Here is a 72,089-nt window from a genome sequence, read left to right on the forward strand (position 1 = left end):
CTATTAATCCTCTAACTGAGTTGCCTTTCCACTCTAAAGAGACCACAAGGCTGTAAACGGAAGTCCACTGAATTAGTGGTGTTACAGCTACAACAGCTCCAAGTCTAGAAACCTAAAACACCTGGGCCTCCATCACTGTGTGCTCTGAGGGAGTCAATCATCAAAACATCTGCTTAGTATAAAATGCTCAAGAAGACCCATATTTAAAAATATTTTTTTAATGTTTATTTATTTTTGAGAGAGAAGGAGACAGACAGAGTGTGAGTGAGCAAGGGGTAGAGAAAAAGGGAGACACAGAATCTGAAGCAGGCTCCAGGTGCCAAGCCATCAGCTTGGACTAGAACTTGGGCTAGAACTCACAAACTGCAAGATCATGACCTGAGCCAAAGTCAGACGCTTAACCGACTGAGCCACCCAGGTGCCCCAAAAAGATCCATATTTTTAATCAAACGTCTTGGTCAAGAAAAATGGTCAAGAAGTGGGGACTGCTGAAATAACTTCCCAGGCCCAAGATGAAGCTGCTTCTGCCCAGGTGCCACATTAGCAAACCAAAACTTAGATCATTTTCATGTCCTTGTAAATGTCCTACTTGACCAGAAATGCAGTGTATCCAGAGTGTCCATCTCCGAACACCAAGCCCACTCTGAGCCTTCTAATCTCAAACAAAGTTGACTATGTGGCCCCAGCCAATCAGATATTTTCTATTTATCTCTTCTTTGTTCTTTACTCTTTATCCCATAAGAGCTTCCTGCTTTTCCAGCCCATTTTTGCTATTCTTCAAAAGGAGACTGTTCACATCATGAAGTGTCAACCCTTGCTTGTATCACTTGAATTGTCTTCTGTAATCGTTTTACAATATATAAAGTGCTTAGCATAGCGACTTAAGGATAGTAATTTTTCAGTAAATTCTAGGTATTATTATAGTGTCCTTTTACAACTCACAGAAACAACAAAAAAAGTAATTTGGGGATAACATTTTACCAATATTCAGTTTATATCCCAAAGAATTTTCTTAAGTGATTGTGCTTTTGATATCATATGCATACAGTTGTCATGTTTAATTAAGAAAATGATTCTTAGGCTATATGATCCCTTTTATATTTTACAATTACTATTTTATAGCTATTAATGAAGGAGCATTTTCCGATTTCTTAAAAAAATCTGTTGATCAAAATACCCCCCATAAAGGAACTGGTAATGACCAGAGGGCAATGACACATACAGCTGGCATACCTGAGAAACAGTTCACATCTCACCTACGTGGGTTGATGGGACATGAAGGTAGTTTTAGTTTTCTAGCAAGAGGCGTTCTAAGAATTCTTTATGAAAAGGTTTTGTTTTATTCCCTGGAATAGGAGAGAATCGCTGTGGCAGATGTCCAGGGGTTTTTTACTCCAGCAAGTCCTGACATATTTCAATGATTTCAAAAGAATCTGTGGTACGGAACAAACTCAAAGCCTCTGAAAGTGCATGTAAGAGCTTTCTTTGGGGACTGCTTTTAGGGCTAGACCAAGACAGGGGCTGGCTCTGTATACAGGAGCTTTTGGCAAGGGTGGTTCAGTGGAGTCTTTCTACCCTGAAGCACACGCACCAGCCACTGGCTATAGCTGGTCCCTGGGGAGGGTGCATGGCCTTGGGCAAAGCAGCAGTGACGGCCACAGAAAGTGGAGGAGAATCTTGGAGGAGAGTCAACACTTCCAGCCTCCGGAGTAAGGAGTACCCCAGTACTATAGTAGGATCCAAATGGAGTACCACTGCCTCCACTCCACAGCCTCAGAGACTGATTCTACCTGTCCCTGTGACTAACCAATGACCCATGACTGCGAGGGCACAGCTGGCGACTCATATAAATACCAGATTAAGCATCTTTTGTAGCTGGTTTTGTTGCTACTTTTAGCTTATCTTTGACTCTCTGGAAGGCGGGAAGGTCTACTCCCTAAACTATCTAGTTACATGGATCCAAGGTGCTGCTTAGAATGGACGAGAGGGCAATGCCACATCTGAGGAAGAATGTATCTCCATATCCATACAGGTCCCCACACTGCGACTTTTGGCTTGATATGGCCTGGTTTAGGAGAAGACTTCCTGAAGTGGAGAAACTATGATCTCAGAGTTTGGATTTTAAATTAAAGCTCTGTTTGTTGATACAGCTGAGAGTGATTTGTGGGGGGAGGGGGGGGAGGGGGAGGAGCGATCTGAATTTACTGCCACCATGGGCAACATACACTGGTTGCTGCTCCTGAACTGAAATTCAGCGAATCCATCTCTACATATTACTGAAGCCACAGGCTGATGTGTAGCCTGTGGAACAAAGCCCGTGAAGGTGGTTAACTAGATTCTGAGGCAGACAGAGATCAGAACAGCCTGTCCATCTCTGGTATGTATGGGTGGTGCCCAAGCAGGGCGGCAGATGGCTGTTCTGCCCCAGAAAACAGTTGCTTTGGAATTTCTGTGGTTAGGTATTTAGAGGAGAGCTGATAAAGTGGGGAAAACATAAAGGATAAAGTGAAGGGGAAAAGAGCAAAGAGAAGGATTTTTGAGAGAGAGAGAGAGAGAGAGAGACAAAGAATAAATGACAAAGTTTCCCTTTCTTTGGAGGATAATAACCAGATCAATTTTAACTGAAATAAAGAAGAGAGGGGTAGCGTAAGTGATTATTCCCTTGTCACCATGCTCTGTACCCCATTGGCAAGCTGAGTTTGATGATGAGATGTGATGACACTAATGCTGGTGAGGGCGATGGAAGTGGAAGAAGATGAAAAGAAGGAGGAGCAGGGGGTAAAAAAGGAGAAGACAGAGAAGACTCAAAACCAAAACCACAGCTGGAACAGGAAATGGAGGATGTTTGCCTCACGAGTACACGAGCTTGCCCCGAGACCGTGTCTATTGGAAAAGTTCTTTTGAAAAGGTGCAAATCTCTGCCCAAAGCTTTGAACAAATGAAGACTCAAAGATAAAGCATCTGGTCTGGTAGAAAAAGAATGACGCCTCCAGTGGGAGTATCTGTTTCAAGTCCCATCTTGGCCATTTATTAGTTGCTTAGTTTGGAATCCATAATTAATCTCCCCACACCTTACCCATGAAATGGAGCACAGAGACTTGACATAAAAATCAATCAGTAAATATAAATGACAGTGTTTTGTACTCTATATGGTGCTACACAAATACCAGATGTTTTTAGAGATAATGTATTTTCAAGGTTAATTCTCTGAATCAGTAAGACTACAGATACTTCTTTCTTCTTATTTAGCTGTGTTGCATACTTCTTGAAGAAGCATTTTAAATTTCTTTCATCTCTTGGTCAATGAGATATTACTTCCTCTCTTAAGCACTTATCAGTGATGGACATTCATTCAAGCAAATGGAGAGATGGCTGGTCAACTTTAAATTTTACATAACCCAGGCATTTACTGAATTCAAGCTGTCCTTACATTTTATGTCAATAAAACTAAATCTTCTTTGGAAATGTCTATCAAAAAGAATGTGTTCATTCGAAAAATTTAACCATCTTAATGTTCCTAATGATGATTCTATGGCAATGGAAGACACTATTGCCATCAGCCTAAACTGCTTTTGAATCAACAAAGATTCATTAGAGATACCTTTGCCACTGTGGCAAACTTATTTGGATTATTTCACCTCTTTCAGAACTGGTCGGCAGCCGGGGCGCCTGGGTGGCTTAGTCGGTTAAGCGTCTGACTTTCGCTTGGGTCATGATCTCTCGCGGTTCGTGGGTTCGAGCCCCGCGTCGGGCTCTGTGCTGACTGCCAGCTCAGAGCCTAGAGCCTGTTTCAGTCTGTGACTCCCTCTCTCTCTGACCCTCCCCTGCTCACGCTGTCTCTCTGTCTCTCTCCTAGAAATAAATAAAACATTAAAAAAAAAAAAAACTGGTCGGCAGTAGATATGGGAGCTTCAGCTAATGCAAAGATCCCATTCCTTACCATATAGGATAGCTAGGATTTTCTTGTAGCCACTGTTCTCTAGAGAAAAACAGAGCCCAAAGGTATAGACACGTGCACATTTTCATTCGCCCCTCCTTCTCAGCTTCTGGCCATCACCTGGGGCACGTAAGTAGTCACTTCTTTGCCTCCATGCGTATGCACACACATTTTCTATAACCTGCCATCTTGCTTTCTTGCTTCAGCATTCACTATTTCTCAAAGACCCAGAATTCAATACTCATATGTTGACACAGTTGAGTCGTTAATCAAAAACACCTCTCAAACTTCTCAGTCCTCCTCCTCTTTCCTTGATTCATTTGCTATTTTTAAGAAGTAGCTATTGCTATTTTTTTTATCTTTTAAGAAAGACATTTTGCTTCACAAAGATTACAGCCAGATAATGAATATACCAAAAAAAAAAAAAAAAAAAAAAAAAGGAGAAAATGTTGCTCCCATGGACTCATGTAAAACAAGAATGACATCTGGATGCCATAAAGTAGCTTTCACATCTGCTGGTAAAACGTCTCCTGGTTTTTCTATTATGGAGCCATAAAGTGAGAGATGCTGTTAAAACCCACCCATACTCCAGAGGAACCCTGTCTAGGTCTGTGCTTAACCTGCTTGAAGTGAAATATTAACAAGCACAGAAGGTTTGGTATTCCCAGGGCTGAAAATTCTGAGCAGTGATAAGTCATGGTCACTATTAATCACAAACGGGTGTTTCTTTCCATATGGAATAAATTCTAAGGAATTTTATTTTTTTTATTTTTGAGACGGGTGAATTATACTGGGAATAAAACAAAAAGAATCTTCTAAGATTCCAAGTAATCTGAAAAATCCATTTATGTGACAGTGTAAAGACTGATCAAAGCTCTCCTCCCCTCCAAGGCTCTGTTTGTTTTCGGTCAATGCCTACATCTTGAGAGGTCTGAGGACTCCAAGGTGTCACCCTACGACACTGATTTGCACCTGACTTTACATCAAAGAAGGTGACGTGATGTACATGAGCATATTCTGCTGTTAGGTAAAGGCTGGTGTGGGCACACATGGAGTCACTCTAGTTGTAGTTAATGCCTGTGGGAAGTGATCATTCTAAGGCAGGAAGTCTGTCCATGCTTCTATGCTGGTGTTTACATTATGGACTCAGCTCGAAATGTTCCCCGTCCTCCAATTCTCAATGTACTAAAATGTTTTAAGTTTAACTCAACCACCACCTCCTCCCTGGAGGTCTTCTTTACTGCCCACAATTAGAAAGAACCGTTTCTCCTTCTCAACACTCTCTGAAATACAGTACCTGTCCTATTTTGCTCAGATCTCCCTTCCTTCTGTTATAGTTAATTCCATACCTATGTTTTCTTTTCTCCAGCAGAAATTCACAAGTGCTTCTGAGAGTCCCAGATAAGATAGGACAGGGAAGAAAGTAAGACTCGGTTTGAGCCAAATTATCTTGGCTCTGATATCTAAGTTATGGTTCATTCAAAAAGATTTTTAAAATACCAAAACTCACTCATCTAACAACTCTCCTTTGATTTCACATCCAGAATTTTCCAGGGAAACATTTTTCATGTCTCCTGACCTTCCTTTGTTTTCATGCTGTAATAGGGACACTGTGGAGATCAAAAATACAAAGCCTTGACTTTAAGAGTTGCCCACAGCTCAGAAATCAAACAAGGGATTCCATATAGACACCACAGAAAGCCAAAGGCAAGACTCCACCCCCAAAGGCCAGCACTTTAGAGATGCTTGTTTTAGTCGAGTTCTCTGGCTGTGACGGGAAAAGCTTCCTACCCCCTGCATTCTCCACAGTGAATTCCTCCTACAAGCATGGAACAGGCTATTGGCCCAAAATCAACTCTTCACAAAACAAGACTCCAACCCAACTACAAGAAACAGCGCCCAGAAGATAAACATGCTACAAACAAGACTTGAGGGCTCCGTTCTATCACAAACATCAAAAAGGCTGGGCTATCCAAAACCTAGAGTGGAAAAAGGAGCAAAGAGAAACCTGCCATCACCTCCTCCTTATTCATAGCCCCAGGATTTTTGCTTTTCCGGGAATTTTTCTCAAATAACTAATCTGTATTCTTAAAAGGGAAAGTTAAAGCAAAATTCTACATGGAGTTGGTTCACGAGACATTATCCTTACCTGTCTGGTTGCAGGCCCTATAATTCTCATCCTAAGGGTGAAAGGTGAATCTAGAATATAGAATCAGGCCACAAAATATGAGGCGCACAAGTACATGCATCTTCCCTACAGACGAAACATATTATTTTTCTTAAGAACTGCTTAGAAATAAAAACAACCTTTACAGAGTGTTAATTCAACTCTTACTCTTCAATGATCCTGTCCTCAAGGTAAAACTGACCAGATGGCTAATGAGGGAGCTGCGAGGCCATTTTAGGACTATTTCCAGGTTAAAAACAAAACGAACAAACAAACAAAAACAGGACTCTATTTCCCAATCCTGTCCGCCCCCTCCAATTTTCTAGGATAATGGAAGAGAGAAAAGCGAGGGATGGGTCAAGTCTTAAGACCATTTGGGACCAACCCTGAGGCACTGCTTAGAATTACTCAAACACCTTTAACAGGTGGTCCCGGACCCGAGACCTGTGGAAAAGTCACAAGAGACATGAGATCCTTTGTCACCTGCCAGCACAGGCTGTTTCCTGAAGAGGACAAGGCAGGCAACAGGACAAGCCACGCCTCTCCGAGTCGGCGTGTCCAGGGGCAACGGTCCCTAGAAGAGGGTTAAGCACCCTGGGATTCAGAGGACAGTCGTACCACCACACAAGGGGACTGGGGCACAAGAGATGCAAACTGTAAGGCTCACAAGCAGAGTGATATGATTCGCTTGTGAATTACCTTCCTAATGTCTCCCTCCCCTTTCCTCCTCCTCCTTAAGCATCTGTCAGGACACTACTAGAACGGAAAACACAGTACTGCTTTCTGTAGCTTCTTGTGCAGGGAGAACTCTGTTATCCTGTAAGCTACGTTAATTCTCTTACCTTCTTATGACGTCCCAGAGAATACGTAAAGAACATGTTTCACTTTGTTATCCTTCTGGGAGTTTTTTATTGTTAAAGTATTTGCAATTATCAGAAGGATAAAGGTCCCTTCCCCTTTCAAAAATCAGGTGATTGACAGTTGCACATTTCATTCAGGCAAATCAATCAGTAGTGAAGGACTTGGGGGCCCCCTGGGGGGATCAGTCAGGTAAGCATATAACTCTTGATTTCTGCTCAGGTCATGAACTCATGGTTTGTGAGCTGGAGCCCTACACTGGGCAGGGCAGAGCCAGCTTGGGATTTTCTCTCCCTCTCTGCCCTTCCCCTGCTCCTGCTCATAGGTGCGCGCTCTCTCTCTCTCTCTCGCTCGCTCAATAAATAAATCAAACTTTTAAAAACAAAAAGGAGTGAAGGACTTAGGGTCAGGAGAAAACACATAAACTGGTGTTCTGAAAACCCCTGGAAGACGGCAATTCAGTGTCAAGGAAGAAGCAAATGAGGGAGACAAAAACCTGAGGCTTCTGATGACAGGAAGGACAGGTTGAGGAGATTAATCTTAAATTACTTAAGAATGTATTTACAGCTTCCACTAAATAGCAGGAGAAATTAATATTTATTTTCTAAATAACGGTTTAAGATAAAAATCATGGTCCCAAAAGTTCGTTCATAAAAAAGCAGGGGAAACAACAGTTCTGTGTGTATGTAAAAGACCCGCATAGAGCAGTGAAATAATTTCAAGGTCTAAGTGTTTTATGCAACACCCATCCCCTCTAAACATTTATCTTACTAGATGAATCCATAATGAATGAGGAGTAAGGTTAACAAGTAGATTCTTTAGGGGTGTCTGGGTGGCCCAGTGGGTTAAGCATCTGACTTCGGCTCAGGACATGATCTCACCATTGGTCAGTTTGAGCCCCGCATCAGGCTCTGTGCTGAGAGGTTGGAGGCTGGAGCCTGCTTTAGATTCTGTGTCTCCCTCTCTCTCTACCCCCACCCATTCTCTCTCTCTCTTTCTTTCTCTCTCTCTCTCTCTCTCTCAAAAATAAATAAGCATTTTAAAAAGTTAAATAAGCAAGTAGATTTTTAATAGTCAAAATCATTGATTAGAGTGCAGCCACATTCACTGCCCTGCCAACTACACACAGAAGCAGAGTTGAGAAAGGGAGGAGAGAGAGAGCAAAGGGGCCAAGGAAGGGGACCTGGGAGGACCTGAGTCCTCAGGCTCAGCTTATTCCCCACTCCCACCTCTGAGAGCAGAATTCTGCTCACCCTGCGACACCAGCTCAGTTCTGCAGGAGCCATTGTCCTCTCCAGTGATCTCTACGATCCAAATAATACTATTCACGGTTCTGGGAAATTTACCTTATAGTATGGGATAATTCATCTCTCCACCAACCAAAGAAGGGATTTTTAAAACAACACCTGCTCGGGGACTTTAATACTCCACGTACAGCAATGGATAGGTCAACCAGACAGAAAATCACTAAAGAAATAATGGACTTAAAAGACACATTGGACCAGATGGATCTGACGGATATATTTAGCACTTTACATCCTGAGGCCAGGGAATTTACTTTCTTCTCAAGTGCGCATGGCACATTCTCCAAGATGGATCACATACTGGGACATAAAGCAGCCCTCAATAAATATAAAAGAATAGAGATCATACCATGCACACTGTCAGATCACAATGCTTTGAAACTTGAAATCAATTCCAGGAAGAAGTCTGGAAAACCTCCAAAAACATGGAGGTTAAAGAACACCCTACTAAAGAATGAATGGGCCAATCAGGCAATTAGAGAGGAAATTTAAAAATATATGGAAACAAATGAAAATGAAAACACAACAATCCAAAATCTATGGGATGTGGCAAAGGCAGTCCTAAGAGGAAAGTACATTGCTCTCCAGGCCTATTTCAAGACATTAGAAAAAGCCCAAGTCCAAAACCTAACAGCTCACCTAAAGGAACTAGAGGCAGAGCAACAAGAACGCCCTAAACCCAGCAGAAGAAGAGAAACAGTAAAAATTAGAGCAGAAATAAACAACAGAGAGACCAAAGAAACAATTGAACAGATCAATGAAACCAAGAGTTGGTTTTTTGAAAAAGTAAACAAAATTGACAAACCTCTAGCCAGGCTTATCAAAAAGAAAAGAGAGAGCACCCAAATAGACAAAATTATGAATGAAAATGGACTTATTACAACCAACCCCTCAGAAATACAAGCAATTATCAGGGAATACTATGAAAAATTATATGCCAACAAATTGGACAACTTAGAAGAAATGGACAAATTCCTAAACACACACTCACTACCAAAATTCACACGGGAAGAAATAGAAAACCTGAACAGACCCATAACGAGTGAAGAAATCGAATCAGTGATCAAAAATCTCCCAACAAATAAGAGCCCTGGACCTGATGGTTTCCCTGGGGAATTCTACCAGACATTTAAAACAGAATTAATCCCAATTCTTCTCAAGCTATTCCAAAAAATAGAAGTCGAAGGAAAACTCCCGGACTCATTTTATGAAGCCAGCATCACTCTGATTCCCAAGCCAGACAGAGATCCAACAAAAAAAGAGAACTATAGGCCAATATCCTTGATGAATACGGATGCAAAAATTCTCAACAAGATCCTTGCAAATCGAATCCAGCAGCATATCAAAAGAATCATCCACCAAGATCAAGTGGGATTCATTCCTGGGTTACAGGGCTGGTTCAACATTCGCAAATCAATCAATGTGATCCATCATATCAATAAAAGAAAAGATAAAAACCATATGATCCTGTCAATAGATGCAGAAAAAGCATTTGACAAAATACAGCATCCCTTCTTAATAAAGACTCTCGAGAAAGTTGGGATAGAAGGAACCTACTTAAACATCATCAAAGCCATCTATGAGAAGCCTTCAGCTAACATCATCCTCAACGGGGAAAAACTGAGAGCTTTCCCCCTGAGATCAGGAACACGACAGGGATGTCCACTCTCACCACTGTTGTTTAACATAGTGCTGGAAGTCCTAGCATCAGCCATCAGACAACAAAAGGAAATCAAAGGCATCAGAATTGGCAAAGAGGAAGTCAAACTTTCACTCTTCGCAGATGACATGATACTCTACATAGAAAACCCGACAGACTCCACCAGAAGCCTACTAGAACTGATCCAAGAATTCAGCCAAGTTGCAGGGTACAAAATCAACGTACAGAAATCGGTTGCATTTTTATACACCAATAATGAAGCAACAGAAAGAGAAATCAAGAAACTGATCCCATTCACAATTGCACAAAAAACCATAAAATACCTCGGAATAAACCTAACCAAGGATACAAGAGATCTGTATGATGAAAACTATAGAAAACTTATGAAGGAAATTGAAGAAGACACAAAGAAATGGAAAAACATTCCATGCTCATGGATAGGAAGAATAAATATAGTTAAGATGTCATTACTACCTAAAGCACTCTACACATTCAATGCAATTCCAATCAAAATTGCACCAGCATACTTCTCAAAACTAGAACAAACTATCCAAAAATTTGTATGGAACCACAAAAGACCCCGAATAGCCAAAGTAATACTGAAAAATAAAACCAAAACGGGAGGTATCACCATCCCAGACTTCAGCCTCTACTACAAAGCTGTCATCCTCAAGACAGTATGGTATTGGCACAAAAACAGACACATAGACCAATGGAACAGAATTGAGAACTCAGAAGTGGACCCAAAAGTATACAGCCAACTGATCTTTGACAAAGCAGGAAAGAATATCCAATGGAAAAAAGACAGCCTTTTTAACAGATGGTGTTGGGAGAACTGGACAGCAACATGCAGAAGAATGAAACTAGATCATTTTCTCACACCATGCACAAAAATCAACTCAAAATGGATAAAGGACCTGAACGTGAGACAGGAAACTATCAACACCCTAGAGGAGAAAGCAGGAAACAACCTCCTTGACCTCCACCGCAGCAACTTCTTACTTGACACATCCCCAAAAGCAAGGGAATCAAGAGCAAAAATAAACTGTTGGGACCTCATCAAGATTAAAAGCTTCTGCACAGCCAAGGAAACAACCCAGAAAATTAATAGGCAACCAACGGAATGGGAAAAGATAGTTGCAAATGACATATCAGATAAAGGGTTAATATCCAGAATCTATAAGGAACTCACCAAACTACACGCCCGAAAAACAAACAACCCAGTGAAGAAATGGGCAGAAGACATGAACAGACACTTCTCCAAAGAGGACATCCAGATGGCCAACAGACACATGAAACGATGCTCAGCATCCCTCCTCATCAGGGAAATACAAATCAAAACCACACTGAGATACCACCTCACGCCAGTCAGAGTGGCTAAAATGAGCAAATCAGAGAACTCTAGATGCTGGCGAGGATGTGGAGAAACGGGCACCCTCCTACACTGTTGGTGGGAATGTAAACTGGTACAGCCCCTCTGGAAAACAGTGTGGAGGTTCCTCAGGAAACTAACAATAGAACTCCCCTATGACCCAGCAATAGCACTGCTAGGAATTTACCCAAGGGATACAGAAATGCTGAGGCATAGGAGCACATGGACCCCAATGTTCATAGCAGCACTCTCCACAATAGCTAAAACATGGAAAGAGCCTAAGTGTCCATCAACGGACGAATGGATCAAGAAGATGTGGTTTATCTATACCATGGAATACTACATGGCAATGAGAAACAATGAAATCTGGCCATGGGTAGCAACATGGATGGACCTTGAGGGTGTTATGCTGAGTGAAATAAGTCAGGCAGAGAAGGACAAATATCATATGTTTGCACGTATAGGAGGATTAGGAGGAACTTGACGGAGGAACAAGGGGGAGAAGAAGGGGGGAAATGGTGGGGGAAAGGGAGAGAGGCAAACCATGAGAGACTCTTGAATGCTGAGAAACAAACTGAGGACTGATAGAAGTAGGGGGGAGGGGGGTGATGGGCATGGAGGAGGGCACTTGTGGGGATGAGCACTGAGTGTTATATGGAAACCAATTTGACAATAAACTATTTGTAAAACAACAACAACAACAACAACAACAACAAAACACCTGCTCTCTCCTGTTCTTGACCAAATATCTCTTCCTCCTCCTCCTTGCTTAATCAACTTCAAGTCCGGGGCTTGAAAGCAAAGCTCCGTAGGCATGGGGGCCGGCAGGTGCGTGTGTGCATGCGTGCGTATGATGTAAGCCCAGGGTAGATACTTTAGCCCTTGCAAACCGGCCACACCACTGCCTAATGCCAATGTTTAGGCCGCGTCTAAGGCAAACTGTGGGGCAAATATAGAATGTATGACATCTACACCCTGTGGTGAATTAATTATAAATATCTGATACAACCTCAGTGATTGTAAAGGATAAGGTCACTTCATGAATAAAGAGCCTAAGACTAAATACTGAAAAGATGTCAGATCACCTAAGATTAGCACATTAAATGCAATTGCAATTTTAATCGAAATACCAATGGGACATTATATTTTTATATTTGATTTGACAAAATTATTCTAAAATATACCCTGGAGAGGTGAACTATCAAAGTATCCAAGAAAAAAGTTTTAAATAATAAAATGAAGATGAAAGTCGTAACAAGCAGAGAGAATAACTAAAACTGTGGGGGAAGTCTAAGAATAAAAAGATGAATAGAACAAAATATGAAGTTTAGAAACAAATTCAAATACATACAAAACATGGTATGTATTTGAAAATACATGAAAGGGTCTCATGCCAAATAATAGTGAATTATTTAAGTGTTATGCTAAATATGAAAGGAGGGTGTTAATGTCTTTCTTCATAACAGAGAAGATTCAAGACGGATTCAAGAACTGAATATAACAAAATATTGGAAAAAATTATCAATATTTTTCTGATCTTGGGGCATAAAAGTTACAAATAAGTAAATATTTTATGGATAGAACCAATAAAATACAATACTGATAGATTTGACTACCTAAAAAGCAAACTTCTTAATGTCAAAAATGCCTTCAACAAAGTTAAAAACTGAATTAAAATTAAAACATAATTTAAAAATTAGAAGTGGAAAACACACACACACAAGCAGTAATGTAAAAAAATTCATGGCAAGGAAAAATATTTTCTTTGGTTATAGAGCACCTACAAATCAGCAATAAAACAACAAAAATAAGGACCTAAAAATATGTTCAATAAAATGTCATAAATAATGAGCAGACAATTCAGAAAAGAAAAACATGACTGAATAACAGATGAATTCTTATCCTTCTTAATAGAAGATTTAAATTTAAGTAACAAAATAGTGTATTTTGCCACAGTGGCAATTATTGAAACTAAGTGTGCCCATTATCATGCAAGGAAATGAGGGGCTTAATCTATTACCGATCAAAGGTATAAGTATTTCTTACTTTCTAAGAGGACAAAATGACAACATGTATCCAAAGTCTTAGTGCATACTCTTTTAATCACAAACTCCTCTGAGAAAATTAAAGACATTTTCTAAGATTTTTGGACTGGATATTAATCGCATGTTATTTATACTTCAAAACACGTAGAACAATAAAATGATTAAAGTAAATATTGTAGGGGTGCCTGCGTGGCTCAGTCGGTTAAGCGTCTGACTTCAGGTCAGGTCATGATCTCACGGTTCGTGGGTTCGAGCCCCACGTCCGGCTCTGTACTGACTGCTAGCTCAGAGCCTGGAGCCTGCTTCAGATTCTGTATCTCCCTCTCTTTCTGACCCTCCCCTGCTCATGCTGTCTCTCTCTCTCTCTCTCTCTGAAATAAATAAAACATAAAAAAAAATTTAGAGTATTGTAAAGCTACTTAAAATGATACCACAGAATAATAGTGATATGAAAAAAAAGTTCATAATATATGGATAAGTGTAAAAGGCATATTTTAAAATACAGGTTTGATTTTGTAAAATCACATACTCATGTGCACATGTGTACACACATGCACACATAAACACACAACTAACCAGGAGACTATACCTCAAAATGCTACCAGTTGTTACCATCAAATGGTGGGATTAGAAGTAATTTTCGTTTTGTTTACCAGGCTTTATGTGTTTATAAGAGCCGGATAATTTTATGTAGATGTAAGATGATGATTTTTTTAATTGAAGAAAATGTTATTAAAATAATAAAGATGAAGAGTAAGGTAATTAAAATGGAATGAAGCATTTTCTCTATGTCTCTAAAAAGATGTTTCTTTTCAAGACCAAAAGATATTTTTACAGTTGTTGAACTATATCCTTCTTAAATTCCAGCACCAAGACACAGTTGGCTAGAAAGAGTTGCTGCCAATCTTTGATTTTAACTTAGTTGCTGGAAATATGCACTTTAACACCTGGGAAAACAGACAACTGAATCTTAGTGGGTTTACTTTGTCTTGTGTACTATGCCTAAATTGCTTCTGTTTAGCTATTGGAAAGTTACTGGTAGGAGCAGAGGGAGGTTTAGAATTTAACAATGTCAACAGTATTTTAAAAAATTCTCTGGTTTATCTTCCCCCAAGGAGATGAGGAGGAAAAAAAAACAACCCCAAAAAACGAAACCTTGGCGGCTCCGGGGCATTTTCTATAACTAGACACATATAACTCTCCTTGAATGGAATGGATATTTAATCCATTTTCCTTTCCTGTGCTTTTAGTCTACTGTAGCATCCAACTCTTAAAGCATTTCTACAGCTAGTTGTCAGACATGGCACCAGACTTACACTGGCCTGGAATGGCCTGCAGGGTGGTGAAGCAAAGGTCCTCAACTCCCAATCACTCCTCCCCTTAGAAACAGATCAAGGAATATCCCGAGACGTCCTAGGATTCTTTGAGAGCCATGTGATCTGGGGCAGGCCACTTAACCTCCCCAAGACTCAATTCCTCAGCTGAAAAATAGGGATAATAATGCCAAGCTTATGGAGTTCCAGGAAGGAATACATTTTACAAAAAGGGTAAAAATGGTGTGGGGGAAAAAGCCATACAAAAGTTCTGCCATTTCAGTGCAACATTGAAAAAGCCATTGGTTCCAGCAGAATGAGATTTGAGTCTTCACTGGGGTGAGATGTTGCCAGCACTCTCAGGGGTTAGACAGTTTGTGGTGTGACCTTTCTGCCTGATGATCACAGCCACTGAATGGTGTTGACAAAGGGCATAGGAAAAGAATGCTTCTTACCAAAACCAAACTCCAGTGGAAATTGAGAAGGAGAGCAATCCATGCCTCTGGTCTAATCCTTTAAAATCTTCTCTCTCAGAGAAATCATTTATGGCAGAAAAGTTGAAGTCAATTATTTTACTCTAAACAGTACCACAAGCAAAATGTTGTGTTTTTTCATCAGCCATTTTCCTGGTAATTCTCTCTCCTCCCGCATTTGACCTCTTGTTGTGGGTGATGCCTGAAATTCTGCCCTCCCACTTCCCCAAGTTCACTTCCCTATTAACTTACTCTATCCCTTTATACTTGTGCAGAGCAAACTGTGGTCCTACTTAAAATGAGATGCTCATAACCATCTCCACAGATGAAAGATAAGAAAAGTAAGTGATTTTGGAAGATATTTTCGGGAGTTGTTCATCTGAGGGACTGCCTCTATCATGTCAGGAGGTTTTTTTTAACAAGTGTCTGATCAATGGACCTAAAATGCTAACTCTCTGAGATTATAATGGTTTGCTATTCATGAAAACAAAAGGCAAATCATATAGGAAACTGTTCACATTGTTCGAAATGGCTACTACCAAAAAAATACAGCCATTCGTACTCCAAATGCTTTCTTTCACTGACATTTTTCCAAAGAAATGAGAAGAATCAAAATTCAGCCATCTGTTTTGTTCAAATACATTTAAACCCAGCAACATTTATTAAACATTTATTAGACACATGGCATCGGCCTAGTCAATACAGTGGATCTGTAAGGAATAGGGCTCAAAACATAGGCTTTGATGTTTGGTGTTTAATGTTGTTTCCATCACTGACAAGCTGTATTAGTTTCTTAGAGTCGCTGTAACAAATGACCGCAAACTGGGTGGCTTCAAACAACATAAATTATTCTCTCATACTTCTGGAGGCCAGAAGTCTGAAATCAAGGTATTGGCAGGGTTGGTTGCTTCTGGAGGCTGAGGGAAAATCCATTCCATGCCTTTCTCCTAGCTTCTAGTGGGGGCCAACAATCTCTGATGTTGCTTGTTTTGTAGGTGTGTCACTCCAATCTCCGCCTCCATCTTCATATGGTCATCTCGGTGTGTGTTGCAAATCTCCCTCTCCTTTCTTCCACAAGGAGACCTATCATTGGATTTAGGACCCACCCTAAATCCAGGAAATCTCAAGATTCCTATCTTAATGATATCTGCAAAGACCCTATTTCTAAATAAGGCCACATTCACAAGCACTAGGGATTAGGAATTGAACATATCTTTTGGGGACCACTACTCAACCTGCTGTATCATCTATGTCACCCTGGGCAAGTTATATAAACCTTAAGCCTACATTCTTTTGTCAATAAGGTGAGAATACTCATTATAACACTGTAGAATCATAATCAAGGTTAAATAAGGTAATGTTTATGAAGTGCTTAGTGTATTGCTTGGTTTAGAGCAAACACTCAGTAATTATTAGCTGCTGAGTTTACAAGTAGCGCCATTGTTTCACTATTAAGCATCCTGCATGATTCAGAAATGACAAAGCACAAATCTGTCTCCCTAGAGTCTTATAAACCAGGGAAGGGTGGATGCACATTGATTCCAGACCTTGCTTTCCACTGGTTTTTTGTAAGTCACAAAGTCCTCGATATTATTAAATACACAGTTGCTCAGCCTCCTGAGGTTACAGCAGGCAGCCTATAGGTTGAATCCTCAGGTGTTGATATAATAAATACTGGCCTCTTTTCCATTCCAAATCAGCATGGTCTCCCATCCTATCTTCTAGAACCTCCCAAGGAAACAGTAAGTAAAAAAGATGCTGTTCTTCCAGGAATTCTGAGAGGATGCTCATTCTGAAGATATCCACACTGACAAATGAAGCATCACTTAAAACCCCATGTCAGAAAGGCACCTGGGTGACACTCTGCAGAGGTAGCTGGAGGCAAAAACTTTCCAATAATCTTCTCTCCTCGCTGTGGTTTCCTCTTGTTCTTTCATAATTTGGCAGGTTAGAATGCACGCAGGTACAATCTAAAGACTATATGTACAACTTATTCTTCTCACAATGTCAGCCACCACCAGTAGAAGTCAGAATTGTCACAAAATGAGAAGGAATTTCAAAGGACTCAATTAACAACATGTGGAGTACTCATGAATAGAATATCCATCAGAGTTAGGCCTTCAGAAACACACACACACACACACACACACACACACAAATGAGAAGAACTAAGTACAACAAAAACTTTCCACAATACCATGGTTCTCAGTCACTGAAAAAAAATGTATAATTATTTTCAGTTGAATTTCCTTATTAGTCTTATAGCTTGTTCATTTATATATGGAACATAAAATACCTGGCAGAAAAGTACAGGTTTCACCCAAATCATTTAATAAGATACACATCCCCAAATAACTGGTTGGTAAGAGAGTCCCAAACCTTCATTCCATTTACTTGTAGTTTCATGTTTGGTCAAAATAGTCAAACAGATCTGTATATAGACATGACTTTTAACATATATATTAGTTAATTTTAATCCAAACCTTTGAGGATTAATTTAAATGACCCCTAGTGAAAAGGGTAATAACACCCATTTAACAAAGCAAGGAGATCGAACTGGGTGGGGAGGAAGTTTTCTGTTTACTTCTTAAACAACAACAACAGTAGTGAACAGACATAAGAAGACCATGCTGACACAATGTGAGCTTTTTAAAATTTTAAAGTAAAAGATCTTAGGCAGAAAAGAAGAATATTTTAATGCCTATGATCCAAGGATGTGAAGAGAAGAGCATAAACCATGTCTTTGTTCAAGTAGATACATATTTGTGTGTGTGTGAAGTCCACTCTATTTGGAACTGATAGGGTGAACGAGAGGACCTAGCGGTCTGGTGGTTACAGGAGCCTCTGCAAAATGCAGATGGCAATGGAAATCATTCCCCATATGCCCTGACTTGGATCATCCCCTGTGCTCTTTGCAGAAAAGGATTATTCTATCCACCTCTGTGGTCAGTGGTAAAACTGTTTGTTGAGCTACCCTGAAGTACAGAGCCCGGCCTATTGATGAACTGATGACTCAAGGGGTTAAACAAATAATTTGGCGTTTTCTTCCCAGGAACAAGAAAAGTAATGCTGAAATCAGATGGGCGCATTATGGAAACTGAAATCTAAGACGGTAATAGAATGAGTGACTCCAGCTGAGGGGTGATAAAATCACGAACTACAAGAGGAAATGATATTCTGGGACTTGTCACAGCCAGAAATGGACTTGTCACAACTTATAGGTGTAAGGCCAACCTTCGCCCTGGTGCTCAAGAAGAAAGAAAACCTTGGCTGTATGTTCCCTTTTGGAAAGTCACCCCAGCTCCACAGACACAGCTGTCCACTTCTAAACCATTTTGTAGAAAATAAAGTGGGAAAAACTCACTGCACTGACTTCTAACTAAATGCTAAATGCATACCCAGAACCACACAAAGTTGCATGCAGCATTTAAAACATTCGAAAAACAAACACTAAGCCATTTAATATGCTTTTTCAAGGTGTTGGCCTTTTGGAAATCTTAGGGAATGTTATTATGAGAATCCAAATCAGAAGCATATGTACCATCCACCTTTTTTTTTTTTTTTTTTTACCAGACAGAAGATTCCCAGCATCTTTGAAGAGCAATAGCAGAGAGGACTGGTCAGTGGAAGGCAAAATGAAGTGGCTTTGCTCATTTGTGGCTCTGGGGTCTGTGAGAAGGCCAGAAGATCATAGATGATCAAGGCACCATCTTTTTTCTCTGTCTTATCACACCCAGACTACCTGCTAGGTTTTGAGTTTGGTGTACAAACATCAATGACATTCTCCATGAAATTCTGCCATCAGGGGCACTCCATGCCTCCACTTGGAACTTCAGAAGATCACAGGCTTGCCACAGATCCCCTAATTATCCTGTGGGTATAATGTCTTACTAGGTGCAAAGTCTAGGCCACCGTGTATCAGCCTAATTCTCATGTCCAGTTCCACCAGGGAGCCTTACTGATCTTCCCCCATTGTTCCCAAGAAGGGTAAGGTTATAAAAAATCCTTCCTTTGGGGACCCTGGAAAAATAAGGAAAACAATAATTAGAAGTTAAATGAAATGTCCTTAGAAAGGATAAAGGAAATGAAATACTTCACTACCAAGGATTTAAACCTTCCTGGGGATCAGTAGATCCCCAAATGAAATCTAAATCCAAGGCTACTTGACAATTCCATTTTTAAAATGTGATGATGGTGTACATCTTTGTCCACACTGAACATGTGCCTTTTCGTTTCAAGGACTTTTTGGAAGAGAAGAGTGACACAAAATGCAACATGGACAAGGAATGAAAATTGCTCTGGACACTGCACTTTAGACATCCAAACTCAGGAGATGCCAGCCTCTGACACTCCATATTTCTTTCTTTGATCTGACGGTTCAAACGCAATCCATGTACTGGCAAATTTCCCTAGTGTCCCTGGTAAGCTTCAAAGTAAACCACTCGTTGGCCCCAATATCTGTGCATTGGCTTTCCCCCATTGTTTTTATGTATGAAAAAGAAAGGGAAAAGAAAAGAAAACGCAATGGGCATTTTACATGTGTTTTTCATATTGTCCCTTAATCATTCAGTTTGAAAGTAAATGGAAGAGGAATGAGAAGTTAAAGTACTTGGGTTGGGGTGAGAGCTTCAGACCCCTAGAAGCCAATATTAATGTGTAGAGCATTTAATATAGTTCTGGAACATCTGCAGGGCAGCTGTCTTATGTAGACCTGGTTTACAATAACCTTTCATTACATGTCACCACAGAATGAGAAACAGACATGTGGGTGTTAGTGGTGTGTGTGTGTGTGTGTGTGTGTGCCCGCACATGATGCATGCACGTGCATGCGCACATGTGTAATTTGTAGGAAATCTAACTGACGTGGTTTAAAATGAAAACAATGACAAATACTTTGAACCTGTTTTAAAAATATGGTTATGAGCACTCACCAGGGATATGCTGAGTAATTATTGAATTAATGTCTCAAGACTGTTGTTTTCTTCTATATACGTCGAATAAAAGAAACACAGTCAATTGTCTTTGAGGCAACATAAAACAACTGCATGATTCAAACATGCCAAGTTGGAAAAACTCAGCTTACCAGAAGGAGCAACCTTTCTGCGTGCCTGCTCAGGGTCACATGGAACATCTCAGCAGCTTTTCTCTCCCTCGGTCTTGTTCTCACTGTGAGCAGAGGCTCTCCACTCAAGGCCACATCTTGTGCTTTCATCCCTAGGTGCAAGCTGGTTGCCACTGAACTTGGCCACTTTTCCTGGTTCTTTCTTGCTGATCACATGGCAAAGGCAATGCCCCATACACCCACCCTCTGCTTTTAGAATGATCAGAGCCTTTCTTTAACTGTGTTATGTGGACATTTTCTGTAAGAGTTCATTCTTATTCTGTGAGAAGAGAATTCCATAGTCTAATAAGTGTGGGAAATACCAAATTAAACAAGATTCCTTAGTACGGGACTTATCAAAGCCTTTAAGTTCCCAGTGTACAGTATGCATCCAGGAAAGATAAAGCAGGTTTGGTCCAGTTGGATCTTTCCCAAAGGTTCATACAACACTTTTAAAATTCATAAAATCGGGGCACCTGAGTGGCTCAGTCCATTAAGCATCCGACTTCGGCTCAGGTCATGATCTCACGGTTCATGGGTTCGAGCTCTGTGTCAGGCTCTGTGCTGACAGCTAGCTCAGAGCCTAAAGCCTGCTTCAGATTCTGTGTCTCCCTCTCTCTCTGACCCTCCTCTGCTCACGCGCTCTCTCTCTCTCTCTCTCAGAAATAAATAAAACATTAATAATTTTTTTTAAAAAACTCGTAAAATCATCTTGGGTTTATTTTTTCCAACCACTCAAAACATTCGAAAGTTTGAGTCAGCCTTCGTAATGATAGGGCAGTGAATTTTATTCACCTCTGCAAAGCATCCTTCATCCTCTACTTAAAGGACACTATGGAAAAAGTGAGAAGAAAGCAGTTCACCTACTTTTGAGGAATCTGAAATATGAATCCTCAACCTATTTCTGAAAATTAACAATTCATTGCCGTTTTGTTCATCATGATCCTTTTTGGTTTTTTTTTTTTTTTTTTTTTTTTTTATTTCTAGGAGAGAGAGAGAGAGACAGTGTGAGCAGGGGAGGGTCAGAGAGAGAGGGAGTCACAGACTGAAACAGGCTCCAGGCTCTGAGCTGGCAGTCAGCACAGACCCCGACGCGGGGCTCGAACCCACGAACCGCGAGATCGTGACCTAAGCGAAAGTCGGACGCTCAACCGACTAAGCCACCCAGGCACCCCAATCATGATCCTTTTTGAAATTATTTTTATTTGTCTTTTATTCTTTTTTTTTAATTCAACTGCTATTACTTGCTGTTATTAACAAGTAAGAAAAATGTCTCTTGAAGGCGTCTCATTATCAGCTATGTCAAGAATGATAGGGCATACCTAAGCAATGTCACCAAAATAAAAAGGAAAGATACAAATTTACTAAATACCTAGACGATGAGTCAGTCGGGATTTGAGTGCCTTGACTTGAAGCAAGCAGGAGTGGAAATGACTAAAATTAAGGACATCCAGGCTACTGACAGTAAATTACAGCTGGAAATGAAATTAAACTCTTAAATTTAAGGTTTTTAACATTTGTTTTTGAAAGTGTGTGTGTGTGTGTGTGTGTGTGTGCGCGCGCGCGCGCGCGCGCTATTGTGTAAAGGGCATAGGTTCGGAGGTAAGGTTTTCAGTGGTTAAAGAAGCAAACAAGCTGGAAAATTTTAGTAAAAGTAATGGAGACTGGAAAGTGCATCCAGATGGAAAAATAGAAAATTAAAATTAAATTTAAAAACAACCTAAGGGATCCAAAGGTCTGCAAAAGGAATATTCTATGACTGGAGAGCATGTTTAAGACATACGTAACTTCATCACTATGCAGATTGTACAATATTTCTTATGCAGCCCAATAAATGTGCCCAAAGATAGCATTTTAAGCTACACAGAAAATACCAAAGCCCAGACATACTTCAATGCCAGTCCCTGGGCAGGCTGGCCTTAAGGCAAGATATTCTGGGATACCTGATTGGCTGGCAGACTTTCCTTGACTGCAGGATTTTGGATCCAAACAAGCATTTATTTCAGTTTCTCTGATCCTTTCATATGGTAAAGAAGCAATCACAGAATACTGGCTTTATTTTTTGAAGCATTGGTTTTGATCTACCTCAGAGGAAATGGGGGAGGGGAGGTGGGAGGAGGAAAGAAGAATAATGTGTTTCACAGCTTCAAATCAAACTGTTGGAAAAATGTCCAGAAAGCAATTCAAAATGAAAATATTTGCCTTCTGGCTAAATAGCCAGTAGGTTTTTCTTGCAAAATGGAAAGAAACAGTGACGCTCATTTTACTAAAAAAGGGCAATCTACAAATAATCCAAATCCCAAAATAAAAGTATTGCCCAACAGCCTAGGACATGATTCACTAAGGTCTTGACTTCAGTTTCCTCAATGGTTACAGCACATAGATTGGAGTGGGCTAGGGTTGTGATTAATAAAGAGTCTCAGATATTATGAGTCTACACCCTAGAAGGCCATGGCCAGTAGTAGATCTGTGCCTTTCACGTTGTTTATGGGGCAGATTCCCTCTCTCCCTTACAGCACTCTAGGATGCTAAAACCCATGTCCAGACCACGTGCAGTGACAATAACAGCAGAAAGTCACACTAAAATCACTTTAAATGGGAGATGTTCCTATGAAACTGTTTTTATTCAATGGCCAATAGCTTACCAGAAAAGAGTGAAAAATAAATACAAAGTCAATAAAGTTTACAATAAGGAGATAGGAGTTGACCAAGAGAAAGAAAGGAATGATAATAGAGTTCGCTCATTCATTCATTGGATGATGTATTGAATACCTATTGCATTGAATACTCCAAATACAAAATGAAGTAAAAAATGATCACCTGATGAGGAAGAAAGGAGTCAACAGATAGATTATTCAAGATGCTCCTGTGTAAACACTCATATCTTACATCCAAATAGCAATAAAATGGTTTCAGAGCCTTGCAGCCACATTATCTCACTTGGCCCTTCAGATAAAAATCAGGCAGGCAACACATGAGAATGCAAAGTCAGAAAGGTTGAATTTCTTCCAAACCTTCCGCTGGTAAGGATGAGAATTGAAATTTGAGCACTGCTCTTTTGTAACACCCCCTATGTATGTAGAAAACTAAAAGGAAGTAAGTAAGAAGTCTTTTCAGGTTGAACCACTCCAGAAATAGCTGTCTCTCTAGACCCCATTTTCCGTAAGTTCTCTCTTGTCCATAAAGTTAAGCGGTAATGAATAGAATGATTCCAGACTATCTTAACTATACACCAGGAGAAAGAGTTTGTCAGAGCAAGTGTATCACCCTGAGGAGCTGGTCACAGCGAGTAGTATCAAAAATCCCACAAAGAATTTGGAAATCTAAATCATGAATGCTGCCCATTAATCCATCCACTGAAGTCCTAGTGACTTTATGTTCCAGGTGCTCTTCCAGACACAAGGGCTACAAAGTGACGAAGATAGTCAAGCGAACTAGTCAGGTCTACTTCCATGAGGAGGAAACAATAATCATGGCAACAAATGAGTAAAGTAATTGCAGTTGCTATGTTTTGAAAGACAATATACTGAGGTTATACGATGGCAGGTGGGGAGGGGAAGGGCAGGATGTTAGATCAGATGGTGAGGGAAGGCCTCTCTGAGAAAGTGACATCTGAGCTGAGATATGAAGCTTCCAGCATGTAATCTGGGGCAGAGCACTTTAGCCATTAGGGGCGGCAAGGGCCGAGACTTAGAGTGGGAATGAGCTGGACGTGCGGCACGGCAAACAAGGGGTAGCTGGTCCAAGAGGAGGTTAGAGGCCAGTTCTGCAAGAGCCCTGATGACTGTGGTAAAAGGATGGGATTTTTCCCAAGTGCAATGGGGAATCCACTAGAGAATTTTAATTAGAGGAATCCATTAGAGAATTTTAATTAGAGGAATAAAGTAATCTGATTTCAGCAAGTTGATCATACTATGAATCCCAGGACCTCCAAATATAGGAAAAGATGCTCTTTAGAGGCAGCTGGCTCATTATCTGCCTGGTAAATGGAAATATGCTGGAATAATTTACACAAGCAAGGTGGGATATTTGCAGGCGCCACTCTGAAGACAGAGCCTCGCTATTTACTTGTGGATCCTGGAGGTTTACAATGCGGTCCTTGTATAAAAGATTTCAGGCAACCGTGAAGATTAAGTCTAGGGCTAGCCATCCTAGGCTTAGTCTGGCACTTATCACAGCCACAGTTACAGAGGCAAGTTTATGAAGCTGAGTTAACACACAGCAGGAGCATCCAGGCATTGCGGCTGGAATTGCTTCTTCCGTATGGTCTCCCGGGAAACAGCTTCGGTAACCCAGGCCTTTTCTCCATTTCTAATTTCCTCCATCAATAGCCAGTGATAAGCTAAATGGGATTTCTCAAGTACGTCTTCAGTGTATGGAGGATGAAATAGCAAGCAGAAAGCATTCTTTAAGCATGAACTACCTTCTGTATAATAATCAGCTATCTCACTTATTCAGCCTGTCATCTGTTATCTGTAAGCAGTCCCATATGCATTGGTTTGTAGTTGAGATACAAGACTGTTCAGCCATAGCATCCATTTGGTAACAGCAGGCACATGTTTCAAACATGCTTAATGTTATTGCCCTATAATGTCTTGCCACAGGGCATTCCTTTCTAAGGCTACAATGCTCTTTGTGAATACCACCTCATTAATCCTGGGAGAGGCAGTGACAATCACTCTCCCCACATTTTACCAGTAAGAAAACAGAACCACTGAGAGATTCAGAGTGAGCCAAGATGATGTGCAACGACTTAATGGCAGGATGGTGGATGAATTCCTGGCTCTCCTTGATGTGACGCCTTTACATCCTGCCCCACCCACCCAAGACCAACATGTGAAACACTTACAGATTAACTACCTAACATCCATCCTTAATCTTTAGATCCTGGAGCTGTTCAACCCTCCAGAATCTGTTCAAGGTATTACCATTTCAGAAGCTACTTTCTTTATCAGGCAGGCTTCATTGCTTTGAGGCTTGAGCGCTAGTTTCCAACCGCATTCACGAATAATAGGCACAGTCATGGAGGCTCTGAATTCAAGGCTATGGACTCTCTTCAGCATTTTTGTGGCTGTCTTGGACACTCAGAGGGCTCTGGATGGACCAGGCATGTTGACTTAGCATAAGTCTCAGCTTTTAAACTATTCAAAACAGCCCTATAAAACTTAGAATTGGCCCATGACTTGGGGTATTTTAATTAATGTTGGGTTTTTAGTAAGTTCTGCTTGTTAGCATTTTGCAATTCTAGAATTCCATTATTTTACATCTCAAAATGAAATTAAATTTTAAGAGATTCTTTCCAGCCTTGAATACCCTAAATATTACGTTGATGTCTGTGATGCCAAATTTTTAGCATGATTTTTTTCAGGTTTTGATGAAGCTCATGATGACAACTATCTTTTGTATCTTTTGTAGCAAAAGAAATACACACAGAAGACATCTGATCTGAAATTATTTAGTGGGTAAGTATGAATCTGATATCTATGAGAATAAAGCCACTTTCATGTACATTCTAATTATCTGCAGGCTGTTTTTCCCATCATTTTGTAGCATTACCATATCTCTAACACTACTGTTGATTTTTTTGTCAGTAAGAGAAACAGAAATCCCTATGTTGAACAAAAGCGATGAAAACTAATGGATCAGTCAAATCAATCTCCCTCTGGTTCTTCTCTAGTCCTCAAGAAATCATATCTACAGCAGTTTTCAGTCTACCCAACCATTTGGGCTTATGAACAGACAAAAAAGTTCATTACTCCTTTATCACAGAAGTCCTGTTCACATTGTTCCAAAGCCACAGGCATATCCTTATTTGAGTATTCCATTTTTACGGCATTAATCACTGAACTACAAAAGAGTCACCTGATGCTCTGCCTGAATTCTACTACTTCAATGCTGTGCACAAATGCTTACAAATGTTCAACCCTTTGCCTGTACAGTACTCTTGGAAAATACTTAGGAGAGTCTTATGCTAAGGAAGGAGTAGACAGAGTTGAGATGACCTTGATAGAGTCTCATACATATGCTTGTTTACAGCAAAATAGACACAATAAAATTGGACTCTATACTCAGGTCTTGTTTCTTCAAGAAGCTTTGAACTTGTTAGTCCCAGAATTACTAGTTGCCTGTCATGTTGCCTAGAGCACCGAATGACCATGACCAATACATGTTGACCTTCTCAGAAGTCTCTTCAGGGGAGGCCAACTAACTGTGCTCAGGAAAAGGATTCATTTGAGGAAGCAGGAATCCTCTCTCTCTCTCTCTTTACATTATCCTCTTCCCATTCTACTCTCCACAAAACATTCAGGGTGTTCAGAGGCTGAGCGTTAAAGGTGGTCATGCTCAGACCAAGCTTTATTCCCAGATAATGTAAGGGGTTCCTAAAAGCATTATTCCACCAGATTAATACTTAAGATTCATAAAAATGGAAAAAATCTTATATCTACAATGCGTAATGAGTCTTAAAATGTGACTTCCTTGGAAAAACGAAATCTGATTTAAAGTCAAACAAAAATGTAAATGGCTGATATCAGAGATAATAGGAATTGGGGTCAGAAAATCTGAGTTCAAGCCTCAACTCTACCACTTTCCAAGTGGGTAAATCTGGACATGTTATGTACTCTGTATCTTAGGTTGTTTTCAAAAAAGTACAAAAGAGTTACATTCTCAGAGATTTTACCAGAATTAAAGAGAGGATGAAATTCATGCACTAAACTAACCTAATCAATATTGCCAAATTCAATAATCAGTTATTAGTTTTCATCTACTTCATCTGCTAACAGCATTTGATATCACTGGCCACCTCATCAATCTTGAAATACTTTATTTGACCTCCTGGAAACCATAGTCTCCTGAGTTATTATTGTTTTACTCCAACTGGTCTATTCCCCTCAGTCCTCTTTGCTGCTTCTTCCTCATCTTTCTGGCATCTTAACATTTGAGTGCTCCAGGGCTCAGAAGGGACGCCCAGCACAGGCAGATTTCCAGAGGCTAAAGTCGAGCTGCTCAAGCTTCAGAACCAGCAGTGGGTCAAAATCAGCTCGGGTACAAGGAGAAGAGTTGGCTGTCCTATGGAGAGGAAGAAACTCTGCCCATAGGTAGATGCATGCTGAGCTCCAAAGGTGAAAGGAGCAAGATGTGTCCATATGGCCTAAATTATCTAGAATAATTCTCAGTCTAGACAGTCTGACCCACATGGATAAGTATCCTAGATTTGACCTTCATTCAATCAGGAGATCTTACATACATGTTACTGCTTCAGTCTGGAAACAACAACAAGAACTAAAGATTCTTTTACCAAAAGGATTTATATCAAATTTACAGACTAAAAATTTGGAAACTGAGTTTGGAATTGGAGTGGTGGCCTGGGCAAAAGGGTGAAGGCAGTTCAGTCTGAGGTCTCCTAAATACAGATGTTCCTTGAGGTGGAGCAATGAAGCTTGGAAACACACAGAAGGTGTGTTGGGCAGCAGAAAGAGAGGGCAGTAGTAGCTGGTTTAGGTACTAGGTTTCTGATAAAAATATATTCATTCTTCTTCTCATATACTGTCATTTTACTCTGTCTTCCAGGAAAAGCTCAACTATACATGTTTAAAAAATTCCCAGGAAGCATTACCGCCATTTTAAATTCCAGATAAATACGGTACAAGAAAGTAACAGATCCAACAACAATAAGGAAACTAATAGTCCACTTATTTCACGCCTAACACTGGTGTGTGATTTATACATGCTGTCGGCACCGATGCCCATCATAATAGGTACACATTAAAATGACCCTCATTTTATAATTAAGAATCCAAGGTTCAGGGAATAGTTAAGTCACCTGCCCGAGGTTGCTCGGCAAGCGGTAGCACCAAGATGCCGACAGGCAACCTGATTCCATGGCCCACAGGCTTGCTTCTAGAATGCTGCTCTGTGTCCTCACTGGCTGAAGTAGACTTGCAACGTGATCCCTGCCAGCGAGTCTTGCCATTGCCATGATGACAAGTATCCTTCATTTACATATACATGAACACTGCAAAGGGACAGATAATATCATTCTGTGAAAAGTGTGTCCATTATGATGAAATAATTGTCCCTTTTAGCATGTTCATTGCCTCAAATCACACATTATATAACTATTACTAAGCTAATCCCATCAAAGCCTGTTAAAGACCTGGCATTTCATCACTAAGCTGTCTCCCATAATTTACACCTTGTTCCAGGACTGCATTTAACATCTGCAATTATGAGGAATGGATATGATGCAAACTGTCCTTAAATCTCTTTATAAAACAACCAAACAAAACATCAACTTGACTGAGGGATCCAGGACATTGGTTAAGACCTATTGCCATTTGTTTTTGAGCTTCAAAGATTAATAGCTAAAGTGCTCACCATCACAAGAGAATAAAAATACACACCAGCTGCTCAGCTTTGCTTAGGCCTATGGGCTCAAGATAAAAAGAATTAGACCAAGTACTACAGTAATCAGGCAGCAAGCAAGCAAAAGCCTGGCTCAACATTAAGATCCTGCTAAGGGAGCAATACACCTCCATGCTCCTGGTGATTGGATTTGGGTATGGAAACATTTTGTAAGAGAGTAGTCATATGCCACCAGCTGGGAAATGTTGTTAACTTCTCTTTTTACTGTGTTTGAACTTCACTGTTCATTCTTGCCTCTGAATTTGCCCTCCTTTCCACTAAGCCTTTCTTGTTCCTTCCTCTCCATACTCAGAAATATGGACCTCATTTATCTTCCTCTAAGCCATCTGAAAATTATTCAGTATCTCCTAATGTAACAGAATATACTCCTTCGTGCGCGCGCGTGCGCGCGCGCGCGCGCACACACACACACACACACACACACACACACACACACAGAGGTACTCAGCTTTCATCGTCACTTGGCATCCCTCCTACAGACAGAAGGCTATATTCTCATGGTGAGAGGATGCTGTGAGAAGGTTATCCAGCCCAATTATCAGTGGAAGACACTAATTTGCCTGTGTTTGTGTCCTCAAGTGTTCTCAGTGTGCTGCAGGTGGGTTCTGCCTCCCTGCTTTGGCATAAGCTCTTAGAGGATGAAGACTAGTGCTTATTTCTTTATACTCCTGTCATCTTTATTTGCATGAACTACTGAACATTCAGCACCAAATAAACATTTCTATCTGTCTGTTGAGAAATGAGGAGAGAGATGACCAGGCCAAGGTTCAGCTGCTCCCCTGTGCCCACCAAAGCCTCTCCCAGTACTTCTACTCAGCCATGCTCCTGCTTCCCAGAACCACAGCTCCAAGTCCATCTAAAAGGAAGTTGGCATTAAAGCATACAGGAGACAAGAGGTCACACTGTTCCATGTTGGCCCAGACCCATGGTGAGGCAGTAGAGGGCACTATGGATTCATGCCTATGACATTCTCAAATAAACACACAGGAAAGAGGAAGTAATCAAGTCTTTCAGGTTTCTACTCTGTAGTGGGTGCCTTGCCCGTTCCTACTGCTGCCATGTCCCTTCTTTTACTAGCCTTTCCAAGGGTTTTGTTATTCTTGACTACATCAAAGCTTTTCAAAAGCTAATAATAATTACTGCAATTGTTGCAAAGGAATCTATAAATCAGATATTATTTTAAAAACAACGGTTACCAAAGCCAGAAGTTGGGGGCGGGGGGCAGTCCTTGACCTCTAGATTTAATTGGCTACCAGGTCCTAAAGATTATATTTCCACATTATCTCTCAGATTCACTGTTTTTTACTCAGGACAGGAGCACATCCCTGAGGGAGAGTACCCCACTGAGGAAACTGATGAAGCTAGAATGCAGTCAGTCACCAATGGCCAGGTCAAGTGCCTCTGCATTTGCCCAGAGGAAGGGAGTCCTTCACTACCATGTAAAATGGTCCTGCGCGGACCAGAACAGACCTGCTCCAGCCACGCTGACCGTAACTACCTTGTGCCCGGCTCTTAACATTTTTGCACTGAGCACTGTGACAGTCTCCTAACACCTCTGGGACTGATCTAAATTGAGTACACTCACATACACACACACAGACACATTCATACATTCATAACAGGACACACTATACACAAATTTACAAATATATCTCGCCAAAATTCAAAGTAACAACATAAATTGGATGTAACCAGAATGAACTGCCGCTGAAACTGAACCTTTTCTTTAGGGTACAGAGTTAACATCTTTGATGCAGGATCTTTCTAGTTGGGTGCTAAACATACCAGGTCTTAAACGATGATGCCATATTCAACCCTTTTTCCTCTATTAAAAGACCGGAAAACTGTGAAATCACTTGGCCTTTATTAAATTTACTTCTGCTCCTATCTCATTATGTGGTAACAGTTAAGGTGATACTACTGAGAAGCAAAAGGATCTCATGTTCAAATGTCTGCTTGGACTTAACAAAATATCATGGTAGTACTCAGGTAATAAAATAATCTCCAAATAATCTAAAAATCACACTGGCTAGTTTTTAAAATAGAGCCCAAATGGGACAGACCACTGTCACATCTGAATTTTTATGTCAAATGACACCAAGTTAAAATTCAACTCTGTCTCCACAGATTTTAATGTTAGGTGGCTACAAAAGGACTCAAGTTTAGAAAACACTGTTTCTCATCCCACGAGTTTGGGCTCTCCTTTCAGTACATAGGGGAGGGGATATATTCTCAATGGGAAATAAATAACTATTATTTTTTCCCACTGAACTATAATTGCTATTAGAAAATATCAAATGTCATGTAAAACCAAAATAATCCTACTGCTGTTGTTGGGATATTCAAGTGGAAGTTCAGCAAACTACAGCCTGGAGGCTAAATCCATTCCATGTCTTTTTTGTTTGTTTTTTGTTTTTTGTTTTTTTTGTTTTTTTGTGGTTTTTTTTGCCTCTTTTGTCCTACCAGAGAGCTAAGAATAGTTTTCACATTATTTACAGATTGTAAAAAGGCAAAAACGAAGAATAAACAACAGAGGTGCTATTGTAGTTCACAAAGCCTAAAATATGCGCTATTCAGTGCTGCAGAGAAAAAATTTTCCACCTCCGGAACTAGATACCACCCTAATCAAGAAGACTGCTCATGAGGTTGCATAGAACCAGTTACTCAAGTAACTCGTTTTTCTGTAAATTCATTGTTAAGTAGTCCTCAGAAACAAGATGAGGGAGAAATTTTACCATCCATAATGGTTTCTTTTTCTGGACCTCTACATAGTAGGTGTTCATCAGCGAATGTCTGTATAGAACATCTTATGTCCACTCTAGTGTGTGTGACTGGCCAGGATCTGATAAGACTGATGACTTCATTTTGCTCACAGCCTCCCTCCTGAACTGCTTGCCTCTATTCAACTCTGATTCTGCTCCCCAAATAGTTACTGAGGGCTAGTCCTATGAGACCTTGATTTCCCCTCCATTGACTGTGTCACCTTGCTCCGATCTGCAGCTCAACACTACTTCTCTGGAGCTGATCTCAATTCCCATTTGCAATCACTCTTGATTATGCTGCTTCTGAGCAAACCACTCATGGTCTCACTGACACTAGCCCATTGCTATTTGACAGTTCTTGCACTGTACAGTGCAGCTGACAAGTGCCCATACTTGTATAAAGCCAGGCCTCTTGTCACCCAGTGGCCTGGAAATTGAACACTCAATAGGTGATGCCTAGGAAGCCAGGCACACTGGCTCAACCACTACAAAATCTTATTTACTTTACATTTGGTTTTTGCTCCCATTGGGCTAATTCATTTGACGGGGGGCTTGGGTTTCTGTTTAGGTTGAAATTGGAAAAGATGATATTAATTTGGGGGCTGAATTCCTGACTACACAGGAACCCTGGAGCTCTAAGGCAATCTGAGGCATATCTCCTAACTCAGAGACAAGGACCCCATCGCAATGTTTCTCAGTATTTAGTCCAGCTCAGTTGAATCAGAATTCTCTTGGGTGCATGCAAATATTCAGCATCTTAGGACCAACTCCTTAATATCTAATTAATTAGAATTTCTGAGAATGGAGGCCTAGTATTATCCTTATGTGTATTGAATTTTCAAAACCAACCCACCACATTCAGGGGATTTTTTTTTTTAACCCACTGATATCAATTGCAAAAACTCTCTGTGATGACTCATATTGTATTTTTGTATATTGATCATCTACCCATCATAAAACTCTCAAAGCAGTTTGTGGCTCAAAATGATAAAAACCATTCATTTTAAAAAGAAATATTGTTGATTTAGAACACCAAGCTAAATTTCTCATAGAGCCATTTCTTGGACAACTGACAAATCCTAGAAAGACAATTTTTGTCCTTGCTCATGGACCAGATGGCTCTTCACAGATGCAAGCAAGCCTGACGCCCAACATTTCCATTTTACCCAGAGAAGCAGCTTCAGTATCTTTTCTTTGAGATCATGTTTCCTCTGGGATGCACCTGGAGTCTGGCCTTACTGTTCTCTATTCTAAAATCATTTGCATTTAGTGAAACATTGTCCACAGTGGGGGCCACAGAGTCCCTCATAGAACACAACAGGCCCCATCAGTTTCTAACGCACATAAGAAAACCCAGCTGGGTGGGGAAAGTGATTGCTTAGCTCTCATTCTCCATAATGAGGCTGCTGACTTTACCTCTTTGCTTCAGTTCCTCCTCAGTGAAGAGAATTTTCATTTTTTTTTTTACCATCTTGGGATTCTGTACCCAGTTCCAGTGTGTGAGCTTTTTTCTACACCATCAAGCAATTCTTGGATACCAGCAGGGTGTTCTACAGTTCAACTCAATTCTGACACTACCTGGAGATAGTGTCAGATCCCACAGGACTACCCCGACCCCCACTTTAGACGCTGGTCACAAGTCCAAGTTGTTACCTGTGCTTCTGACCAAAAGGGTTCTGATCAAAGGCTCTAACGACACTCAACTGGGTTTGATTCATTTGCTAGAGTAGCTCACCAAACTCAGAGAAACAGTTTACTTACTAGATCACAGGTTTATGACAAAAGGATATAAATCAGAGGGACCCTGGGTGGCTCAGTCAGTTAAGAGTCGGACTTTGGTTCAGGTCATGATCTCATGGTTCATGAGTTCGAGCCCTGGGCAGGGTTCTCTGCTGATCGCTCAGAGCCGAGAGCCTCCTTCTGATTCTGTCTCCCTCTCTTCTCCAACGCCACTCATGCTCTGTCTCTCTCTCTCTCTCTCTCAAAAAAAAAAAAAAAAAAAAAAAAGACTAAACAGTTTTCAAAACTGTGGTTTTAATTAAAAAAACAGGGCGTAACTCCAGAACAGCCAGATGGAAGAGACACAGAGGGCAAGGTATGGGAAGGTACCCTTCTGTCCGCTCTCGGCGCGCTGCTCTCCCTGCAAATCCACCCATTTACCCACCCAGAAGCTCCGTGAACCCTGCCCCCCTGGATGTTTAGGGAGGCTTCATTACAGAGACATGATTGGTTAAATCCTTAGCCACTGGGGATGGAACTCAATCCCTAACCCTTTGCCCCTCGCTGCAGGTGAAGTGGGGGTGGGAATGAAAGTTCCAACCCTCTAAACACGCGGTTGGTTTCCCGGGCTACTGCACCCACCTCCGGAAGTTGTTCATTAACATAACAAAAGGCACCTGTATCAGTCTCCTCTCGGGGAAACTCTGAGGGTTTTGAGAGTTCTGTGCCAGGAATCCGGAGGAAGAGGGAAACTGTGTTTCTCATTTTAAATCACAGTATCACACAGCCTTAGTCTACTTACCTCCCGAAGTCTAACACTTATAACAACATGACAGTGAGAAAGGTAGAGACTGATAGTGGCCACTAACTCCTTCATTTTATTAAAAAAGATATCAAAGCTCAGAGAGCTGGAAGGACCTATGAAAAGTTCTTAGCTTGATAAAACTTCACGGACTGTCCCTCACACCATCTCGCTGACCCCTCAAGATTCTCCAGGGAGAGACTGCCAGCTGCTTTTAGTAGATCCTTTGACTCTTAATCCTATACTCTTTCCACTTCACCAACCTGGCTCAAAAAAGGAATGATAAATATGACATTTCTTTGAAAACACAAAGGGAATTATAATTATTATGCGCCATTATGACGATCTCACTCATGATTCTGAATATGATCTTTTGTTTGCGAACGGAAACAAAGAATCATTAGCCACGTGGTGGAACAAACAGAACACTAGGCTAGAGGTGCCCGGTTCCTGATAGCAAAGGAGCAAACAACTGTCCTAAATGGAAATCCATTCAGTCACTCAAACATGCAATTATTTAATCCAAGCAATTATCTAATCTTTTCAAACTTGATTTTTTTAGTGATGCCTGGGTGGCTCAAAGGGTTGAAGATCTGACTTGGCTCAGGTATTGATCTTGTGGTTTATGAGATCCAGCCCCGCATCAGACTGTTTGCTGTCAGGCTCTTTGCTGTCAGCGCAGAGCCTGCTTCAAATCCCCTGACTCCCTCTCTCTCCCCTTTCTCCAATCTCTCTCTCTCTCCCTCTCTGAAAAATAAGTAAACATTAAAAAAATGCTGGGCACCTGGGTGGCTCAGTAGGTTAAGCAACTGACCTGCTCAGGTCATGATCTCAAGAGTTTAGTGAGTTCAAGCCCTCCAAGCCTGGAGCCTGCTTGGGATTCTGTGTCTCCCTCTCTCTCTGCCCCTCCCATGCTAGTGCTGTCTTTCTCTTTCTTTCTCTCAAAAATAGATAAACGTTTTAAGTAAGGTTAAAAAAATTTTTAATTAATAAATGAAAATAAATAAAACGTGAATTTTCATAACCAGTCTTCCTATCCACAAACTTGCATCAGAGAGCCTTTTATGATATTTGCTTGAGGTAACACCAAACTTTTTTCCAAATACTTCCTCTGGGCAATGTCTATTAGTTGGAGAAGAACGAGGCTGAGGTGGTATATAAAATAGTCCAAAAATAATGAAATGCAAACAAACAAAATATGACTTTACACATTCCAGAAAAACTTCTCATTCATCGAGAAGCTGAAAAACTTATCTCCTTGATTTAACACGTGTACCAAAGGAGCCATCCCTTTGGAGTCAAACAAGCCTGTTTTAAAGCCAAACAAAGACCCAGAAGGGAAGAAAAGCCTTTGGCAAAATTCAAAATTCCAGCTACTCAAGATAGGATGCGAACTTATTAGTCATGTGAGAAGCACTGAACATATTTACTGCTATTATTTTCCCATATGGCTTTTCCACAAGTTGAGATTGGGAAATGTAAACACAAAAAGAGTAAGATAAAACAAGCAGAGACTATAAGTAGAATGAACTCCATGAAGTTCTCAAACAGAGGATGTAGGAACATTCTTTCCAAGCCAGAGTGGATCACTACAGGCAGTTAATATTAAAATCAAGTTGAATATTGGAGTTGTTGAAAAGGGCCCACTGTATAAATTCTTTACTAATACCCTTAAAAATTTATAATGTTATTTGAGAACAGTTACCAGAAATCACCCCCTTTCCCCACCCTTCCCGCTCTTCACCTTTACCCAACTACAGATCTTTTTAAAAATACATTTCATAAGGCAAGCAAAAGAAGGAAGACATTGGAAGACATGAGTCCTTGTCGTCTTGTCTTCTGACATAACTGAGTTGAATAAATCATTAGGAAAAGTTGAAATTCGTAACAGATTTGTGTGGCTCACAAGGTTAATCCAAATCTAACCCATCCCTGAAAGCCTGCCAGTGAATTGATAGAGTAGGGCCCTAGGTTTCATATTGTAAATAGGAATAAAGCAGCTCATCACGTTCCCAACCCTTCCAAAATTTCCAAGTAATTTTCCAAAATATCTCTAAAAACACTGTGCTGGGGCACCTGGGTGACTCAGTCAGTTAAGCGTCCGACTTCAGCTCAGGTCATGATCTCATGGTTTGTGGGTTCGAGCCCCGTGTTGGGCTCTGTGCTGGCAGCCAGCTCAGAGCCTGGAGCCTGCTTCAGATTCTGTGTCTCCTCTCTCTGACCCTCCCCTGCTCACACTGTCTCTCTCTCAGAAATAAACAAAACATTAAAAAATAATAATAAATTAAAAAATAAAAATAAAAACACTGTGCAACATCTACCTGCAATTTGCCACTGTCTAGTTATTTGATACTCACTTCACTCCTTGGTGGGTATTTTTACATGCCAGACCCACAGTACCATATAATTTTAGATATTGTCACATTTTCCTTCTGTAATGCAATAAACATGTACTTTGGTACAAAAAAGTTATCAAACAACATCTGAAGATAGACAATGAATACAGATATATCACTAGCAAGAGGAATTTTAAAAGCAAATCTGTTTTTAAAAGGCTGTTCTGTTCTCTCTCTCTCTCTTTAAAATTTATTTTCAGAGAGAGTGCACACCCACAACTGGGAATGGGCAGAGAGAGAGAGAGAGAGAGAGAGAGAGAGAGAATCCCAAACAGACTCTGCTATGTCAACACAGATCCCCATGAGGGATTCAAACTCTCAAATGGTAAAATCATAACCTGAGCCAAAGTTGGATGCTTAACCGACTGAGCCACCCAGGTACCCCTAAAAGCATGGAAGTTTAAAAAAATAACTGCTTCCTGACCAAAGAGTTCTTTGAGAGAAATTTGACTGTAAGGGGAGCTGCCTGATGGTAGGCCAAGGTGAGCGAGAACAAGCTTGTAAAAGAGAGAAACAGTGGGCACCTGAGGTTCACCCACACCTGAACACAAGGAACTTTGGAACTTCCTTCTTCTCTTGGCACCTGAGGCCCCAGGAGTGGTGGCTGGAGACCACTGTCTGAAGGTTTAAAGGCAGTAATTCATTATCCCTTCTGACCTTTTATTAGTGCATGCTCTTCTCTGAGGCTCTCAGGCTCACTGCTTTCTTCACAGGTTTGTGAAGAAAATCCCTTTTAGACGGACAATTATTTAATGATGTGGGAAACCTGAAGGGAGCTCTGAAGTATCCCATGTGTTCACAAACAGAGAAGAAATAAACATTGCTCAAACCAACCAATAAAGGTTAAAAATAGGATAATGGATGACAGGCACATGTGTAGATAATCAAAACTAGGTTACTGTCCACCCTGGAAAAAGATTAACCCCAGAGACCTCCGTGTGCTTTCTAGGCCAGTGAAGAGAACAGTCCATCACACCGAAAGGAGGACTCAGTCAATCATAGTTGACCCAGGCAATCATAGTTACAAATCATCTTCCTGACCTCTTAACAACAATGCAACAAGGTAAGTAAATAGGTGTTAAGGGCTGACTTGTGTCCCCTCAAAATTCTCATGTTGAAGTTCTAATCTCAGTACCTCAGAATATGACTATATTTGTTGGTAGGGTCTTTAAAGGGGTAATTAAGGTTAGATGAGGTCATTGGATGAATTTTAACCTAATATGACTGGTCCCCTCAGAAGAGAAGTAGATTAGGACACAGACATACGCAGAGGGACATGACGCAGCAATAAGGCAAACATCTATAGGACAAGAAGAGAGGCCGCCAGAAAAACCCAACCTGTCAACACTTGGATCTTGGCCTTCTAGCCTTCAGAACTATGAGAAACTAACTGCCTCAAGTTTAAGGCACACAGTGTGTGTGGTATTTTGTTATGGCAGCCCTGGCAAATAATGCAAGTGGAGAGTTGGTATTCCATCTATTTTAAATATAAAAATATTAGAGATTCAGAAAAATGGAAAAACTTCTCCAAGTTTATATAACATTTCAGTACACAAAAACAGGATTAGGATACCGGTCTCAATGCCTGGTCCTGTGTTCTTTCCCCTCAACCAGGACAAGGACACATTGCTTGCCAGTGACAAATCAGATGTCTTATTTTTTTTTAATTTTTTAAATGTTTTTATTTATTTCTGAGAGAGAGAGAGAGAGAGAGTGTTGAGCAGGGGAGGGTCAGAGAGAGAGGGAGACACAGAATCTGAAGCAGGCTCCAGGCTCTGAGCTAGCTGTCAGCACAGAGCCCGACGCGGGGCTTGAACCCACGAACTGTGAGATCATGACCTGAGCCAAAGACAGACGCTCAACCGACTGAGCCATCAGGCGCCCCAAATCAGATGTCTTAAACAGTGGGTTCTGCTTTTATTTTTCAGGGTGGAGAAACATCAAACACATTTCTAAAAATTTAATTTTATTTTAAGTTTTATTTATCTATTTTGAGAGAAAGAAAGAGAGAATCCCAAGCATGTTCCCTGCTGTCAGCACAGACCCTGATGTGGGGCTCGACTCACAAACCATGAGATCATGACCTGAGCTGAAATCAAAGGTCAGATACTTAATCAATTGAGCCACCCAGGAGCCCCGTCCCACCCTTTCCTTTTTAAAAATATTTTAGTCTTATGTCTGTCTATGGGAGCTTTATCTCTGGCATCAAGTGGCCTCTCAACTTCATAATATTCAGTGGTAAGAGTCTGAAGGAACAAAAAAAAAAAAAAAAGAGGTGATAAAGTTTCTCTGTTGCCTATAGCACTCAAGTATTGCCACTATTAATTATAACTAATGCCTCGAAAGTACCAAAGGACAGGGAGTTTTAGGAAGCCATATTAGAAAGGCTATTTTAAAATTTTATTGTGCTGAGTCTCCACAGTTTCTACATCTTTTTCAAATTTGGGACAGTGTGAAAGATGAGGCCAGAGGCACCTTCTAGTCTTTTCTACCTTGAAAATCAATGACGGGAAGTCAGCAATAGAAACTGTAATCATGGCGTGCCTGGGTGGCTCAGGTGGTTAAGTGTCTGACTCTTGATTTTGGCTCAGACCATGATTTCATGGTTCATGAGTTTGAGCCCCACATGGGGCTCCACGCTGACTGTGGAGTCTGCTTGGAATTCTCTCTCTCCCCTTTCTCTCTGTCCCTCCCCAACTCATGCTCTCTCGCTCGCTCGCTCTCACTCTCTCTTTGTGTCAAAATAAATAAATAAACTTAAAAAAAAAAAAGAAACTGCAATCCTGGTCACATAATTTTCCTACTGTAAAGCCCGCAATGACTACCCACTGCCTGATGAAGAAGATGAAGTTCACAATTCTGAATACTGGCCGTACAATCTTGCTCTCACTGACTTTCTCATCTTCACCTTTTCCCCATACACTTCATGCCGTTTGTGACGTTTGGGTCCTCTCATTTCTCTGAAGATTCCAATCATGTTATATGTGCCTTCATTCATGTTTTCCCTCTGCCAGAAATGTGCCTTCATTCTATTATGTGTCTGTCAAGGCCCTATTTATCTTTTAAAATCCCACCTCTGGGTCCCCGCTTGGTTGTTCCCAAATCTCCCCTCATCCAGCAAAATCAACCCTCATCTCTATTTTGAACCATACTTCTATTTTGAAGCTTCCTTTGTCCTCAGTTTTTTTGTTTATGTGGCTCAACCCACAGTGCATACAGACTATGATCTTTATGAAACTGGAGACACAGGTTACTTATTTTTATATCCTCAACCCAGCACAGAGCCGATGCCATTTTCCCCCCTAAATGCAGTGAACCCAGTGTCTCTTTTATCTGATTTTCAGTTCTGTAATTGTTTTGGGAAGGAATGCCAATTGGATCCACAATAGTAGACCTTCACATATGGTTCAACAAAAGCAGTCCTTAACTGTATGTCCAAAAGTCAGAACAATGGAAAACCAAAGTCAACCTGATTGCCTCCAACTCATGTCTCATGGGGTGTCACTGCTCAGATTGATGCACCAGTTAATGATGGTCAACTGGACCACAGGAGGGAAAAGAAGCAGTTCTTCCAGACACTCAATGCGGAGAATGATGGCTGAGACTAAACTCTAATCCAAGGAGACCATCTGAATGTGTTATGTCAGATCACTAAGAAAGGATAGAAGTGAGATCCAAAATACAGACAATTTTGCCTTCTGCTTTGACAGACTACAAAACATAAACAATAGAGGACCCCTGAATGCTAAGATGACCGTTAACCTATCTCTCCAAAGATCATGCCAGATATACCCAAACCCTGAAGCAAGGAATCCAGCCGGGGGGCAAAGCTAAGCCAGAAATGTGGTGCCATTTGAATTTATGAGTGAAAAATTCAATGCTTTCTCCAGAACATTTTTCACGTACTTTGTGACATGGCTCCCCCATTTATTTTTTGGCTTGTGTGACAGAAACTTAGGGAAGGGCCCACCAGTGCCTCAATCAAAGATGGACACTGAGGAACATGCCTGCATAATGATTAACTTCCTGCCAAGTCAGGATTCCCACCACCAAAAACAGGGCTCCAAGTGACTCATTCCTCTGAAATAGAGCTCGTGGGATTTCCCACTGCATCACAGAGTCCCCAGTACTGCAGAATTTGAGGATCTACCCTGAGAGCTGCACAGCCATGACCCAAATCCTTTCCGTGTGAGAAGCGCTAATCCAGCTGCTTCTGTGTCCTTCTCACTGGGGTCTCGTTCTGTCTGTCCTCTTGGCTAGTCTTCGAGAAGATACCGGAAAAGCAGCTGCCTCTGTAGCAGGAAGACATTTGCATAAATATCAACTGAACATCTGCTAGAACATCCTACTTAAGGAGTCTTGGGCTGTCTGCAAAAAGGCAGCTGGAAGGAGAAAGACACAGTCATCTAAGAGATTTGTAAAGACAAACTACTTAATGTGTCAAAAAGTTACTGCAGTCTGACATGGTTTGTGGAGAGGGACACAGCCCTGCCTAAATGGAGAACATGTAAAGAGAAATGCCTTCTAAACTCCTTTCCCCAACCACAGATAAACCTTAAGCTTGTCTGTCTCTTATGTAACTCAACTTTTAAGAATACACAAAGCAGCCACTCCATACTGCCCAGATCTATAGCAGGGAATGAATCTTCAAGGAGCCTAATTTTGATCACTGTGGTATGTATATAATCTGAGTATACTCAAAAATTGTCCCAGAGAAAAAAGAAAAATAACTGTTTTTTGTCTCTGATGACGTGCTTTGCTTTTTCTCAGCTGCTTTAGGCACTGTGCGCTGCTTTCTATTCCAATTCAGCAGATCATCTCTTTTTGTTCCGACTGGGGAGTTTCTGCATTTCACTGCTACTACGTATAAACACTACCGCTCAACCCAAATTCTGGTGGTATCATTTAGCACAGAGCATCAGACCCAAGGCTAGTACTAGAGGAACACATGACATGTACCACTAACTCATGGTATGAACATGACTATTAATCCCAAGAAAACCATTCCCAACCTCAGGTTTTCTCTCACTGCATGAGGAATTCTCTGATCAAAAGTTCAAGGGAATCTCATTGTGAAGAACAGAAGTGGGCTTCCAAAACCAGGGTGTCCTTGGACCATTTATTGGTCAATGAGGGTTACAATAACAAATTTTTCTCTGGAAAAAACAACCAAAGGCTGCGGCTAGCCCCACCTCTCCTTAAAAGGCAAAAGTAAACTCTCACTGACTTTCCATTTCAATAAAACTCTGAAATCATGGCCACTTGTGGGAGACAGTGTTGCTCATAGAAGATGTTCAAATCTCATTCCAAACAAGCTCGTTATTAAACAAAGAAGGTTCTGGAACTGTTTTCTCAATCTTGATGAAAAACTAGGAGCACAAAACTGAAAATCCATACAGCATGTCATGTCTGTACGGATTTCTTTAGTCTGGGCACTGCTCGCCCAGTGAGCTCCCTCCTTCACATGCCATGGCCACAATATAAAAAGAACCATCTTTGTCTCAAATCTTGTCAGTTATCATAATTGTTATTACAATCATCTTGAATTTATCCCAGCCGCACTCTCATGAATCTGCTTGCCAACAGATGGGTCTGAATTCAGATTTTATTCTCCTTGGCATGTAGAGCTGACCATCTAATGATGCTTTATCAGAACCCACAGAGACTTCCATGAAAACAAAGCCAAATACCTTTGTAACACACCTGTGGACTGATGCTGATCCCAAAACCAAGTGCAGAAACTATTTCCGAAAAACCTAATGGACTATTTTAAAGTGTTGTATATTTGAATAGGCAGGTAATGACCTTAAAAAAAAAAACCCAGAAGCATCTCAAGAGTCACTTCAAAAATCAACATATAATTTATTAATGTGTTATTTTAAAAATCAAGGATAAAAGTTTAACTTTTAATTATTTAAAAATATTTATTTATTTTGAGAGAGAGAGAGTGGGAATAAATAAATATTTATTTATTTTGAGAGGGAGAGGGAGAGAGAATCCCAAGCAGGCTTTACGCTGTAAGTGCAGAGTTCAATGCAAGGCTCAGACTTAGGAATCGTAAGATCACAACCTGAGCCTAAATCAAGAGTTGGATGCTTAACTGGGCATCACCCAGGTGCCCCAAAGTTTTAATTATCTTAACAATCAAATGTTATTTTAATATGAGCAGCAGATACACATTCCATATTCCCATTGTTTACTTAAATTTCTTTCTGGGAACTTTCTAAATTCTTCAGCTATTCCTTCCTGATTTATCTGATTTCATGGAGCCATTCAGTGATGTCCTTAAGGTGATCTATGAGCTGACCTTTACTGGGCTCATGTTTACTGAACAGCAAGTATGAGGCTCAGAGAATGGTTCTGCTAGTTCCCTCTGGTATGGACTCACTGGTGGGAAAAGTGAATACTGAACCCAGATACTTGGAAAAATATCACTTTATTAGACCACCAAGAAATTTTAACAGAATTGTTTGGGGAGCAGAGATGTGAATTACATTATTTATTTAGACACAAACGTGATATCCTATACTTGATTGTTTCCAGCACATTTGCTTTTATTAATTTGCCTTAATTAACAGCACTTGTCATAGTACTTATTATAGTACTGGACTGTATACTTATTTTTTTAAATTAATATTTGTAAAAGTAAATTAAACTGAGGCGCATTCTCAGGAGAAAAGAAAGCAAGGCGGTTGCCTAGGGTTCATTCTGGTACTAACGTTTTATTTGGTTATCCCTTACCTTTAGAACTTCTTCCAGAAAAGCAGGGAAGAGTAGACCTGTGTCAGTAATTTAACACTCTGTAACTTGAGTGACCAAATGTCAGCACAAAACTCAATCTCCAGTTTGGAGGATTGATCTAAAGGGGTTTTTGTTGTTGTTTTATGAGTAAATGGTATCTTTACTTCTCATTTATTTTACATCAATCTTCATAAAATTAGAAGTTATTTCACACTTTGGGGGCCAGTTCAAAGTCTAAAGTCAGACAAAGTAAGATTATAATCCCAGTCCTGTCATCTGTGAGCAGTGTAATTTAGCGCAAATTGCTAAAGCCCTTTAGGGCTCAGTCTTTCCATATGTAAAATGGGAAAATTACCGGTTCTATCTATGGAGCTGCTTTGAAGACTAAAAGAGATAGTATGTGTGTATTAGCCAGCGTTCTCCAGAGCAACAGAACTAACAGCATACGGATAGATACAAAGAGGAGATTTATTATAGGAGCTGATTCCTGATGATGGAAGCCAGGGCATCTACAATACGCAGTCTGTAACCTGGTGAACCAGGAAGGCGAGTGGTATGACTCAGGCCCTGTCTGTAGGCCTGAGAACCAGGGTAATCAGATGGTTGGAATTCCCAGGCTGAGGCTGAGGCCCACATCCAAGGGCAGGAGAAGGTGACTGTCCTGGCTCAAAGGCTCAAAAAATGAGAGAATCCACACTTTCTCTGCTATTTTGTCCTAGTTAGGCCCTCAGTGGATTGCATGAGGCCTGCTCACATTGGTGAGGGTGGCTCTTCTTTACTTCAGTCAAGTGATTCAAGTCCTAATCTCTTTCTGAAACACTCTCACAGACAAACCCAGAAATAATGTTTTACCAGCGATCTGAATATCCCTTAGCCCAGTCAAGTTGGCACATCAAAATTAAGTTTCGTGATAGGAAGACATGTAGCACCAATCACCTAACAGATACACAGTTTGCTGGTTACAAGATTCCCAGGTGCTGCCCTGGGTCTGACTACAGATAAGATCTCCTCTTTGGTCTCATCCTTTTTTCCCCTCTCTCTCTAAGGGCTAACATAAGCTCTTACTAAGATGAATAGCTCATGGTGATAGTAATACATACAAGGAGCAGTGGAAATAAGTGTCCAGATTATGAAGGAAGCCCTTAAAGGACCTTGAAAGACACAATTAGGTTCTAAGGCAAAACAGTATTCAAAACTGAAATCTAAGTTTCTCTACCCCACTGACTCCCCGGCCTCCAAATATTACTAGGTCAATGAACATTTTAGACAGATGGACAAATATGTGGAAACATTAGCCTCCACTTTCACTGTTTAACATACTTAATTATTTTGTAAATGCACGAGGCAATTGATCCATGGAATTATGTTAGACAATCTACCCAGATTATTATTATTAATTATTATTATTATTATTATTATTATTATTATTGGTTCTACTCAGAACCAATGTTGTAAGATACATCTGCTTTGCCCCCAAAGATGTATTCCCACACTGGAATGGCCCATATTCACTTTTCACCTCTGTCTTCCTGAAATTCCCTCTTTGGTGGGCATGGCTGCCTTTGTGCCTGCCCAGACAGGACTCTGAAGGACCACTCCTTCTCTCAAAGGGTCAGCCCAGGTTTTCTTACTCCTCCCGCCTCATACTTGGCATCTGCCTCTCTTCAGGTGTATCCCTCCAGGAGAACGGCTTGGAAAACTATAGAGAATAAATGCCTTTGGTTGAATTAATTACCTGCCAAGACAATCTGAATTTTACATCTGGAATACCTTTTTCAGACCCATCTCTCTTACATACCACAAGGAAGAATAATTGTTTCTGAATTGTGCAAAGAGAGTAATAATGTGAGAAAAAATTTTAATTTCATAAGCAGAACATTTTGTTAATGGATGAATGTGTTCACAATCTTCTCCTCCTTCCCAAGTGGTGGTGTCTTCTGTTTTCCTTTAGCACCTTTTTTTTTTTTTTTTACTACAGTTAATCCTATGTATCGTAAGTGAATTGGCCCCAGCCCACTGACAATAAGTTATTAAATACATTTTTTTAAAAAACTTTCATACGTAATTTTTAAAGGCATGTTGAATCTTGGTTTCCTCTTTGAAAATTCTACTCCTCCCTTCTCTCCTCCCCATCTCACTGATGCCTTTTCTATACTACATCAAAGGCTGCCTTTTTTAAAAAATTTTTTTTAATGTTTTATTTTATTTCTAGGAGAGAGAGAGAGAGAGAGAGAGACAGCATGAGCAGGGGAGGGTCAGAAAGAGAGGGAATCACAGACTCTGAAACAGGCTCCAGGCTCTGAGCTGGCAGTCAGCACAGAGCCCGACGCGGGGCTCAAACCCAGGAACCACGAGATCATGCCCTAAGAGAAAGTCGGATGCTTAACCAACTAAGCCACCCAGGAGCCCCCCAGGCTGCCTTTTTATTTACCTCCTTCCTCAAGAGAAGGGCAACCCCTCCTTACCGGAACTCATACTAAATTTCTTCTTAGATCCTCAAAAAAGAAATGGATCAAATTCACTTACAGATGTTTCCCAAAGCACCTTACTTCCCAAAGAAAACTGTTTAATAAACCCACAACCAAAATCCTGACGGTATACACTTTAGTCCTTCTCAAGGTTTGTCTGCACACTGATGGATTTCTTGCAAATGATGTCTTATTATACTCTCTTCCCACTTGCTATATTATTTCAAAAGAACTCATCTATTTCAAAAGATAGAATGATAGCCAAAAGGACTGGATTTGAACAAAGCACAGCTGCATGTCTATCACACTCACCCAAACCCTGAATCAATGGCTTATTCTCTCTGCTAGACTTAGCTCATGCATTATTGCTAGGTGTTGGGGTGCTTTTTCCCCCCAGTTCAGGACAGCAGTTCATAATGGAAATAGCTCTGCAGAGCAACATTGATACACAGAGAAAAGCCAGACAAGGCAGGTAAAGTCTCCGCCTAAGGAAGCAGAGTACTTTTTGGCTCTTGTCTTAACTGTATAGAAAGTAGGTCAAGAAAGCTATGCGAAAAGAAAACATGTTTACATGGGTGTACGAGATGGCTACCAAGTGCAGCTCACTGCTGTAGAGGAGAGAAGAAGCATTTCCAAGTCTAAATCTTTCACTGGTCCCCCTGGAAGCTGTCAGATGACCAAGAACCAGGAAGATGCAGAAGGAAAAGATTCTTCTGTTCTGCCGAGGAAAGAGAAAGAATTCTAGGTACTTGCTCCAGATTTGGAAACAAGCATTCAATACAGGGGGACAAAGGCATCTCAGTTTGCAACAGTGATTCATTCTCTCTCACTCTCCCTCCCCACCTCCCCATCAATGGGGGCTGTATACAGTTTCCCTGCCCTCCATCTGAGAAATCCCTTAAAGGTAAGTCACTACCTTCGACAATATAGTTACCTGGACAACTGAGGTATGGAAAACAGAGTTGAAGTTCAGATAAAGTTCGAACAGAGGTCCCCATTGTTCACTCATTTAGTGTCCACCAGAGTGCACGCAGCAGTTCAGATTACATACAGATTTCCATTCTAAATAAGCCCCTAATTAAAAATAAAACCCTCTTTCCACCTGCTCATAACTCTCACAAACACTTTTTTCCCTTTGGGCTCAACCTTCTCAAGCTTGGTCTGTGCCCAACCTGTAGATTACCCTGGAAATGCTGAAGAGCTTTGGGATAGGGTGAGAGAAGGAAAATGTGCTTCTTTTTTCAATGTGATTCCTTTTTTTAAAAATCAGGCTTTGAAAATCGGTAAGGTGAACATAATTTCAGACGCCTGCTTGTACACTTTGAATGTGACCGATTCAAAAGAACAGTTTTGGGGCACCTGGGTGGCTCAGTCAGTTGAGCGTCCAACTTCAGCTTAGGTCATAATCTCACCACTTGTGAGTTTGAGCCCCATGTCAGGCTCTGTGCTAATAGCTCAGAGCCTGGAGCCTGCTTCAGATTCTGTGTCTCCCCCCTACCCCCGCCCCGCTTCTCTGCCCCTCCCATGATCATGCTCTGTCTCTGTCTGTCTCTCAATGATAAATAAACATTAAAAAAAATAAAAGTGGGGCACCTGGGTGTCTCAGTTGGTTAAGCGTCCAACTTCGGTTCAGGTCATGATCTCAAGGTTCGTGGGTTCAAGCCCCGCATAGGGCTCTGTGCTGACAGCTAGCTCAGAGCCTGGAGCCTGTTTCAGATTCTGTGTCTCCCTCTCTCTCTGACCCTCCCCTGCGCACTCTCTCTCTCTCTGTCTCTCTCAGAAATACATAAAACATTAAAAAAAATTTTTTTAATTAAAAAAAATAAAAGAACAGTTTAAAGAGCTGAACAAAGCTCAACCAAACAGGAAGGCTCAAAACAGAGCCTGACGCAGATTCGATCTATTACATTTGTTGATTGCAAAATGACCAGCAGGACTCACAAGTGTGAAAAGGTCATTGCCCAATCTTGCAGCGCTGCAAATTGTGTTCCATGGGGGATATAGGGCACGTGTGTGAAGACTATGGGGCAACTCAAAAAGGTATAGGGAGAAGCAGTTTTGTCCCATGCTTAGAGAGAAGACTGTCATTTATAAACCCCTGAGATTGCGGCAACACAAATTTGCACAATACCACAATGACACAGCTTGGGCAAAGAGGGGTTTCCCCTTTCCTCCTATGCAATTTGTTAACTTTCTATGCAATTTGTTAAAAATGAAACACGAAAAAGAACCTTTAAAATACAATTTCTAAAATTCTCTGCTTCACTCTCTACCCTACCTCATCCCCAGGGTAGAACAAATTAAGACAAACACTCACGGTACAGGTAACTTCATGACACATGTACACACAGAGCAACTGGCCACTAAAATATTTCCACAGCATTGCATACACCTCGTTCTCCTTTGTACTTCTCTCCTCAAGTTCAACCATGTTTACCTTTGCAGATGCTCCTCTTGGGAAAGTCCTACATATTCTGAGGATCTGGAAAGCCACCTGTTCATGCACTTAATTCAACAAACATTTGCCTCGATGACCTATGAGAGCAGTCCCACTAGGAAAGGGAGAGGACAGAGTTCCCTTAACTAAATTGCTCAGATTCTCAGGGGCCAGTGTTGGGCTCAGCATTCAATTCAGTTTTCGGAGTAAAGCAACCATGTGTGCTAGCTGGGATGGCACCATTTCAGGTGCCCCAGCCTATGCTATTGTGGACAGGACTCTCTGGAGGTGTCACTACATTCTAGCTTCCTGAAGTATGGTCCTTGGCTTGGGAATGACAATAACTAGTGACAAAGGATTTGTGCATTACCGCACTGTGACTAAAATGCCAACCCATTAAAACCAATCTTATCTTGGCCCCAAAGATTCTGAACATGGATAGACTAGAGAAGATACATCCCTCATCTCTGAAGGTTTAGGATCTACCCCTTCTATAGCATCAGCTCATCAAACATAGTCACTGTACTCTCAAAGGAATAAATTGCAAGCACAAAGCATCTTTTAGGAAAAATACTTAACCCCCACCTTGAGTTCTTGAAGTTGGCAATGCATTTATTGCATGGAGTCCCGCTTGAGGAAGATGAATGAGTTTGAATGCTGCTTCCATCACCTAGACCTACCTGGCCATTCAAAGAGGTTCCGTGGCAGACACGGTCAATGCCATAGTGAGGTGACAATCAGGACTTTTCAAGACATGCCTGCTTCTGAAAGACATTTAAAAGACATAGGTTAGAGAATTATGGATTTATAAAACCAGCGACAAAGAGTAATTGACCTCAGCAGAGTCTTTATTTATTAGTCGTTCCATCAAAGAGCTGAGTTTTGCAAGGTCTTTGTGGGAAACTGACAGTTTTTCAGTGATTGGATTGGGATAAGTCTGTGTATGTGTGGGGAAAGGTGCTCTACATAAATGTTTAAAAGATGAAATGGAGTTGATATTTATGTGTACCACATTATTTTCATTCAAACAGAAGAGATATAAGTACCAATCATCATATATAATCTTTAAGTCTTATTATTATCCATCTGCCACTTTTTTGGCAAAGTTCCCAACAGCCCTTTAGTCTGACTGTGCCTCAGTTTTGCTAAGACTTCTGCAGTTGTACACGGCAGGCTCTGCCCACTCTGAGCTTTGGTATGCATGGCATTCTACTCCATGACTTTATCCCCCACACCAGATCCCAGCCGTTCTGCAAAAACCCTTCAAGTCCACTTGTTGCAAGATGGCTTCCCTAAATGTACAAGCTTCAGCTCAAATGACAGTTACACGTGGTTCCTGCTATGTGATACAAAGGGGTTTCCCATGAAGACCCAGCAAAGCAGTATGGCCCACTCACAACATACTTCACATGTGCACTACGTGATGATGCAACACACTCTTATTGAGATAAGAGCTTAGAAGTTAAGGCATGAAATGATCCATTCTTCGGTTAGCAACTGCTGATTTACTATGTTTACCATGGAAGGAAGCATGGACAGTGAAGGACAACAGACTGAGGCTCCCTGCTTGCTTGCTGATCCCTGTTCTGGAATTAACTAGTTTTTTGACCTTGGACAGGTCACTTCCTCCCTGTGAGCCTTCATTTCTTTATTTGTCATAATATAATGATGCCTCAGTCCCTACCAGCTCCAAAATTCTATGGAGACATTCATTTGCTCATTCATTCATTCATTCATTCCAGAAGCATTTACTGAGCACCACTGGGATGTTTGCTTCTATGCTAGCATTCTGGGAATACAGCTAGGAAAAGACCACTACAGTGGTCTGATTGATTTTATGCTGCTTACAATCTAGCTGGCATCTAAGTATTGTTAGCACACACCTAACAGATAATGACTCAAAAGCAGCAACAGTTAATTTCTCACTCATGCAAAGTAGCAAACAGGAGGTTCTGTGCAACAGGAAGCTCCCCCCCACCACCAAATATTAAGTGTATTAATGCAGGGATCCAAGATTCTTCCATTTTGTGGCCCTCCCGTATTCAACACTTGGCTTTTGTGGTTGCCATGGTTATGTGCATCAAGCCACTGCAGGAGGGAAGGCAAGGTGGAGCAGGAGGCAGTGCTGCATGCAGGAGGTAGTTTGGGTCCATTGACCCCACAGTCACATGGTCTCCCCTAACTGCAGGGAAGGTGGAGAAATGTGCCCAGAAAGCCAATCAGGTGCCCAGGAAGAAGAGTTTCCATAAACAGCTAATCAGTCTCTGCCAGGACATAAGGAGAGTGGAGGAAACGAGGAAAAGAAAAGGAGATTCTACAGCAGAAGCTGGGAAGACAGAATTCACAAAATGACAAGTAGAAAGGAAGAGAAAACGGAAGCCAGAGCTACTCAAACCAACTAGAGGACTATGAGGGATTTGTGAAGGCATCTTGTGAGGCCCCAGCACGTGAAGAGCAATAAGTCAGGTGAATCTTTGGGAGGAAAAGGATCACCAGACAAATAGTAGCGGAGGACCATAGGCCTCATGAGATGAATTAATATGAATCACCTGAAAACCCATGAAATTAACCCACATGGTTTTTAGGCAAACTAAAATTTTCATAAATAAGTCTATATTTCTGGTGCAAATCAGTCTTGCAAATTAGTGACTATGAGCGATATTCTGACCTAGGCTGGATTTTATTTATTTATTCATTTATTGCCATTGGCATGATTTAAATATTGGAAAATGTCATATGAGAAATCCAGTTTCCATGTTTTCCTGAACAATGACAAGATATGGCCATAGTGTTTTTTTCATTTTGAGTAGCAATAATCAGACAACTTCAGGTAGCCACTGACCTTAGACGGGGCATGCTGTCTTCTATAGACCAAAGTCCTACAACTTACTTCATTTTGACCAAATCATTCCATGATATCAGTCATGTAGGCAATCTAATTTGCAACCCCTAACATAAAGACTTAATTTCTTACCAGCCAGAAATATAATGAGAAGGGGGCACCTGGGTGGCTCAGTTGGTTGAGCATCAGACTTCAGCTCAGGTCATGATCACATGGTTCATGGGTTCAAGCCCCATGTCAGGCTCTGTGCTGACAGCTAGCTCAGAGCCTGGAGCTTGTTTCAGATTCTGTGTCTCCCTCTTTCTCTGACCCTCCCCTGCTCATGCTGTTTCCCTCTCTCTCTCTCAGAAATAAATAAAACTTTTTTTTTAAAAAAAAGAAATATAATGAGAAGAACTAATTCGGGGACTTGGTCATTTTCAGGGTCTGACAACAGCTCTCTCAGAACACACTATACACATATATGCACACATGTGTACATATATAAGATAGAAACATGAGAACTTGCTTTGCTGGATGTTTACTTGCTTAAGTATCTTTTCTTCAATGGATTGTGAATTATTTTGAAAACAAGGCTCACAGTACCTGGTCCAATGTATACGCTCAGTTAAGACTTTTGAAAGAAATCACAGTAAATTTATAACAAAAGGAATCACCTGAAATGCATTATAATGAAAGAAATACTGAGTAAGGTGTTAAGGCAGCATCTCTGACTCAGAACAGGTTCCACCATGACCCACAGCCCAGGTGGGGACAGATATCCCTGAATGTGTCAATGTGCACCTTACACAGAAGAGAGAGAAGGAAAGAAAGTAGCAGCGCTGGAGACAAGAAGAGAGAAATGGAGGGAAAAGGGACACTAAAAAGGCCATTGGTTCAAATGACCTTCTTTGGGCCGTGTTATAACAGAACTGGTCACTCTGGAGCTACAGGGAACAAGTTGTCACAGCATCACTCTCCAGCAAGGTCCTGAGATCTAGAGAAAGGCCCAGCACCTGGAGGTTCCCAATGAGCCCAGCCAACCCCACTGCTGAAGGACTGAAGAAAACCCTCATATGCCTTACTTAATGGCTTCAGTGACCAGCATTTTCCTACACTGCAGGCATTCAATAAAGACTGGACTGGGTTGAATGGAACTGAACAGACCTGAATCAACGTCACTCAGAGCATCCTGGGTGTCCTTAGCAGGACAGGGAATCAACCCAGGCCTCCACAAGCTTTATGCAAAGGGCTGCCCCTGCCAAAGGCACCAGAACTATCAAAATCAACTGAGCACATAAACAAGTCTCATTGGGTGCTTAATTCCTGCTGTGAAGATGCCAGGGGATGAATGAGGTGCCAACAATTCTTCAGTCAACTCTCATAGTTAACCATAAAGGGAGACGGGGACGGCTGGCACAAGCTGCCCGGCCAGGCAGAGTGGGAAATGCTGGCATGGTGACTGGTAGAGGCAGACATGTCTGGGCACAAGGGTGTTAGCTTAGCCTACTAATATTTTTCTTGGACGGCAATGAAAGTCTCCTGGAAGTATCTTGCTATTCCCTCTTATGCTAACTCTTCTCTCTACCTTCCCAGTTGAGGTGGAGAGAGGCAAAGTTGTTTTCCAAACTTTTCTGGGAAAACTAGGGTTCTGGTCACTTTCAGAGACTGAAAGTAGCCTCATCCATCCACTCAATCAGCATATGTTTATTGACAACCTGCTGTGTGCTAAGTGCCAGATGCTAAGCAGTGAATAACAGAGACTTGGTAGTTTACTCTCTATTTGGAGAGAAGGGCAGTAAACAAATAGACACGTGCATCATAACTAAGTGCGATAAGTGGCTCAAAGAAAGTGAACGCAGTGCTCTGATAGAAAGTGGCAAACAGCATGGTGGTGGCTTAGTCAGAGAAAGCCTCTCAGAAGACACTGAGCCCTAAAGAAAAAGAAGGATCCAGCCACGAGAAGAAGAGCTAGGAACAACCGTTTCAGGTGAAGGGAATAGCATGAAAATTGTTTCGGTCTCTGAGAGTCCAACAGGGGACATTACTGACAGCCTGGGTCATATGTGTACAAGCGAGGGACTCACAGACTGGCCTGAAAGACATAGAAAGGAAATTAATTTGAGATCTTTTTACAGTCTCAAGTTCTGGGGTCTACATGAGGTTCTGAGACGTACATAGGAACCCCTTCAGTGAATGGCATAGAGCAAGCCAGAACCATGACCAGCTTGAAAGGAAAGGCCACAGTGCCTGCCAAGCCAGACTCATGAAACATCCAGGCTACACAAACCAGAGGATAAACATGGGTCAGAATCAGCCTTGCCAGAGGCAGCTGGGAGTAGGATCTTCTCTTTGTTCTCCACTCTCTGTATGCCAGCCAGGGACATGAGTTCAAAATGGCACCAGAAGGGTGCGTGCAGTGCCCTAGAACAAACACTCAGAGCTAGGGTAGCCAACAGGCTTGGGCCACGAGCAGAGGCACACCTATTCACAGCAGGCCTAGGCGAGAGCTTTAGGATAGGAAGTTGGTTTAATAGCCAGGTAGTTTATTATCAGGTCACAAGTTCACATAAGAAAAACACATGATTCCTAATAAAAACAGACACCCAGACAGGGAGGATATTCTTTTCACAATGGACAAGAGTCGTCTTTTTGGCCTGGCAGCCTTCAGAGACATTGTTCTCACCATTTTCTTTACGGGTCCAAGGTTGCTAAAGGGAGAGATTAATTTTTATTGCTACGATTATCTGCTAAGCAGATGCCCTCAGGCCCTGGATGTATGTTCCATTTTGTTCTGTTAGAAGTAAATAAATTTCCTAAAGGATAATATAATCTGGCCAAAGTACTACCTATGTGGTAACTGCAGGCCAATGGCGTCAGACATATTTGAAGAAGTATCCAGGAAGGCCTTTCTGAAGGTCGGGGGGTGGGGGGGGGGAGGGAGCTGCTGGACAAACCCTCAATCATGTGCTTGTTTTGTTTGGCATTTGATGAAGAGGCACTGACTCTCTGGCAAAATCTGGACACGAATTCAGCATTATTCACTTATCTAGCCTGAGCCCAGTCATGAAACTTCAACCCAGAGTTTTCAGTTCTTCCTGGTACAACAGGTTCTGTTGCAGGAGACCAGACTCCTAGCACGAGCCAGGTGACACCCTTAGATCCACTCCCTGTCACTGTAACCAGGAGTTAAATCCAATCATAATTAAACAGAAACTCTCCAGGCCTAGGTCGGAACTGACTTGGTCCAGGTTATATCTCCAACGGCTCTGAGCCTACAGGATTGTTTGCTTCTTTATTTATTTTTAAGAGTTATTTCTACGTAAGGAGACCTTTTGACAACTTTTCCATATCTCAGTCAGGGATTTCCTCCCACTTCTACTGTGTGTGTGTGTGTGTGTGTGTGTGTGTGGGTGTGTGTGGGTGTGTGTGGGTGGGTGTGTATTTAAGCCAAAGGAAATCTTACCACCCAGGTCCAGCAGTGATGAGGTTGTGAAGCATGTATCTTTCATCCATAATAAGCCTCCAAACAGACTCAGGCAGAAATTTACCAAATGTTTGGGTTGGTCCCCCTGAGGTGGTGAAAACATGATTTTTCACGAACTTTAAGAGCAGCGCAAGACTTTCCACAAAATGATAACATAGCCCCGGACACAGCATACACAACTTTTCAAGTCCCAACGTCTGTTCTCTGCAATTCTAGACAGGAATCTAATGGAGTAGAAGGAGGACTCTGCAGTAAACAGAAAAGGGCCTTGAACTCCTAACGCCTTTCCCCTGTGGCAGGCAGCAATGGAGAAGTCAGAGGCACAAGGCAAAGGCTGAATCCATCCTTTGTGTCCATAGCTAAATTAAGTGGACTCACTAAAAAAGCTGGCTCAATAAAAACATTTAGATCAGGGGCGCCTGGGTGGCTTAGTCGGTTAAGCATCCGACTTTCGCTTAGGTCATGATCTCGTGGTTCGTGGGTTCGAGCCCCGCCTCGGGCTCTGTGCTGACTGCCAGCTCAGAGCCTGGAGCCTGTTTCAGAGTCTGTCACTCCCTCTCTCTCTGACCCTCCCCTGCTCACGCTGTCTCTCTCTCCTAGAAATAAATAAAACATTAAAAAAAAAAAAAAACCATTTAGATCAAAGACCCACTCTGTCACATTTTTAAGATACTGCAAGTTATTCTCACTTACCTAACCATGCTTAACTCTGGGTAATGAGAAGGCGGTCATGGGGAAGATGGGGATGGACAGCTGACATGGCTGAAAGAGTTAAGTGACCTTTAGGTTTGAGAGGATTCGTCGTAATGGCTGCCAAGAAAAGGGCGAGCCTGTTACTCATTCCCTTTCCTTCAAAAAGTAGTTATTTTGGGGCACCTGAGTGGCTCAGTTAGCTAAGCATCCAACTCTTGATTTTGGATCAGGTCATGATCTCACAGTTGTGGAATCAAGCCCTGTGTCAGGCTCCATGCTGGTAACACAGAGCCTGCTTGGGATTCTCTTTCTCCTTCTCTCTGCCCCTCCCTTGATTGTGCTCTCACTCACACTCTTTCAGAACAAATAAATAAACATTAAAAAAAAAAAAAAGAAAGAAAGAAATAGCTCTTTCATGAGTCTCCTGCCTTTATTCACTTGATCAACAAACATTTGTTACAGGCCAGGCACTGAGCATGAACAGGACAGGATACGCAATGTCAACAACGAGGAAATTGGCCACGGTGGTTTTCAGGCAGCCCCTTGAATCAAGACTCACCACAGTTCTCTGCTTCTGACATTTCTCCCTGTCAGCCACACTAAACCAAAACCAAAGTTGGGACATCATCCTTTAGGGAGGAACCACACTATTTTCCCAACCGTGCAAGTGCGGTGAAATACACGCATAAAGAGTGGATGGTGTTTCATCACTCTGTGTGGGGGGCCTCACAGCCTTTAGCTTGCCCCTTTCCATTGTCTTGGAGGAGGGGTACTGTCTTACTCCCCTACTTTCCCTCACAGCCCCGTCACTGTCCCCATGCACCACCCACACAGGCTCTTGCCGCTCACCTCTGCATAGCCCCTCCATTTCTAAGCCTTCTTCCCATAAGCTTCGCGTCCAACTGCATTTCCTCTTTTCTGCAAAAAACCAAAGGACACGGTGATTGTGACATGTTCTGAAGAGGTTTTCTTTACCAAGAAAGTGGTGCAAACTGAGCCCCCACAAGGAAATCAGAGTGAGTCACTTAGAGCTCTTGGCTTTTGCCTTGCAGGCTATTGAACTCAAGCTCTGTAGCATCCGGCTCAAGCCCAGTTGTCCAAGCTAAGGAAAGGCCTGACAGGGTCATTCCCTAAGCATTAGATTATGCAGAAACATAAGCCAAACAGGGTCAAACCGAATCCCATGGTTTTCGTCGGTATAAATTGAGAAAATGACCAAATACTGACAGGATGAAGACTAAAGTCCATCTTATCTCATTGTACTGTAGCAGAAAAATAAATGATTCTTAGAAAAATGATCCCAACTCCTCTGCTTCAGCAAACATGAGAGAGAGGAAAAAGAACTAAACATTGGCAGCTCTCATCATTTTTGATCTAACACAAAAACTAATGACACCAATATCTACCCAATGGTACATGGGTGACTGAAAGTTTGGAAATTGAATCAGAAACAAACCAGAGTCACTGTCATAAACTTGGGAATGACTGCAGGGAAGAGAAGCAATTTGAAACTTCTGTTCCCTCCTAGCACCAGGCCTATCATGTCTTAAACACAGTCATTAGTGATAAAGCAAAAGCAAAGAAATACAGGTGGGCCCTACCAGAGAATGAGGTCTGAGCCTCACACAGCATCCTCTTTTCTACAGGGCTAGCAAAAGCTCCCCCTCTTCCATGGAGTCCTCAAGGACTTCACCTACTCATACTTCTTATTAAGAATTTTCTAGAGCATATATATTTTTTTATGCCTCACAAGATGGAAAATTTTCAGATTTTCTTTGACATTGGTCTCTACTTGTGTCAGGTATATTTTCCTCTATCTCATGACTTAAAATAAGCAATCTATACCACCACCATTATCATCATCATCATCATCATCATAATATTATTATTATTTATTATTTTACTCTCCCACATAATCTAGTTCGGAGCTGAACATATCAAAAGCCCCTAGTGTTTTTTCGGTAGATAATTTTGATAAGAGTTTTCTAAAGAGAGCCACCATGCCTGGAAGAACAAAGATGGTTGATGGCTTATTTCCATTAAGTGAGGAGGGGTGGCGGGGGGGACTTGGTTAAATACATCTGCTTGGACTAAGTTTTCTTTCAAGTTGAAGCCTCGAATAACATATCAAACCTGGTATTTCTTGATCTTCTTCTTCTATCTCTTCTGTCACTCACCCGTTACCAAGGCCCATAGTCCAAGCAGGTGACATGCACAACAAAAGAACATCCAATAGTGAAAATTCCATTCCTGTCAAGCTCATAGATGCAAACATCAAAACATAAATGGTTTGTCCATTTTCCCCCAAAGCTGGAGTCCATTTTATAAATCTCAAGTATGAACACTGGCCCTTAGGGGGCAAACTGGATCAGCCTCATTCAAATAAAACTTCACCTTTTGGACACACGGCAGGGCTACTGAGTGGCCTGTGAGCAAGGTTGATTTTCTCATGCACATTTGCCTCAGCAGGAAAGGTTTGGTTCTTTGCTAAGGAGGCAAGAAAGGTTATTTATGCTAGAATTTATGACAGGGATTCTAATCAGTGAGGTCTGACATACAGACAGTGATCAAGTATCTCATTTGCCTGAGATTGGTGAGGTTTCCTGAGACTCAGAAACTTCCATGCTAAAACCAGGCAATTCCTCAGCAATCTGGGACTAGATACTGCCCAGATTCCAAAAGTCAACCTTCTCAGCTTCTAGACCTACTTATCCCAATTCACCTCACCTGGTGGTTATGTGGAAAGCCAGTGACCACAGGTGCCCAGAGAATTCTTGGATTCCCAAGCCTGTTTCCTTGGGATTGCTGTTAGTACATGCTCCTGGCCCATTTGCTCTCTTGAGTCTATCCTTGGGCAATCTATCATTGCCTGGGGCTTCCTTTCGTCTTCATACACTTGACCCCCAAATGTGAAGCTCAGTCCTGACCTTCACCCTCAGCTTGTCTTCCACTGTAAGTGTCTTCATCCTCCATCCTGTTGGCTACTTAAGTTCAACAAAAACTACACTAAACTCAATGGGACCTCTTCACCTAGTTTTGTTTGTTTCTTTGGCATCTCATATTTATGAAAATGGCTTTGCCATTCTTCCAGACTTCTAGCTAGACTTCCGACTTCCCTTTTTTCATGGCCTCCTTCTCCCAGGCTGCCTCCCAAGACCAATTGTGTTCCAAAGCTTGTGAGTCATCAGTTCTCCAACCAACAACCACCTTTTAGGCCCTTCACTTGCCGCGGCTCCAACCAGTAGAATTATCTCCCCTTGCCCTACTTTTTTCTCCCCTCCCACCCTGAACCCACCCAGTGCACTAGTTACAACTCTGATCACGTCACTCCTCCCCTAAACACTTAGAACAGTCTCTCCTTCATCATAACATGTCCAACCCCACACAGCCTTTGAACCCCAAATGGTACCTTCCCCAGGAACCATCATGTGCCCCTATAGAAAATAATGTCTCTTGTGTCTTAACTCCTTGGGCACATGAATCTTCCATATTCAATATGATAATCTTTATGCGTTATCATCTTCCCTTTTAAACCAAAGGCCCTAAGAGCAAAATTTTTAATTCGTTCACCATTTTATCCCCACTTACAATAACAAATAAATAGATAAATAAGATCCAAGTAAGGTTTGTCTGGAGGCTTACTCGTGAATGCTGTTGTTTGACTTCCAAATGCTTCCTCTATATCCCTGTGTCTTCTGACCACTTCTCCTCACGCAAGTCACCAGTAGGTAAAGCCTTGAGAGTTGAAGGCAGCCACTCCTTTGCCTTACCAGAAGCTTTATCGCCGTAGGATTCCTAGCTGTCATGGCAGGCCAGTTAAGGGGGCTTTACCCCCATGGAATTGTGAAATTGAGAATCCTTTGAGGTGTAACCAGAATTCTTTCCCTGCGCTCCATCCTCACCTTCATAATGAGCATACTTTTCCAACAGAGGCTGAACAGTGCACTTTATTTTGCCCTCTCTTCCATATCCCCTGGGTTGCTATGGCTCTGAGTTTGCCTGTTTCCTGACCCAAGAAAGAAACAAAGAAATGTGTTAAACTGGCTCAACATTTAATTATTTTATATAGAGAAATAAGGGTGTTGGCCTATGGCATTGCTGTCTGAAGGAGGCATTTTTCCTGATTCCTGTCAACTCATCCATCCATCATGGAGTAAACATTCAGAGGTTCAGAGGAGGGTAGAATCTGAACTTGTCCTTGGCCCCCTTTATCTTTTTCCCCCTCATTCCCCTCTCCCCTCCAATCCCTCCAATTGCAGCATTTTCTGGTTTGCATCCAAGGCCTCAAAACCCAGACATTATAGAGATGGCATGCATAGTTAGAAGAAATACTGAGAAGCTCCCAGGACCCTTTAAATAGGAAACAGAGCCACAGCCCTTGCCACACCTACAGGGCCAGCTGAGTCCCAGTCTGCTGCCGCATCCGCATCTCCTTTGCAGTAATCATACACTCCACTCAATAAATGTTTATCAAGCACTTACCATGTCACTGCTCTGTGGTTACTGGGAACAAAAGAGAGTGACATTCACAGCAGTCAGGAATGAGTGAGACAGGGCCATGATGAGGGCACCAGCCAGAGTGTTGGACTAGAGTTTTGAGGGGTACTGTTGTTGCTAAATTATTCCATTTGTTGCTAGATTATGGGGACATCCAAGGCGCCTCAGGTGAGCGGCCAGGGCAGCCTGGGCAGAGTGGGGGAAAGGTGAGAAGGCATTCAGGGGCTCTAGGGGCCGGTTTTTTGTCTACTGGTGTGGAATTATTCCACCAGTTTAATAACTGGTTGGGCCATGCCAATGTAGGCTGCTGAATGTGAGTCTTTGATATTGTAATGTGCAAAATAGAAGGAGGCCTTGTACCTCATGTGTCCTATAGTGCATTGCAGGAGATGGATGGTGCTGTGATCTGAATTTGTATCATCCCTGAATTCATACACTGGTCCTAACCCCCAAAGTTTCTGGTATTAGTATGTGAGGCCTCTGGAAGATGATCAGGTCATGAGAGTAGAACCCTCACTGATGGGATTAGTGCTCCTATACAAGTGACCTTATAGAATCTTTTGCCATGTGAGGACACAGCAGGAAGTGTCTGACTAGGAAGAAGGCCCTCACTAAAATCTGCCCAGGCTGCCATGCTGATCTTGGACTTCTAGTCTAGAACTGTAAGCAATAAATGTTTGTTGTTTATAAGCAACCTGGTCTGTGATATTGTTACGGCAGCCCAAACAGACTAAGACAGACAGTAATAAAATACTCCTACAAAAAGTGTAAGATTCTACTTGGGTTAAAACTGACCAAATATAAAATTGTGACTGTAAGTAACATTACAAAGATAGGTACTCAATACACTGAGAGCATGCAATAGTAGAATTTGATCATTTCAGATTAATCACGGAAGGCCTCTCTGAGGAAGTGAGGTCTAGGCTAGGATCTGAAGTATAATTAGTACATCAATGAGGGAATAAAAGGACGTTCTGAACAGGACAACATGTGCAGAAGTCTTGTGGCAAGGAAATGGGAAGAAGGCAGATGTGGGTAGAGGAAAGAGAGGAAAAGGGAGTAAATGAAGAGGAAGAAGAAAGGTGTATAGGGGCCAATGTGGGGCCTTGGGTTCTATCTATCCCAAGAACAATGGCATGTCCTACGTGAGTTAAAGCAGTGGGGTGGCATTATCAGATTAACACTTTCGTGTTGACTGCTGCCTGGAAAATGGCTGGGTCCGGAGGAGGAGGTTGGTGGCAGACACCTCACTACTTGATACCAAGGACACCTAAGGTCCTATGTGTGCAGTGTTTTCCTCAGGGCTCTCATCTCTCATCCTAGGAAGAAAGGACTCATTTCCACACGGCAAGGCTCTGACAGGTTTCTCATGTCAATGAAAATAAAGGGGTTATGCAGCAGAGAGAAAAGCACACAGGGATTTAAAAAAGACATGCTCTCGACTTCTTCCTTAGTCATTATAAACTATAATCTGTTTAGCTCACACCCTGACAGCCAAGTACCTGACTAAACATTGCCATTCATTGCCTCCTCAATGTTCAGAATGACTCAGCGAGGGAGGTATTATCATCTCCATTTTACACACGAGAGCATCAACACTCAGAGGGGTAACTTGCCAAGGAATCAATAGGATTGAAGCCCAGGACTTTCTGACTGCTGCACTTTGGCTTTTAACCCAGTAATGGTTATTAAATGTGAACACGTGGTTGGGTCCATGATAGACGCCGGCCTTTGGAGCTTAGTGACGCCATCTTGCCCAGCAGGCATAGAGTCTAATGGAGGAGAGGGCCACACATCTATGTAACTGGAGTATAATACAACGTGACATGGGCTTGGACAGCACACATTAAAGCCTTACGTGATATTTTTCTTCATGAAGGAGCAGTGATTTTCTGTTTAGTATTGTAGTCAGCTCAGCATCCCTATGAGGCTAATTTTACTGAATGACTTAACGTGTGCCAGACATTGTGCTAAGTGCTTGAAATATGTTCATTTAACATAATCCTCAAAGCTACATCACCAGGAAGCTAGCAATACTGTCCGCAGTTCACAGATGAGAAAGTGAGGCTCACATCAGTCAAAAAAATTCCTCAGGATCACAAAGAACACAGGTAGGACAAATAACTCTCTGTGGAGAACCAACTAATACCAAAGAGTGGTAACTTTAAATCTGCATGAAACAGGAGATGTGCTCTGAAATGGAAAACCAACCCCAAGCTGATGCAAGACGCAGCATGTTAAAACTAACCATAAACACCCCAGCCACAGGAGCCTGACTGCAAAACAGGTTAGCCTCCCAGAGTCAGGATCTACGGGCAAACTGTTCCTACTTCTTGGAGTTGTTTTGACATTGAAATGTGAAAGTTTTTAAATTAAGGAGGGGAGCAGAGGCTCCAAGGAATGTTAAAATAATCCGTGGCAAAACAGAGAAAGTTTAATATTCATTAAGGGGTTTTCATTTCAAATGATCGTTTTACCATACTGACATCTAAATTGGGGAGCAGGGAGAAGAGGAAGAAACTCTTACTTAATCCCTTTCCTGAATTTGTCACAGAGAACGCACAGCAGAGGTCCCTGGGGGTTTCAAGCTCCTCCTGTGAAAGCTGGGGTCTGTGGCTGCCCAGACCCTCCCCAGGTCTTCCTGGCTGCTCATCCACACCCGAGGGCCAATCCGGCTTTGCCAAGAATCAGCACGCCAACCAATACGGTCTCTAGCACTTACTTAGGGAGACTGTGCATAGATCTTCTCCCAGAGGCAGAGCTTTGCCTGGATTATATCTTCATTATTTCATCTTTAAATCCAAAGAACAAATGTTGGACTCCAGAATCCTAGGAAATATCTGAAACCCAACCCAGCAAATCTCCATAAATTAAGTAATGTTCAGCCTCAAATAGAAGTTGTCATTTCCAAAAGTCAGAAGGGTGTGTATGTCTAGGGAGCAGTCTGGAATGAATGCTCTGTGCTCTGACTTCCAGGATCTACCTTGCTAGCCAGGGCTCCTTCAGCTCCCTGGGGGTTGGGGTGAGATGGGGGTGCCGGAGGGGGTGGGGGGCGGGCGCTGGGAGTCTCTGAGCTGAAGGCACTCACTACCTACCAGGCAGACTTTGTGCTGGTTTCCCGGGGGACATAACATGCTCAAAGGCTTACCTGCCCTGCACTGTATTTATTCGTTCACACATTTAATCATGAATTCTTCAACCCTGTATTCAACACACGTATACCAGGCATGAAGCTAGATACGCTGATAGCTCATCAGTGAACACGCAGTCACCAGAAATTCAGCCTTCAGATTTACACCTTATTTCATCATTAGCGCATCTAGACATGGTGCCCAGTGGAAGGCTCGTTAGAATATATTGTTACTTCAGCATCAACTGAAGCTAGCAATACTGTCCACAGTTCACAGATGAGAAACTGAGGTTCACATCAGTTAAAAAAAAACCCTCAGGATCACAAAGAATGGTGATCGGTGTCCTGGAAGCACTCACCGGTTCATCAGTTTCACACAGGGAGAATACCTGCAGAAAAGCTTCTGGAGAGGAGGAAAGGAGAGGGGAGGGGAGGGGAGGGAATGGGAGAGGAAAGACTCAATAGTACAGAAGAGGCCAGGACAGACTCAGCAAAGCCTGGCAAAGGTCAGGGACACCCAAGGTCACTGTCACCAGGATGGTGGTGTCACCAAATCCAAGGTAGGAAAAGAAATGAGGAGGAACTGGAGAAGCCAGAAAATAAAGTATATATGCCCTTAACATTTTGCTGAGGTGGAGAGGCTATATCCCACACATACTCAAAAACACCAGCTTTGGAACGATAGGGTCCATGCTGGGCCCTGGGGGCTATAAAACACCAAAAGGGTTAGTTTCTCACACTCAGGGTGTTCACCATGATGCAAGTCAGCAGGCCCACAAAAATGTGAATTACAAGAGAAGTGACTGATTAAAGTCATCTCTTACTTGGGCTAGTGTAATAAGTGTCCTTTTCTTTTTTTAGTGTCTTTTTCTTTTTTGTCTCATAGTCCCCCTGCTGCCTCCCCCCAACCCCCGCATGAACTCAATCTCCACACCTGCACTGTGTTATTTGTAAAAACACCTGCTTGGAAAATTGCCTTGCCTGAAAGGGTTGTATTCAAACTGACATTCAAGGGCCACTGAGGTCAAATTTGAGCTTCTATATCCACCAAATAAGAATTTCTGGAGATAAGGCTTTGGAATCTGCATGTTAAACACATATGAAAATCATTCTTAGGCACAATCTAATTTGAAGCGTAGCCCATGGATAGAAAAGTTGATTAACAAGGCCAGATGCCTTTTACAACAGATCCTAAACTACCTTTCTGACTTCATCTGAAGCCATTATAACACTCCCAGCCTTATGTCTTAGTAACATATATACATTCCTTGAACTCTCTTGTGCCATTCTTCACGCAAATCCCTTTGCCTGGGAATCCCACACCCTGTGCTCCCAGTCAAACCCCAACCTGTGCACAAACACACACATGCATATGTACTATCCACTTGGAAAATTGTAGCTCATCTGGGAAAGATCAGAACAAATGTCATTGTCTTAATATCTTTTCCTGGACCCTTCAACTTGTGGTAAAATGCACCATTCACCCATCATGTTTCTATAGTCCTGTATACATTCTGTTTTGGTTCACCAATGCCATTGTAAGATCATACTGAATCTATGTTAAGTGGATGTGCTCCCTGTGTGTGCGCGCGCGCGCGCGCACACACACACACACACACACACACACACACACACATACTTCTTGAGGTTCTCTAGGGTATGGATTGTATCTTACTCATCTCTACATTCCAAGTACCCAACACCCAGCGTAGCAGGATTCTCACACAGCGAGTCCTGACACCGAGGCTTTTCTTTCCAGGAAGCACCTTTATTCCAGATGGCATCATTCAGTAGGGTTCGTACCCAAAGAACTAAGCCCCGAACACCACGTGGCATGGTTTTTCATATATTTTTTTACTTCTTTGTCTCCCATATATGGTAACACACAAACATGCAGTCTGATTAACGTGGTCTTATGTTACAAGGTCATGAGGGATGTCATCACATACACGAATAGCAAGGTTGCCTTGAGATGTTCTTTTTTTCTTTCTTTTTTAGGGAGGGGACCCTACCACAGTAGTGTTCTACAATCTTACACAGAACTGGAGCTACTCAAATTGTACAGCTAAATCATGTAACATCTTTCCCCAAATTGCCTATTCAAAAAATAAAACATTTATATTTTCCTCTTTTTTAGAATGTTTTTAAAATTTATTTCCAGGAGAGAGACAGACAGAGAGAGAGAGAGAGAGAGAGAGAGAGAGAGAGAGAGAGCATGAATAGGGGAGGGTCAGAGAGAGAGGGAGACAGAATCTGAAGCAGGCTCCAGGCTGAGCTAGCTGTCAGGCCAGAGCCCTTTGCAGGGCTTGAACCCACGAACCACAAGATCATGACCTGAGCTGAAGTCAGATGCTTAACTGACTGAGCCACCCAGACGCTCCTACATTTTCCTCTTATCTCCAAGGAAGTCATATATGATTTGAGTCAACTCATAAAGGATTTCCCCCATTTACTTAGGTCTTCTTTAATTTCTCTAAGTTTTTAAATATTCTGGTTTAGAGTGTTTGCATTTCTTTTTGTACATTCATTCCTGTATATTTAATATTGTTGATGCTTTAATTGTTTTTTTCATAGTTTAAATTCTAGTTCCTTGTTGTACACATATAGAAATGCAATTAATTTGTGTATGTTTACTTTGTATTCAGTGACTTTCTTAAAGTCACTGAATTTTTATATTAATTTTAATAGTTTACCTGTAGATTCTTTAAATCCTCTATACATGCAAATAATACCAGTTTACTTATTTATATTCCAAATTTTATGATTTTTCTTGACTTACTGCACTGGTGACTTCTAATACAAGGTTGAATGGAAATGGTGATAATTGATGTAATTGCTTGATCCTGCATAGCAGGTGAAACATCTTTTAATACTTTACAGTTAATAATGTTCCCCTTAGATTTTTAAATGCTAGGAGTTTTTTTATTACTATTTTAACAATGAGTGGGAGTTTCATTTTAACAAATATTTTCTGTATCCATCTATATAAGCAAATGGTTCTTCCCCTTTGTAATGCTTAGGTGATAAATGATGTCAGTCTTCAAGTCTTAAGCTAACCTTGCATTCCTAAAATAAACTCAAGTTGGTCATGACATCAAACCATTTTCGTATGTCACTGAATTCATTTTGCAATATTTTATTTATTATTTTTATAACCATGACCATGAGAGAAGTTAGCCTGTGAAAGTTTTTTCTTATACTATCTTTGTCAAACTTTGAAAATCGAATTTTGCTGGACTCATGGAAAAGGTTGACAAGTGTTCTGCCTTTTCTACTCTGGAAAGCTTGTGATGCAATGCTCTCCCTTTGTGCCAGAAGTTGATGTTCCTCTCTTTTGTTTTCCCATACACACCATGCTAACATGTAAGAGGGTACGGCGGCTGAGATAATACCAGCTTCAAGGACCTGGAACACCCTCAAAATTGTGACTTAGTAATATGTGTATTGGCTTTGCATTGTAAGCCCTGAAAACATAATATTTATGGGTAAGTACACTTTATCCTTAAGACTACTGCGTGAACAGACTTAAAATAGAACACTGTAACTTTTTACAAATATTATTATATAGCATTGCCAAACTATCACTGTCTTTGACCGGTGCACATACCCTTGAGTTACGTGAGATACACACACTGTATTTAATCCTGCCCTACTGTATTCAAGTAGACCTTCAATATAGACTAATCCTATTGTGATTATACGTAAAATTATGCTTAGAACCAAAGAACTCATTTTAGTCTAAGTGTTGGCTAATGCTCAGTTTCTAATGCAAATTATTTCTTTCAGATAGTGTTGCCATTGTTAATTAGCTTGGTAAAGATGCTTATCTGAGTCTCTTCTCTTAAAACAAAGTAAAGTTTAGAATACAGTTGATCATAGTACCTGGCAACGAGTAAGTGACCAACAAACACTGGTTGAATTTATCAATAAAATAATGAATGGATGGAACGTTACCCATCCTCTAAAACAAGAGTTGGCAATCTACAGTCCATGGACCAAATCCCACTCACTCTGACTATTGAAGGAAATGTGTATTGGACACAGCTATAGTCATTTGTTTATATGTATTCTCTTTCAAAGTTCAATGTCTTATGCATTCAGGGTTGAATAGTTGCAACAGAAACCATATGGCCCCCACAAGTCTAAAACATTTACTATCTGGTCTTTTATAGGAAAAGCGTGCCAACCTCTGCTCTAACACACGATATTCACTACATAATCAGAGAGTAGCCAGAATGCATCCCCCTGGAAGGCTCTACACATGAAATCTTTTCCAGTTTATTGTTGAAAGAATAAAGGATGTGCCAGAGGTGAAGATGCTGTTGACAAGAAAAATGACTCTGAATTTTCTCTTGAGGAAGGACGGTCAAGTCTATCGTCAAAGGTAACACGGTGAAGGGCCAAGTTTCTACAGCTGACATTCTTTTCTGAATCACTTTGTATTGTCCAGCTTTTCCTCTTTGCCTCGGGGGCTTTGGTTAAGACTTTCCTGGGAATTTCAGGATTTTCATTGCCACATTTTTCAATACCAAGACTTCAGTGAACTCAAACAAAATAGTGTTTCAGCAAAGTGGGTTGTTAAGATGATCATGACAATTCAACAGATGCCTGAACCATAAAAAAGAGTTTCTTATACATAGCCATCTTAACTTCTCTCTTTTTGAAATGAATAATCCCTATTAGTCCAAACTGGTCAGCAATTTAAGTGCAGCAGTGTGGAAATTCTACAATTCTGTATAATACCTCAAGAACATTCATTTTCAATGTCCATCATACTTTCTCTCTATTAAGAAAAATACACTTTTTAGCAAGAATTCTAGTGTCACTCCGTTTTCGTAACACTAAAGTAAAAAGTAATTTGCAGAAACACATTTAAACATAAATGTGGAATAATATTTCTTCTGACCATTTGATGTGATATGCACAGAACACCAAGATGTCATAAAAACAAATGGTAAAATCTGAATCTATTCTGAAAAAAAAAACATAGCATAAGAGATGATATCATATCCGTCTCTGGTAGCCAACAAAACTTACCAATTAATGAACGCTTTTTTTGGTGGGGAGTTTTTTTTCTGACCATTCAATGTAATGTTTTCCTAATCATCACATTAAATTGAGTGACAGATTTTTAGTAATACACTGTATAATCTCAAAAGCCGATTATATGTAGGAGCATAAAAATAGAGGATAATTAGGCCTATCAAAAGAGAATAACTGATGATAAAATAATCCCAAGTTAGACAATATTATTTACTAAGAGGCATTCTTTTCTAAATATTGTATCGGTAACATGAGAAAAACTGCGCAAAGAAAGAGTAACTAGCATATTTCACATCAAGCAAACATGCATTGTAATTCAGACTTATACCACAGGTAAAATTTTATTTTTCCTGGACAAATATTTTTTTCTAAAATGATTTACTATATTCTTTGTTTAGGCAAATGAGCAACACTTGTATATTACTTTTTGACTCAATGCATAAAATTGTTCCTTTCACCTTTTTTAGGATATTTTATGCATTAGGAGAAGTATACCTTAAAATATAATCTTTGAAACCACAATTTCAGAGAAAGAAGGAAGAAAAGAACGGGGAAGAGTATTTACTTTTGCATGCCACAAGCAATCTGGCTCTCAGAACAAAAGGGAATGACAGAAGGGACCAGGGGCTGGGAGCAGTAGTATAAAAGAAAGAATTCCTGAATTCTGGACTTGATGATCTTGAATAAATCTGTTAGCATCTAAGCCTCAGGTGCCTGATCTGGACAAAAGAATAGAAATATAGGACTCTGCCTATTTTGGAGAATCCCAAAGTTCTCATCTCCGAACACCATCACAGTGGGGATTGGGGATTTTAACATACACATTTTGGGGGAAGCGAGAGACTCAAATATTCAGGCCATAGAAAATATTAAGAAAAAATTACCAAGTAGGTCTCCTGGGCCTTTGAAATCATACTATATGGAGTGATTTATTTCATTTGCTTATGCCTGAGGCTAATTCTAGCCTTAGGTCAAATGTCCAACATTTTTAAAATGGAAATATTCAGCTTATTTGACAAGGCCAATGTTTATTCTATTAAGTTAGCTTTATACAGAAACTATGTTGTTAACTTTCTATGTGTTATAAAATTGGCCACAGTGCAAGGGGATATTTTTATACATTAATAGAAATGATGGAGTATAAACACAGAAAAAGCAATTTAGTATACATGAAGAACAATTTAGCAATATCCATGAAGATTTAAAATGCCTTTACCACTAGACTCAGAGAGTCACTCCTGGCAATTTCTCTATGGTTATACTTGCACAGGTGCAGTGCTTTCATTTTTTCTTGGTTATCTTAATGAACACAAAAATATTAATTGCAACATTGTTTTAATAGCCAGGATTGGAAACAACATAAATGATCTTCAATAAATTAAGAAATACTTTTTTATTTATTAATTGGTTAAATAAATTATATATGTTCAAACAACAGAATGCTCTGCAGCTTTTAAACATACTAACGTAGCACTCAGAACTTACAGGAAACAGGGTTGCCTGGGTGGCTCAGTCAGGTAAGCATCTGACTCTTGATTTCAGCTCAGGTCATGACCTCACAGTCATGAGATTGAACCCTGCTTAAGATTCTCTCTCTCTGCGCCTCCTCAGCTCACTCTTCCTTTCTCTCAAATAAGAAAACGGGCACCAGTGTGGCTCAGTAGGTTAAGTGTCCACCTCTTGATTTCGGCTCAGGTCATGGTCACCTGGTTTGTAGGATGAAGCCCCAATGTCGGGCTCTGCACTAAGAGTGCTGAGCCTGCTTGGGATTCTCTCTCTCTCTCTCTCTCTCTCTCTCTCTCTCTCTCCCTTTCTCTCTGCTCCTCCCCTGCTTGCATGCACACACATGCTCTCTTTCCAAATAACTAATAAAGCTATTTTAAAAATAAAATTTAATAAAAATTTTTAATTAAAAAATCAAAAAACAAAGAAACAAACAAACCTTGCAGGGAATAGCCTCTAAGATACTGATAAGTGAAAAACAATACAGAATGTTGCATAGTATGCCACTATTTGAAGGAAAAAGAGATAGTATGTGCATGTTTGTGTACTTGCATGTGCTTACACACTAAAACCATCTCTGGAAGAACTATGTAAGTAAGGGATGGTTATATATATTTATATATTATATATTATATTATAAATAATATAATATGAATATATAATATAATATATAATATATAATATAAATATATATAACCATCCCTTACTTACATAGTAGGGGATACGTAATATCATACATAAATATAATAGCATACATAAATGGTATGCTATATAATTATATAAGATGTTTGGCAAGGGACAGGGAGCTGGGAAGCTGAGGAGTGGGATATAAGATCACATTTTACTATGCCTTCTTGTATTTATTTTGAACTTTGGTTCAGAAACATATATTGCTCAAAGAATGACTTTCTGAAAACTAAGTTGGCAAATGAGGCTTCCTATTAGAGTTTCAGGTTACTTTATGGACTGTTAATGACAGGAACATTTGGAAAATTTCACAACTAATAAAAAAATTATATTGTACTTTCTTTTCCAGAAAATCTAAAACATGACCGTTCCTAGTTTCCATGATGATTTCCTGTTTCCATTCTGGGATGCTGATTACTGTAGAATAGTTAAGCTTCCAGATTAGACTCCAAATTAGAAGAGTTAAGCTTCCAGCTCATTTGCAAGAAGCATTCATGAATTTTCCAATGGTGATAAACAGTAAAAAAGAAATGGACAAAATTTTGCCAAGGCTTGCACCAGTTCCAGGATATTCAGGGACATCAGAGAATGGGGGTACTCCTCAAAAACTTGCTAAGATGACTACAGAAAACAAACGGAGGTAAAGTATTCCGAAAGACTCATGGTATCCTGATTAGGACTCAGTCCTCTCTAGGACTAGAGGAAGACCACGGCAGGAAGTATGCATTCACCACCTTGCCCCAGTCATGGAGGTATGCCAGCATTTTAGTTAAAGGGTAACGGGGAAAGAGGCAGAAGATAAATGCATGACAGGTCAGACCTAGAGATGTTAACATCAATGGGGCAAGGGACAGGTGCTCCATGGCAGACAGATCAGATCTCTGGGTCCTGGCTTCTGGATCCAGGGCATCTGATCTGATGTGCAAAGACAAACAGCAGAAATCTTTAGGTGGTAGTGAAACACAGGCATCTGGGATAGGCAAGGGCTGAGGCCATTTGCAGGGAGGGAGTTTCAGCCTAATTTAAATTCAGATCCTACCTATAGCTAATTCACCCTGATACAGGGTCCAGCTGATGGGAAGAAGAGGCCAGAAAGCACAAGCTGAGAGGTTCGGTTCCTTGCATGTAAATCTATGTTGAGAGCGGCAGCCCCAGCAGAGAGTAGGCAACTTTGAAAGGTAAAGAGGAGAGGCTGAAGTTGGAGAGAAGCCAAGGGAAGAGCTCACCCAGATACATGGGACTAAGAAGTCAAGGAGCAAGACTAAGCCCAGACCTCAGTCATTAGGAGAAGAGTGTGAGTAATTTCTAAGTCATGATCCTTAACTCTCTGCTCCTTTTTTATAGTTTTATTTTTCTTTCTCAGAGAATTCAATCTGATGCATTCCATTATTACTCGACTAATTACTCCCAGCGAGTATCTCCAGGCCTGTTCTCACATGCATTCTTCAGTACTTCTTTCCAAAGCTTGTTTATTTCTTTGCTTGCTTTATTCTCTGACGACAAGCTAGACATTTGCTATGGGATGTTCCACTGTCTTTTTAAACCCAACGTGTTAAGCCAAATGCAACATCTTCCTTTCCCTGCATGTCCTCTCCCCTTCCTTCCCTTTTCCCCAACTCCTCTGTTCTGTCACCCATAGCTCCATTCTATCGTCCAAGTTCAAAAGCAGACACGTAAGTTTTCTGCCATCTTCTTAAAAATCCAGAATCACAAAGTTCATTCATTCAAATATTACATTGAATGCAAATTACTGCCAAACTGTGTCTCAGGTACTATCTTTCCTCAGAAATATACTTTCTCTCTGTCAGTTCCTTCCTATTTCCACCACCACACACAAGATATTCATAACTTATGTATTCATTTATTGCAAGAGTTCCATTTCGTACCTCCACGATTCTGATTTCACTCCTTCTGTTTACATCCTTACATAAATTTTAACATATTTCATGCAGATACTGCATTATAAGTGCCCAATGCTTAACTGCCTCCCTCTCTAGACTGTGAGTTCTTTACGGGCAGGCTCACCTACCATTGCATCCCCAGAGTCTAGAATCTGAAGTAGAACAGCATCCAAGAAAAGTTGTTTAATAAATTCTCAAACGCTCCATGCCTCTCCCTATAACTAGTTGCATCAAACCTCTAGAGCTCTGCTTAGTTTTCATGGTCCCTCATTATTTGGCCAAAATTTGTCTATTTAATCTTATTTTTCTCTGTTTTGCCACCTGCTTCTTCGGCACTCCTCAGACTGA

General features: G+C 41.1%; 1 long non-coding RNA gene across 1 annotated transcript; it reads right to left on the reverse strand.

Moving 5' to 3' along the window:
• Positions 1-15,785: 15,785 nt before the first annotated feature.
• LOC120232192 lies at positions 15,786-57,506 on the reverse strand. The gene is made up of 5 exons (XR_005528516.1): positions 57,114-57,506; positions 55,830-55,898; positions 54,267-54,372; positions 48,660-48,743; positions 15,786-19,149 (listed from the first exon to the last, which is right to left on the reverse strand). It is a non-coding gene; the product is annotated as an uncharacterized LOC120232192 (long non-coding RNA).
• Positions 57,507-72,089: the final 14,583 nt, after the last annotated feature.

This window comes from Hyaena hyaena, unplaced genomic scaffold, assembly GCF_003009895.1.
Source record: "Hyaena hyaena isolate Hyena2069 unplaced genomic scaffold, ASM300989v1 scaffold_70, whole genome shotgun sequence".
NCBI lineage: Eukaryota > Metazoa > Chordata > Mammalia > Carnivora > Hyaenidae > Hyaena > Hyaena hyaena.